Raw genomic sequence first — 72,089 nt, forward strand, 5'->3', positions numbered from 1 at the left:
GGGTTCGAGTGGCAGAGCTTAAGGCTATGTTGCCTCTCGTTTATGTGATTCATACTCTCGGTCATCAGCGCGTAGGAGTTCACGCTGTTGGCAACTCACTTGCTGATGAAGCAGCGAAATCAGCAGTATCTACATACTTAGTTGCGGCGGTTACTAGGTCGAAAGCCAAAATTGATAGCGACATCTTGGCAGCAGTTGCTGCCTCTGAGAAGGGAAGTAAGCATCCTGCGGGATTCCCTTCGAAGTACAAATACCACTTAAGTCCCGAAAAGGTTCCTTTTGTGACAATTCCTGATGTTGGGGAACGGCTGATTCCCAACTCGGATCGCAGAGCAGACTTGATTACAGCGGCACATGAAGGTGTGGCGTCTGCGCATGCGGGCGTCTCGGCCACTGTAACTCAATTACAACAACGTTTCTGGTGGCGGGGACTGTACAAACAGACGCGTGATTATGTCCTTCTTTGTGACATATGCCAGCAGATTAAACCTTCGACTGCTACGCGTCCGCCACAGACTCAGTTGTACATTTCTAATAAACCGTTAGGTTGTGTTTATTTAGATCACTGCGGTCCTTTTTCATCTGATACTGCGTATAAGTACATCTTAGTAGCGGTTGACTCATGCACACGCTTTGTGTGGGTATGGCCACATCGCAGCGCTGATTCACGGACTGTCATTAGAGATTTGCGTGTCTTTATAGGGATTTTTGCCTGTGGTACCTTCCATTCGGATCAGGGTCCGGCTTTCGCCTCTAAGGCGTATAGGGATGCCATGACTTCGTTGGGGGTCCAAGTCAAGTTTTCGTCTCCCTACAGACCTGAGGGTTACAGTGTAGTTGAGCGAATGAACCGTGATTTAAAGCAATCTTTGACAGCCCGAGTTATAGGCACTGGCAGAAACTGGCTGGCTCACCTCTATGGCGTGCAGCGTGCTCTTAATAATCTCCCTAGAAGGTCTCTGGGTGGGCGGACCCCATACGAAATGCTCTTTGGCATCAAGATGTACGTCCCTGACCTTGACGGTCTAGACTGGGTGGTTCGCGCCACTTCCTTTGACGCAGATGAACATTGCAATGTTTTACAGAATCTACAAAAGACCAGAGACAGTCTTGCAAAGGAACATTTGCCCTCCACGTCGGATGATGCGTTGCAGATCCCGGTAGTTGGCTGGCTGCCCCAAGTTGGCGAACTGGTTCGAGAGAAGATCGATAACAAGAAAGAGTTTGGTCCTTCCTATCGAGCACCGGTTCCCGTGCTTGGAGTGAAGGGCACAAGAACAGTCATTTTACCACCACTTCCTGGTCGTAAGGAAAACAGGTTTATTTCAATTGACAATGTCAAGATACACAGAGTGGCCGATTCTTCTTAGCATGACACCGGCTGTTTCCTGTCCTTCCATTGTGAGAAATTCAGTTATGCCCACTGCTTCTAATTTTGAACCTGATGTGGCCATCGAATTACCTCCTCTTTCCAGTCCTTTATTAAATAGTTTACCCGGAACTAACGTTGATGAGACAGACTATGCCTACCCCACTGATTTGTCCATACCTGACCTGCAAGCACGTTTAGCCACGGAATCCAGATTTTCTTTTGACTCTGTTTCTCTTGCCTCAATGAAACCCTCTCGTTTTGCAGTTTATGCAAGCCTGTTTAAACAACATTTTTTGATACCCCCTTGGACATACATTTGGCTGGTCCTTGTTTCGATTTACCTTTTTATGTCAATTGGTTTTGTATTTTATTTTTTTCGAATCATCAATGGACATTATGTCGAGGAAAGAACATGCATTACACATTTAAATGGAACATTGGCCCCGCTTTCATCGTCACATTCTACACACAGATTTAAGAGAGACTTGACTTTGGTTAACATCACGGCATGGCCTGTCCTTGATGGAATCGTGTGGGATGCAGTTCGGTTTCAGATTCATGGCCCAACGGAAGTCGTTAATGTTCCTAATGTACTCAGAGTGAATATGGGGGATGTGGTAAAACAAAACATTCGTTCTGATGACTGGGATGTTAATGCTGTAGAAAGTTTGTTTTCTGATTTAAAATACTATGCTGCTTTTGATGCTGAGGATTTATATTTAGAATCTGCTAATTATGGGGAATTGTTCTGTTACCAACATTATGGCAATCACTTCTTACACAAAACATCATCCCGAAGGGAAACTGTTAATTTCACTCAGTGGGAACATTGCCCAGCACCTAAACAAGGGAGTTCAGGAACGGTTCTGAAAAAGTATACTTATTTTACTGACTTTAACCAGTCCAATCCCGAGTCCTTTTATTTTAAATTTAACCAACAGCCACTGTCCAAGGTTAGACTTACCGATACTAAATTGTTGTATTCGAAGGCCTTTCTAGATCAATTAGTTACTGGAGGCTATGAGCTTTGGAAGGATACAATAGACCTTAAATCGGTTTGGGGTTCAAGGGCCTGGCAGGTACAAGGCACTGAGGCTTTGCACCGTGCATGTCTCATCCCACATCATATGTTGTTTTTAAATGAAACAATTTCCCAGACCACATGCTTTGGATTGGCTACTTCCAAAAGGTTAAACTCTCCGTCTTTCCCGGAGTTGGAGGAATATGATGGTTGGAGTAATTTTACTCAATTATCAATTAGAGAATTACAGTCTCTGATTCTTAATTCCTCCTTTAACATTTCCAGTGTGAATCCTAAGGGTTGGCTGCTTTGGCACCGTAGTGCTGATTCTTGCCAAAATAGATTTTTAAATGTAACTGACGGTTTTAAATCTGTTAGATCTGATCCCCGGTTTGGCTTGAGTCACACTGTCACCTCTTACTCTGTAGGCAAGTTGTGTCAAAATTGGCTGAAGCATTCAACTTTACCTGCGGTTAAGAATCACCTTTCCAAACTGAATGCAGAAGTGGATTTGAATGATTTCATTAAAGGCCCAGCTAGTGGCAGGTCGAAAAGGTGGTTATATGGGGTTTACAATGAAATTTGGAAACTATCACAGATTGAAGCTGCTACACGCCTTAGGGCTATTGATCAGGCAAATCTTGAGAAGGTGCTTGCAGTTGTTGACAATAGCATTAACGTACTTTCCTCTAGAATTTACACATTGGATAATATTGTGTCGTCAGTTGTCGATATTGTGCATGATGAAATATCAGTATTATACCATGGCCAGAATCAATTACGATCAATCATGCAGTTTGCTTGGACCCTTCAAACTCTGAAAATGGGTAAAGTCCCCTGGGGGTACATGAACGTTTCTTCTTTATTTGCACCGTTTAATTTGACTGAGACACAACGCTTGCTTTCAATGCGTGATGCTTCCTTTTCTATGTTACATATTGAAAGGTTAGAATCTTTACCTTTTTCCGTGGCAGAAGCCACTGCTGCAACGTGGCTTATCCACGGTTTAATAACGCTGCCTTTTGCTTTATATAAGTTTTCAAATTGTATGAAATATGTGCCAATAGGTCGTTATGAACCTTTAGGTAGCGGTTTCCTTCATGAAGTCTGGTCACTCCCATACACATACAGATGTTTTAAGGATGACCAGGAGGTTTATCTGAATGGGGAGGAGTGTACTGAGACGCCAGATCATTCATTAATGTGTCGACACATACAGTTACACGGTTCATGCAACAAGGACAGGCCGAATATGGCTTGCGTTTTACAAGGCACGCCTGTTCCTGCTATCATCCCCACGTTTAAATTGTTAGAGAATGGTAGTTATTTAATGCTCAATAATGAAGACTGTTGTGGGTTAATTAACGGTATCCCTTACATAGTAACAGTCAGTGAGCGGGTTATTTGCTGCAGAAATGTGCTTTACCCTCCCACACATGAACATAGGGAGTCTTCCATCTGGCCAAGAATACCAACCTTGGGAGCAGAATTCAGCGGCATGGCAAGAATAAGGGCTCTTTTGTCCCAGAAAGAGGTGGCCTTGAGCTCGGCCCGTGAAACTTTCGTGCTTCACGTTGCTAACACCCGTACAGAGGTTCAGGCTCTTTTGAATACTGATTTGCCTTTGCATTTCGGAGCAATGGTTCGTACTATCTTTAACGCATCCTCCACAAAGGGCCTAGCACATTTTTTTAAAGTTGTTAGCAGTGGTCTCGTGACTTCCTTTGAGAAGATTTTTGGAGTCATCCCTGCTTTCTTCCATTCTATTTTTTCATCCTTGTTTGGAGGGTTCCCGTTTTTACTTGCATTAGCGGCTGGCGCTCTGGTGGTTTTCTGTCTTTTTAAATATGGATGCCCTTCCTGTGCAAGACCACGCGCAACTGCTGCTGACGCGGTTTCGCAACCGCATGCTTGATTATTATGGCACACTGCCGTTGGCGACTTTGAGCACGGCATTTGGATTATCTTTTCGATTCTCCTATTTCACCTGTGTCCAGCCTGTATTTCACTGCCTGACCTGTGATTTCCATTGGGCCATTGATTTGTGTCTCTGCGGACCGGTTTCTTCTGACGTCGATTTTAATCAGCTGATGAGCCCTATAATTGCTCACGAGTTGGTTTGTTCTGACGAGAGGATTATGGCCTTAGCAGTGGCGCATGGACTAATTGGTCCCTGGGATGTATTGTCGGCAGCACAGAATTTCTTGGAACTAAGTTTTCTTGAAAACCCACCGAGCTGTCCTCTGATGGTTATAGAGGATCCGGTGCTGGGAGAACACGTATGTTCCTTTCATCTTTTGAATTGGATGGCTGAACTGTTTTCGGATGAAGACGGTGACTTCCTATTGGAGGCTGTTGCTACTTACTTTTCATATACAGTTTTGTCATAGACACTGCCTTGGATTGACGTGCTGATTAATAGCATTTCATTGATTTCATTGACTTATTTGTCAAAGTTATTTTTTTCTTTCTTTTTTTTTTCCTTGCCTATTGGCTTGAGCCACGTTATATTTTTTGGGCTAATTTTTAGCATTTAAGTTTAAATATTTAGATTCGTTTCATGCTCGATTTCTGTTGAGTTCTGCTCTCATGCGATGGCACTTATGTTATCATATTTAGTCCGTTCTCGGATCATGGGGGGGTGTCATGTAGCTCCTGTATATCCTTATATCGTGTTAAGTTAGCATAGGTACATTTGAGGTTTAAACGCCATTTTCCATTCTTGCAACTTCTGCACACGACACTTAATTGTTGTCTTAGCTTTCAACCTAATAGTTTGCCGTGGTTTATGTGAGAATAATATGTTGCTGCTCTACTATCAGCTTTGTTTAATAAACTATGTCTGCACGAAGAGTGCGGAAGGTTCAGGAACAACACGATATGGAATTGTTATGAGGTCTGATCTCCACGCCTTCATAGTCATAACACAAGTGCAGCCTTTGCCAACTCGGGCTTCAGGCGGGATTGATATTGCTTTGCAAGTGTTACATAGACACACTTGATGCGGTGCACATGCAGAGAGAGCTGGTGTATGCTGATGTGATTCCTTCATGCTAGGACAATAAGGTATGGGCCCGCCCTAAAACAACCCAAAGAGACCTTCTTAGCTAATAATATAATATATGTGTTAGGGAGGGTGAGATATAAGTTTTGTTAACTCTTATTCATTACAGTATGTTAACATGCTGTCACCATTCGCTTTTTATGTCTTAGTAACTATGCTGATAATTTTGCTACTGATAATAAGTATACTTGTATTATCTAAGATACTGCGCCTGAGAAGACGGCATTAGTAAATAAACATTTCAAATGCACATGTGTCTTCTTTACTCCATGTTCTGGTTTGTAATGATAATATAACGAAAGAGTGTTCATGAGTTCCACGTACCCTGAGGTACTATAAGTTCATGTTCTGGTTTGTCTAAACATTGGGAGTTTGATACGTCCAATGAGACACTGTAGCTAGCTCGGTAAGGGGTGAGGTGGTTGCTAAGGTGAGTTTTGGGACACCCTAATTCGCCGAGGTTCCACTCCTCTGTGCACAGTTCTGTGTGAGAACAGAAACCCTGCGACAATTCATACTTTCCATTTTGGCTTAACACCTCCATCTAGCTCTGTGTATCTCTGGCAGTCCAACACTCTGCTGACTTCTTTTCTGGCTCACTTTGTACACACACTAAATGACTGATGAAGTGAGGCTTGCACAATGACCATTATCTGTGTGTCTATGCTAAATTAACAGTGGAAACAGGTGGCCATGTTGTAGGTACTACAAGATATCACAGTGTGTGTTTGTGTTTAAGCATGTTGCCTGCCATTGGTTTGGCTGAAGGTGATGCCAAAGAAAACTGAGATGTATAGTGCTTCCTTCTTCAGTATAGCTAAACCGTCTGGATTATGCATTGTGATGGGCTGCACTTCATGAAGTTTCCTCCAGGGCACCGACAAGCTGCCAGCAGCTCCTGAGCCGCCTGTTGGAGACCCCTGCACTAGAGGAATCCCTTTTGAATAATATTTGCTGCTTAGTTAATAGGAAATACAGCTCCGAGTGTTTGTTTTACAGTCCATGTGACATACACATGTTTTTATGTAAGGCAAACCGTGATAGGAATGGACCACAAAAGCATTGCAAAAAGTATGACACTTCTATTCAATAAATAACTATACATTAACAAATACCATAATATTTTATCTGTTGTTCTTTTTACAAAAATGTCTTTGTCTTTACATAATTAAATGTACAGCAAACCTTTTACCTCAATTTTAGTTTTATCTTTTGTATGTGAAAAGTGAGAATAGATGTATTTACTCCATTACCTTCTTGGATTTGGTCAGAACTTAAGGAAGATGCCAAGAGAAGGACCGATGGGCAAGGTGATGCTTTACACTTTTGCCTGCCCTCCTCCACAGATCCATTCCAGAAGATGTAATAGCCCTATACCTGTCAAGAGATGCAGAGTCGAGAATCCAGGCAGGAGGGTAGTGGGTGGGCCAAGTCATGACTAGGGTCTCAGTAATGTGTAGGTGTCTTAAGCAACACACCAGTGCTTGGGAGGGCACTGTTCTCAATTTGTTATTCAGTAAGGTAAGTACAAACTGGGATTGGTGCTCTTAAATCCATATGTTAGTTCCCCTAGAGAAGGGAACACAGGGTAATGTCCCTCACAGGCCTGCACTGACATTGCTGCAGGAGTTTTCTCATTCCCCATGCTAGGGAGTTGACCCCAGGGTTATGATGCTGCTTAGACTAGGGCGTGGGCAGTCTAGAGAGCCCATTGATAGAAGATCCCAGGGAACCCAGTGATGCCCTGCTCCTGCTACCCCATACCTTGTTGTGTTGCAGCTCCTGAAGCTGTGTGAACAAATGATAACACCTGTGCATGATGGTATGTGATGGTTCAAGACCACTGTCTGAAATAATAAGGGTCAGTCTCATCCTCTAGATAAGGATCTCATCAGCATGCCCCATGGTGGGGCTACATATCTCATAAACATCATCTGATAAAAGAGTTGCCGCACAGTTCTTGTGTATGATACATAGCAGACAATTCAAGGAAGATGCTCTTTGTAATGTGTAATGGGCATTTGGACTGTATAGGTGGAAGTCATTTAATGGGATCACTAACATAATATCAGAAACAGAAATATCGTGTGGACATAATATAATGTCAAAAATATTAAGGACAAAAGTACAGAGAAGGTAAGTGCAATCAGGTCAGTATAGATTTACTATTCTTAACTCCACATATATGTACCCTGACGATATATATATTCTGAAGGTTCATGGATGTGGAGTTATGTATAGCAAAACTTTGCTTGCCTATAGAAAATTACCTTCATGATATTTGTGTTTCCGATATTCTGTCTAAATACTACTTTTCAAACACCAGTTGTGCCACACCGACTAGGTTTGGCTGGCTGTTTGAGCCCGACCAAACTATCATGCGCACTGACATCTCTCTAACCCAGCTGTATTGCTGGGTGGAGAGATCAGCAGGCTCATGGTCCCAATTCCCAATGGAGCACTAAACCGGTGCGCTCCACCCATTCCCTGCACTGCTGTCATGGTTCACAGCAGCGTTGGGATTGGCCTGAGGGGGAGCTGGGAGATTTAGCCTGCGACAGAGGGGAAGCCTGGGGAGCAGCGCGGCGAGCAGAAGACCGGGAGGTAAGTTTTTCCTTTTGATAATTCTAGCCTCCCCGTGTTGACCGCTTCGATGCCCTCCACGCTGACCTTCTCACGCTGCCCCCACCTCACCAAATTTCCCTCAGCCGCTACTGGGTGTATTATTTCATCTTCTGTGGAGTGCTTGTATTACGATGCATGCAGTGCTATTTTACATCTCCAACTTACACTGAATCTTCATTTATTAAAACTATCTCATATTTGTATTGTATTCAGAACTCTTCTATTTTATGTTTTGTTTTGGAAAGCATGCTTTTCTTTAATCCTTTAGTCAGGACTAAAATGCAAACCAGAACCATTGGCTTTACCAATACAGTTTATCCCTTTAGATGTGGTCAACAGTCCCCAAGATCGGAAGTGCTCTACCTGCCTTTCTCTTGCACCCCTGCCTGTTCATCAGACTGGTAATCATGCTACCAACAAGCAGAGTATCATTGCCTCTGAAAGTTTTTTGAATAGTATATATGGTGTATGTTCTGGCTTAGGTTTCACACTGACTTTGTACCCATATGTGGAAATGTTAAATCATTTTTCACCATGCGATTCACTCTTTACAGGGACATATTCTGCCACTACAACCACATTTAACCCCCTTCCTAGAACAGGGGCTAAGGAAACTGACGTCAACATGCACTGAGGAGGGTAGGACTGGGACAAAAATCTGTCTGGATACCAAATCAAAAGTAGCCTCCTTTAGCTAAGCAGATAGCTAAAAACAAATGGGAATATCAGGAAAATCAACAGTAAAACTGGCCCACCTGGCCATAAAACCAGCCCACAGCTGCTAAAAACCAGCCCCACGCGAATCTGTCAGACCAGGCCATCAGGCACTGCCTGATTGCCCTATAGGCCAGTCCGACCCTGCACTGGGGAGCACTTGGGCAGCAACTTTATGCTCTTTTTTGGTGATTGATTTAATATAGACCTGTGTTTAACTCCCTCTTTGGCTGACTGGGTAGCTTTGGGAGATTTCAATTTTTGTTGGCGTGAAAACCAAGGCCTCACTGCATTAAATGGCCTACTTTTCCATTAGAATGTGACAGATCGAGGCCCACCATGGCTGACCGTAGGCGGTCTCCATTTCCTGCCTGGCGCTAACACAGATAGATGACTCTGAGCAGTGGGAGGTGTAGAGAGCCTGTCGATGCATGCACTGGAATAATGCAGGTACAGGCAAAGCTTGCCACATTAATCACGCTCATCCTATTACAGATGTTGTGGGGCATGCCTGTCAATGTGTCTCTGCACTGCACACGCCACCACATGTTGCTCTGGTCTCACATCAAGGTTCAAGATCAGTGCATGCAGAGGATGACACACAGAGTAAAAAGGAAGTGTGTGCTGTAATTCCTCCTTAATGCAGGCTTAAAGCATTACTTGAAATATGTACATTGCAGTCATCAAATAGAATTTAATGTAGAACGTGTCTTCCCGCCTCACTTTGGCCAGGGCACGCTGTCCTCGGTGGCTGACGCTTTCTGGGTCACTTACTAACATTCAGTGGGGTCGTTCTCACCTCTTGCACATCCTACATACATATCAAATATTTAATATGCATGTCTAAAAATCTGACATGTTAGACAGCGGAAGGCAACCAACTGCATTTTTGAAGCATCTATTTCTTTGTTGCATCAAACCTGTGTTTTCCATGTACTTTTGGTTGCAAAAAAGTCCCCTGCAACTGTGGAGCGATTTTAATACCCTAATGACAACTGTGACATGAGATAAGCAATGCATCTCTGTCAAGGGATGAAGGCGAGGAGCCAGGCTGGGCCAGCAGCTACAGCACACTGAGCCCCCGAGGCTACCTGATCCCCACGCGGAGGCATAAGAAGAGTGCAGGCGGTCATGGGGGGCAGCAGCATAATTTACATTGGCCACACTCTCTCCGGGAGACATCTCCAAGCTAAGTCCAATCCAATTACTGTGTCTCTCCTGCTTGAACGATGATGCCCCAAACTATTATAGTCCAACACGGAAGGCCATAATATCATGGTGGCAAAAGGGACGAGTGAGCTACGATTTGAGGCAACGAGACCTGTCAACTTGTCACACACACCCCATACATTTGGTAATAGTGACATCTGTTATTTATAGTTGTTAGAAAACGTCAGGAGCGTGGTATAAACTATAAAAAAACAAGTCGTTTTTTAATTAATGGCATCATAAATTGCATTATACAGGATTCTTCAAACTCTGTACAAAGACCCATCTTTAATTTCTTTATAATACTCGACTTGGAACTAGTGACTCTAGCAGCATACATTATAATATCAGAACTTAACTGTAATAACTTATTATAGTTGAGTTCTGACCAGCGTTTGGGAGCGTCGCAGCTGAGGAGAAGGGCAGGTCAGTTCATGGAGCATAATTGCTTTTCTTGCTTCTCTGTTTTTCTAGATGTGCATTGAAAAGAAGAAGAGAGATATTTATGACAACATGTTTATTTTTTACACTTCGTGGGTAATTAAAGTTTGAATTTCTCTGCATGTTTCTACTGTACTTTTTTTAAAGCGAATTGTGTTAAACAGCTTGTTTTTGCAACAAATATCTAATAGCTTTTTTGACGTATTTAATTTGTTTTCATTCTTTTTCCATTCTTCATGTTTATAAACATGCTCTCTAATTCATATGAAAGAGCTAAGAACCAAGGTTTTAAGTGGCTTGTGGGAAAGGTCACAGTGTGCCCATGTATTATAAGGAATAAAGTACCTCCTGCCGTACATAATAAGGATATTGCAACAAGTCACCTCACAGTTCCATTACCTTATAAAGGAACTCAGCCTTCGGCCTTCTTCCTCTATTTGGTCATGGAACTCCTTGGTGACTTGCAATATGCTTCTAAAATACATGGCAGGGGGTACTTTATCCCATGTATACCTGCATAATAAAACAATTACATATAAAAATGGATGTATGGGTCTCAACCAATTTTATCTTAATGTTTAATTGGACTTGTGCAATTGACAGGTTGTCAGCTGAGAACTTCTTGTAGTCATAAATGGAACTATTCCCTATCCAAAGTCTTGCCTTGACTATAAGAAGTTCTTGTAGTCAGGACCATTCTAAAGAAATGTAGTACTAGATAGGTATTTTTAATTTTTTTTATTTACTTGAGTTTATATAGCGCTGGCTAGACCCGGAGGTATCAAAGCGCTGTACAGGAGGAGAGTTACATAGGTTACAAGTTACAAGTCTTTTGCTCTGTCTGAAAGTGGGTGGGGTGAGGTAGACCCTACAAAAAGCAGTTGTCGTCAGAATGCAAACACGGGGCAAGGGCAGAGATATGTCACTTTCGCATCTAGTTTGGTTAAGCCACATTGGTCGAAGGTGGGAGTCTGTGCAACATGCAGCTTCCATCATGACCAATGACAGACAACATGTTAGAAAGGGCATATGGCTGGAAGCAAGTGGCTATGAGGTATCCAAGCAGGGGGGGGGGGGGGGGGGGGGGGGGGGGGGGGGGGGGGGGGGGGGGGGGGGGGGTGGGGAAAAAAAAGAGTGGCATAAAATCTGCGCCTGCAGCCCCTGCGGTGTGGTGGGGACCTGAGCTCCAGGGGGCCCCCTCAGCAAAAGTGGTAGTTTGTGAGTCAGGGAGGGTGGCCACCCCGTGTACTTTGCAGAGGGCCCCCTCAAGTTCTGTTACGTCACTGTACAGGACTAACTATTAGATGTAAATGAAACCAGAGTCAGGAATAAAATAGTGATGCAGAGGTTCGTTAGGTTAAATCATGGTAATGCAATATTAAAATACACGTTCAGACTTTAAATCACGTGTCCCTATGTTCATTTAAATGTATCACAAAGAGAGCACAATGGAGAATCACGTCATTGTCCAATCTCCTATATATATATATATATATATATATATATATATATATATATATATATATATATATATATATATATATATATATATATATATATACAGTATGAACAACATTCATCAAAATAGTGCAGATGACGCAGTGCTCTGTGATATATGCGCTCGATAAATATATTCCATATAAGAAACAGCAATGGGCTTCGGAAGTTTTAAGTAATCAGAATCCACTGTAGATCAAAGTATTCAAATGTCGTAGTCCAATGCAAGCCCACTGTTATAGTGTTGACGTTTCGACCCGGTGGGCAAAAGGCATAGGCTTTCTTCAGGATGTGTCCATATTCATATATGTTTGAAGTTGTTTTAATATTGTCAATGCAAGAATTTAGAAATGAGCAAAAACTGCATCATGTACATACATTAAGATTTCTTTTCAGGCACTTGCTAACGTTGTAATAATAAAGCTGCTTGTGTTTTTAAACACAATAAAAACATAAACTCTAGCAGCATATTCTATTTGTACAACACATCGGGTTCCTGAAACTGCTGCACCACACGGTGGAACGGGGACAAACTGGGCCCATTCCAAATGCTCACTTAAATTAGTAATTTCTAACTCTTTTCCCAACACCGTCTGGCAGATGTTGAGCTAAAAAGCCGTTGCCTTTCGTAAATCTATCTCTAATTATCCAGAGGCTGAGATTAAATTAGTGGCGTTTGATTTGCTCTGCACTTTTGTTTCCTGGTTTTGCTCGCCCGGAGCAGGCTACCTCTGCTCTGACCACTCCTCGGGGCTGCTTTTGATCTCAGCAGTCCCCCGCACCAGGGCCAGCGGGGGAGAGCCGAGTCCCCATGCGAAGACACCGGCCCTTTCAGCGGGCAGACTCTTGGCACCACTGGGGCTGGCCGAAGCTATTTTTCCATCTGTTCACAAAAATGCAATATTGACTCGGAGCGTGTTCCCGCGCCCCAGAAGTTGTTTTAATGAAAGGCCCTTCCTGGACAGTGATGTTTTTACAAGCACAGCTCCACGTGCTGCACTGCAGGGCCCGGGCAGCAGGGGGCGTACCGAGGAGTGGTCAGGGCTGTCTCATCTCTCGAGGCAGGAAACTGCGAAACCCTGGGACGGATGCAGAGGCCCACCACACACTCCGAGCTCGCACATGCTAGGGTTTGCGAAGTTTAGAAGACTTTTTTAGTACGTTTGCATAGCTCCCTGGAAAGCTTAAGAACTTTGCGAAGGTTGTGAAATGTTTCTCTTTGCCACAAATGCGTGAAACTCGTGACTTTTGGGAGAATGCATGTTGCCTGCATTCGTATTTAAAACTAACAAAATGGCTCTGCTTGAGATATAATCATGCCAAAGGAATTATGCGGCGGGGGAGGGTCAAAATATGTGACAGGGTTGAGTAAATTACGCGGCATGAAAAGCCAAATGATGTGGCATTATGCAGCACATTTTGTGATAGTATTACTTCATTATTTTGTCATTTTTACGCGTGTAAACACTGTCTAGGCATTTGTTGCACCTCATTAGTACCAGTTTAACACACATATATAGCATTTAGCCACAGAAAGGTGACCGGTCAAATTTTGCAAAGGACCTTCCTCTGCACTCCAACACATGTTGCTGCATGTTTACTCACTTTTGAACTGTTTGAGCTAGCCGCAGCCGCACAATCACACAATTCCAGTGGCCCTGGATATAATCTGCAGAAAACAGTGAGTCCCAGATCACAGTCTGTGATGCAATGCCATATAAGGAACAAACTTCAGTCTGATCAAACAGAGGATTGTGACCAGGGTGAAAATTGCGTTCACTGGGGATTTCCACTGCGGATTTTCACCAAGTCAAACATAAGCAAATATCTTGTAGGCTCTATTTGCAGACCTCAGAAGGGAGGCTATTGTGCTATTAACACATTAATCTCTATTCCGCTTGCTTAATGAAGAATTGACTTTAAACAGGGCACCCCTTAAAGACTGAGGGCCAGATTTACTGACCTTCCACGCAACACAGTGTAGCAAGGCAACTTGCTCTTCTGCCTTGCGAGAAAAAAAGAGAGCAGAAATGCACCATGTATACTAAAATATGGCACCTTTATACTCTCTCATAGTACTGGCGCACTTGAGGCAGCCTAGCACCAACCCGTGCACCCTTGCACCATGGTGCAAGAGTGCCTGCATTACAAGGAGAATTGTTTTTGTGTGAGAAAGGACGCCTTCCATCATAAAAACAATCTCTCGAGGCATTTTCTTCTCTCTTTGAGTGCTGCAATCTGCAGCACACATAGAAGGAAGAAATAACGAGGAGAAAAAAAGAGTTTTCTCTTCGGTATGCCATCCTCTGGCAGTTTTACATAGAAAAGAGTAAACTTGCAGAGACAAACAATATGCACACATTTGCAATTGTTCTTCGAAAAGGTCTGCAAATGGTAAGTTTGCAGAGAAAAGTTTGCATTTATTTTCCAGCATGGCTGGGTTCCATTAGAGTGAACCTTATTGGGGTCAATTCCGATTCGGGAAAAAAAACGTCCGTACGATTTATATCTGGAGCCCTCTCCGTACGAATTGTACCCGTCCGTCCGAGTCGCGAAGTATGATCCGTATTCCGTGAATCCGTCCGAATCGTCGCGATCCGTACGTATTGCAAGGCTGAAACCGTGAACCGTACGACTCGTACACATACCGTACGACTCGTACACATGCCGTTGAACCCGATGAGTACGATCCGGACCGGGGTATGAGGACGCGATTCGTATGGTCCACATCAGGTAAGGGTGAGTCGTACAGAAAAGCACACAAACACATACACACCACCATACGGTCCGTATACCCCATGATCGCAAGGGTATGCACCGTACCCCTGCAATCATGGGGTGTACGAGCCGTACCCCCATCGTACAATCGGTGTACGAGCCGTACCCCCATCGTACATGGGGTACAGCTCGTACACCGATCATACAATGGGAGTATGGCTCGTACACCCCATGATCGCAGGGGTACGATGCGTACCCCTGTGATCATGGGGGGTACGCACCGTACCCGGGGTGGCCGTTCCGTACCTATTTCGGCGTGAACTCTGCTTTTACAGCTGTTTTCAGCTCCCGTAGAAAAAGGGTCATACGGTGCGTACCCGACACGTATCGTACTTGCTGGGTCATAAAAAACAGCCGCGAACCGTACAGATGTCGCGTACAGCGGGTTACGAGGGTCTTGTACAACTCGTACGGAGTACGGCTCCTGGTACGAATCGTACTTTGTCGTACGTACGGGGGACTTTGCAGGGTACGATTCGTACGGGAAAAACGCTCCGAACGGCTATTTGGAGCGTTTTTTCCCGAATCGGAATCGACCCCATTGTGTTAAATGGAGAACATTATCTCACAATATGAAGAAAAACTTTACAAAGGCAAAGGCAACAATAAACCAGGAAATTTAGCAAGCATGTCAAAGTGCTACATTTTGGATCTTTGCAAAATTTTCCTGCCAAAAATAAAATATGCTCTCACTGGGTGTTAATCCACATTGGTTAAACGTGTGCATTTGGTTCAATGTGTAGTAGTATCACAACATCTTAAAATGCCCTCCATGATGCTATATAGGATGCCATGGCCAATGTAAACTGCTCAAAAAGGAAGATTTCTTGCTCTTTCATGTTTAGGTCTAGCCTGTACCGAGCTTACGCTGCTCTGCGAGGCATACTGTATTCCCTTCTATGGGCTTTGGCCATGCCCTCGCTGCCGATTGGTTAAAGTGTGTGTCATTCCAAAAGGCTTTCTTCTCTATGGTTTATTGTACTTATTCGTCCCACATTGTCCTGTGTTACTCGTTCCCTGGAGTATTGGCTTATTACGAGATCCTTTCTTTGGAGTGTTTTTCCTTTTGTGTTTGTGCGCTTTTTTTGTTTTGTTGCTTCCATTCTTTATCTGTTATTTTAGATAATTATTTTTTGTAAATTGTTGCAGCACTGCATGCCGCATCTTGAAGTATGGTGGCCACACCTTTCTTTTGTTCTGCATGGCTCGTCCACCTCCATTTTTTTAATAACTTTGAGCATACTTTAACTTTCAGTGTGGTGCCTGTTTAACGTTTTATCTTTTACTTGGAGCTTTGCACTGCATGTCCCTCTGGTGTGCCATCCCTCTCCCCACCCAAAAAAAGCTTACCTATTTTGCACTGCTCCCTGCCCATTTCCTGCTTAGGGAGGCCGCATCTTCTTTGTCTGCTGGCCTGTCGCTCTGCCTGCAATAGATAAGCCGCGACGGCCATTCTGGAAAAGGTTGCCACTCCACTGCCACCGGCACATCACAGCAGTCTCTGAGCCCCACGGTTCCCTCTCACTGTATCTGTGATGCTGCCCTAATGTAAGCCCCTTTCAATTAAGAGCAAGTATAAGCCCATGTCAGAGTGCAGGTTTACCTGTAAGGAAAAAACAGCCCTGTTACATTGCAGTTTCCACAGTGAGAATAAGTACCACACTCCAGCTTCAGAAGCTTCGGGGGCTTGAGGAGGCAAGGTGCTTTTAATGCACCAGGAAATGTTGCTAGACCCATAATAATGTGCTGCATGGCTAAATACTTAGGTCTCAAAGGCTAGACACGATTGCATTGCAAATGCTTGTTTTCCTAGTTATAATAAGATTGACCATTTCTGTAGAACAGTAATTGATTGTTTCATCACACTGAGAGTTATTCACCAACACAATGGGCTCTATTTCTATTACTTAGGCATGAGCATCGGAGAGCGACGCCTAAACCCGTATATACCAAAACCATATGCAAAATCATACGCCCACAACATAATAAATGAAACAGACCCACCTAACTGAGAATATGACTAAAACACATCGCCTGTAACATAACATCATCAGCGGAGTCAGACAGCTGTCTGCTGCGTTAAACCACAGCTGTATGGAGGTTTTCCAGACTGCCAACAGTGGTTAGAGACAACACCAGTCGCAAAATGTGTGCTTTACAGATGGAGATAATATAATATCACAATCTGCGACCTGCAGGTTCCATACACATACCTGCCAAGAGCGATACAACTATTCAGAGATCCTTTCATTCTGTTTGTGAAAACAGGTAAATTGACAGCAACATTTGTTGTAGTTGTATTGAGTTGATCGTATCCATTAAATTAATACCAACGCTCACTTTAAGATAAGATTTGAGAATCACCATTAAAATGTGACCATACTAAAGAAGCATTCTTTCACTGTAATATTGGACTCCATTATACAAACTTAAATTCCGAAATTGTACACTGTTCTAAAGTCATAATTTAACTAGGTAGGGGTGGAATTGAAGGCTCCTAAGTGTGCAATTACAGTACACATTGAGTACACATTCTCGCCTTGTTCTACCAAGTTAACATGAAGAGCTGAGTTGTTAGTGGGTGGAAAACACAGAACAGTTTAAAAGAGCCCTTTTAATTCAAATCTTTTTGCAAAGAAACACACAGTTGACTTTTATACTTTCTTTCTCCAGAAATTAGAAGTAAATTGTGAAAGCATGGAGCCTGTAACTACATTTTTATTTTGTTTTTATTTATTTGAGAGGTTTGTTTTGCTTTTTGCTTTTTTAAGCACTTTATTATGGGTAGACCTGTTTTACAACCAGTTTGAACCATTTGAACCATTGAGAGGTTTTATATAGCGCTGGCTGGACCCATGGATATTGGAGCGCTTTACATGAACCTTGATTGTTACAGAGAAGGCAATTGTTCAGTAGATTAAAAAAAATTACTTTAGGATAAAACAGAAAACATTACAAAGAAGCAAAAAAGTGTTGCTTGTTACTGTATAAACAGTTTTTAAATAGGATACAGACATAGACGTCAGGATGAAAAAACAATTTTAATTAGCAAGTGGGCAAAAAAGCTATTTAAATAGGGGCAGGGTTATCAAGAAAAGCTATTTGGCATAGGAACGGTATAAAACTAACAGGAGATAAATTACACGAGTCAAGGCTATCAAGCTAAACTGTTTTGGAGCGATGACAAATACACAGTATACAGTTCATAGTTGAGTGCAGGGGGGCATCAAAGTTCAAGGCTTGTTGGCGAGGAAGAAGGAAAAGATTGATAATTAAAGAAGGGTGAGAACAGTTTGGGGAGAAAGGAAATTATGTCTAAGGGAGATTCAGGGGGGGTCAGGAGTACAGAGGAGTGAAACCAGGTTGGGGGCTTGTAAGAGGGGGCAGAGGCGAGGTTAAGGACCCCAATATGTGTTGAGAAGGTGCGATTTGAGGTCTTTTTTAAAGCTGAGGTAGGAGGGGTTACAGCGCAAATCCCTAGGGAGAGCATTCCAGATCATTGGGGCATTCCTGGAGAAAGACCCAAATTGTGTTGTTTTCTTTTTTAACAGAGGGGGGACAAGGAGTAGGGCATTAGTGCTTCTCATCGTACGGGAGCAGCCTGCTTTTTTGAGTTTGTTTGGAAGGTACAGTGGGGTTTGTTGGTGAAGAGCTTTGTGTGTAATGCATGCAGTCTTGTAGGAGGCTCTTCCTTCAACAGGTAGCCAATTGAGGGCTTTGAGGGAAGGGGAGATGTGGTCAAAACATTTGCAGTCTGTGATTAGCCTGGCAGCTAGGCTGAGCACAGATCTAAGGGGGGCAAGATGCACTTTGGGGGTACCGGAGAGGATAGCGTTGCCATAGTCAATTTTGGAGAGAACAGGTGATTGTACAACCCCTTTGAAGTCGTCAGATGGAATGAAGGGTTTGATTTTTTTAAGATGTCGGATAGTGAATAGAGCTCCTTTAGCCAAGTTTTTTATGTGGTCATTAAGAGTAGGTTTGTTGCCAATAGTGAAACCAAGTGATTTAGCTGAGTTTGATAAGGAGAGGGAGCAGTTAAGAGCATTTAGGTCGAAGAGCCAGCTTTGGATGGTGAGCTGGTTGCTATTGGGCGAGAAGAGAATGATTTCTGTTTTTTTGGGATTAAGTTTGAGGTGGTTAGAGAAAAACCAGGACTGGACTTTCGTCAAGTAATTGTTAAGATGGAGAACATCCGAGTGGGATCTAATCTTGTAGTAAAGTTGTGTGTCAACGGCATAAAGGTGGTAGTTGATTCCTGCTTGTTTCAGAATAAGGGTAAGGGGTTCCATGAAGAGGTTATAGAGAGATGGGGAGAGAATGGAGCCCTGAGGGACACCTAGGGAGACTGGTGTAGGTTTCGAGAGGTAGTCAAGGATTTTGATTTGCTGAGTTCTGTGTTGGAAATAAGAGAAGAACCATTTGAGGACAGACCATTAACACCAAATCAAGCTTTAAGTGAGTTAGGTAAGGAAGAATGGTTAACTGTATCAAATGCAGCCGACAGGTCAAGGAGAATAAGTAGGCAGGACTCACCATTGTCGAGTGACTGGTGGAAGTCATCGACGATAATAAGCATGGCGTTTTCGGTGCTGCATCCTTTCCTGAAGCCAGATTGCAAAGAGTCAAGAAGGTTAGAATTGCAGATGTGAGTGTCCAATTGTCAGAGAGCACATTTTTTCAAGGTCTTTGGATAGAAGTGGTAGGTTTGAAATAGGGTTGAGATTATTGATGTCATTTGGGTCGGCAGAGGGGTTTTTAAGAATAGGAGCGATTTGTCCTAATTGGAGAAAGTTGAGGACACAATCAGCGGTAAAGGAGGTGTTGATAGTAGTAGTCCAGTACGGGGCAATGATGTGCTTAAGATCTTGGACAAGGTTAGAGGGGAGGGGGTCTTTGGTGTGTGAGGTTGACTTGAGTTTGGAAATGATGTTCAGGACTTCGTATTCCGTCACGGTTGACATTTTGCCAGGACACATTGTTTTTCAGCTGTACGTTGGTGAGGTTGAAATCAGGAAATGTTGAAGTTGGTCGATGAGTTGGAGGAAGGGGCAGGGTTAACAGTGGAGTTAAGTCAATGGGAACGTCAGCAGTAAGCCTGGGGGAGTGGACGATGTTTGTTTCCTTACAATATTAAACCGTTCTCTGGGCCTATTTTTGGCATGCTCAAGTTGTGCTTGAAAGAAGGTTGCCCTTTCATTGAAGATGTGCTTCTTGTCAGTAGCTCTGGTAGATCTGAGGAGGGCAAGATGGGAGGGAGAGGGGTGTTGTCTGCAAGTTCTTTCAGTCAGTCTGAGAGAACGCCTTTCGTTGTTGAGATCTGAGTTCTACAAAGATTTGGATGGAATATTTTTTTTTTTTTTTTAGTTTTTGAGGGGCTAAATTGTCCAAGACATCTTTGACGGTCTTGTTGAAATGTTCAGTGAGGTCATTGGCATTTTGTGAGAGGGGGTGAGAAGGAGTTGGGCTTGGAGTTTAGACTCAAGTACATCCGGAAGGATTTGACTCAGATTTATGGTTTATTTCAGGGGTATGGTGATTTGTGAGGAGGGGAGGGGGAAGGGAATTGGTTACGATCTTAAACAGAATGAGGTGATGGTTGGACCAGTCAATGGGGATACTACTAAAATAACTACTAGGATAACATTTGCACACATTATTCTCAAATGGAATTATATTATGAGTTTACACTCTGCAGATGCCTTCTTACCATAAATATCTTTGGTCATCATGTAAATGAACTCAAATCTTTAATCTTTTGTCATGTATTCATTTTACTTACAAGCACAAACTCAAAGGTCGGAAACAAGAGTTGTACCTTAAATAATAATATGTTTGATTTGACCCTAGGTTTTTGTTTGCTCCAATTGCATCTCACCACAAGTTTGCATTGAGACTGTTCTTATTAACTAGGGAAAGCTTTACACTTTTTTTTATCCTTTGTGTTAACAGTGCATTGGTTCCATCTTGGCTTCAAAATACACATCCATCAATGTATTTCTCATGTTGCTCTCAAATCTTAAATTCACGTACCAGGAGAAACCTCACCCTGCATGTCATTCAGTTACTTCAAAAGCATCTGTTTTTATTTTTCATTCAGCCTACGCCTTCTCCCCTCCATCCTCTCCCCTCCACTGAAAAGGTATAAGGACATGACTGTACAGAAATTGACAGCATCTCAGCTTTTTACATTGTTGGAGCACACAAGCCACATTATTTTGCTTGACGGTTAAAGCAGGCTTTTCTTAGCGTTATCGATTTTGTGGGGTTTGCAAGCGAAAAACATCAGACTGTGATTCCTAAGTCAGGAAAAGAGTGACCTTGTGTAAAGAGACATCATACTACTGAATGAACTATGAAACCTTCCAGTGTCCCCGTTGGTTGCACTTTAGGTGAAGTGACAATATTTATGACATTGAGAGGACTGAATAAGTTCACTTCCAGAGGGCTAGATCCATGCCAGATTTTGCTCTTTGGCACCAATGCCCTTTCTACTCATGTCAAAGAGGCCGTGAAGGCAGTGCGGGAAATGGAATGCGAGCAGGATATTTTTGGCCCTTTTTGCACAGTGCCAGGTCTTGCCCTCCTGCTAGCCCCTCAGGAGCCAATAGGATGCTTTTAATGCACAAAACAGGGGGAAAGGGGTAAAGCCCATGGCATTATTGGAGTCAAACGGTGTGTGTGTCGCTTCTGCTACCCTTGGTATTTTGGTGAATTGACTTCCATGGCACTATGGTACCATAAAGTTGATCAATGTGCGTTATATAAATGTTCATAACTTGTAAGTTGTAATAATTGTAAATTGTACTTATGTAGTGCTTAGTACCCCTGGCGAGGCATTGAAGCTCTTTGCGGCAAGTAGCATGCAAACCCAAAGTAAATAGTAGTAGTAGATTAGTAGTCTGTGCTTCTTTTTCCCTGTAGGGTTAGTTACATTAGGTTATTGAGATCATATTTGTTTACTCTCCTGCTGTGAATAGGGATCAATTAAATATTATAAAAATAAAAATAAAATGGTAAATTATTACCATTTTATTTGTTATCCTTCCGTGCTGAACCGAGTGCGTTGACTGCGGCGGGGCAGCTGCTGAATGACAGCAGCAGGGAGGAGGGTAGGCGTTTGTGCACTTTTCTAAGTACGCTTGTCCGCTTGACCGGCCATCTTGCGACGACCAGCCAGACATGCGCAATGTGAAACCTCTCAAAATAGCTGGGTTAGAGTAAGTGCAGGCCTCTAGGGCGCTGGAGAGTGCCAAGTGAGGCCGCTCCCTCCAATCAGGGTGCTGCTCTCACCGCATGAGAGCAGCACCAGGATTGGTGCCCGCACGGCAGCATCCAGTTTTATTTTTAATTGTAATATTTGCTCACGCGCCCCCCCCCATCCCCCAGATGCCAGCTCCCACTGCCTGCAAGCCGTTTCTGCTCGAACAAAGCCTCTTGCGAGAAAATATTACGCGATCCACATAAGCATAAGGAAAACGGGGATAGGTGACCTATTCCGCTTCGTAATCAGACGTAAATGAGATTACATTGGGATGATAAAATTATAAACCGGACTGGGATGTATATGTTCATTAAAGAATTAATGAGGTTTTATCTGAATTATTGAAATGACGAATTCATAAATAGTGGGCCGTCAACCCGGAGTGGGGGACTCCCTCTAAGTGTAGAGAGCCTTAATTAACGGTGATTGGAAAGCGCCTAAACAAGCTATGAAGAGATTTTCTTGCATTCTTCCATTTTAAAGGCAATGTAATTGGTTTTCACGCAAAGAGTGGGCTTGAATGAGGACCCCTCGCAGGGAAAATGACAAAATAAGTGTATGATTGGCTCCCTATATGTGTTTGCTTCACTTTCCCGAGGAGGCGGGGTATGGCCTGCAGCCTCTCACTCCCCCCTGAGAGTAGAAGGATAGAACGCGCACTTTATTATTAACACGCTCCGGCCCTCGCGCTCGGCGGGACGGCCCCGCGTGCCCTGAGGGGGCCGGTGCAGAGAGCAGAGCGGCTCCGGACAATAGGCCGCGTCCAAATGTCAGCGGCATCTCCGGGCTCTGCCAGAGCACGCCGGCCCGCAGGCTCCTCCGCCCCAGGTACCTGTGATTAAAACTCGCTCCCGAGGCTCCCTTGCGCGCTGCAGGCCCTTCAAAGAAGTCATCACAGCAAGCCCTCGACGCACGACAAGCTGTCAGTTACTTCTTTCCCCCCAACTGCTTAGTTTTCGACCTATAATTTTAGAAAATGTTTACATTTATTTTCAGGCCTACTGTGCACGCGCAGTCGTGCAATGGCAGTTGAGTAACAGACGCGCATCTATCTGTTACTGTGTTGATTGTAAGGTAAAATATTTAATCAGCAAATTAATTGTGCTCTTCTGAGTTGAAGTTTAATTTTGTTACAGAGTCCATTTTAAATTGAAGAGAAAACTTAAGAATTGAAGGTGAGAACCACTTTAAACTGAGGGTGTTTGGCTTGCAGCCGGAGTGGGTGTTACAAACAAATTATTTCCAAATCTCAGCAGTAACTTTCAGCAGCAGTGATCTTGGCACTTCTGGCAATTTTCATTTTCCTTGACTGTGCCCTATGCAAATTTCCTCCATAGCTTCCTCCACCATCTTCTCCAGATTACAGAACTGTCAGATGTGGTGGTGCCTTTAAGATCAGATCTTTACTGATGTCAGTCCTAAGACCTGCTCAGTGACCGGGGAACCACAGCAGCCCCTGCCCAGAGGTACTCATGTAAATGGTGAGCAAAGGGGGTCGGTGGCAGCTTCCTCCTGAGCTCGCTTGGTGGCAGAGGTGATTTCTACACTCGCTCACTAATTTAATGCGCTTTTAAAACTGTCTGAACTACTTGATTTTAAAACATTTTAGAGTGATTCTTAAAGCGTGTGTGTGCATTTGCGGTGAATACTACTGTATTTGCGCTCTCTAGCGCTCGCCTACCTGAAGGGTTTGCCTGTACTCGGTGACCTGTCCCACCCGCCCTGGTCCGACGCGGTAACTAGTACCGTTGCGCGGAGGGCGTGGTGGGTAGAGTCGGGCACTTCCGGTTTGGGCGGTCAGCGTTCTAGCTGCAGGGGCTGACTCGGCCATAAATACCGCTTGGACCTGCGGCGGCGCTGTGAGCAAAGGGGGTCGGTGGCAGCTTCCTCCTCAGCTCGCTTGGTGGCAGAGGTGATTTCTACACTCGCTCACTAATTTAATGCGCTTTTAAAACTGTCTGAACTACTTGATTTTAAAACATTTTAGAGTGATTCTTAAAGCGTGTGTGTGCATTTGCGGTGAATACTACTGTATTTGCGCTCTCTAGCGCTCGCCTACCTGAAGGGTTTGCCTGTACTCGGTGACCTGTCCCACCCGCCCTGGTCTGACGCGGTAACTAGTACCGTTGCGCGGAGGGCGTGGTGGGTAGAGTCGGGCACTTCCGGTTTGGGCGGTCAGCGTTCTAGCTGCAGGGGCTGACTGGCCATAAATTTCACATGCCCCAGCGATCGCGCAGCGGACGCGACAAAGGCAAGCCCGTCTGCGCCCGTCCGCGGCCGGCTGGGGCCTGGGGCCAGGACCCCTGGTCGTCCTCAGGTAGATATGTGTTACTCTCGTGAGGACCTACTTGGTATGCGCATGGACATCAACCCCAATTGCACGCCTATTACGGATCTTCATGCCGTCTGTCTTGGGAGCGCATGCAGTTCCTGCGGTTACTCGTTTAGCCACTGGAAGTCTCCGAGAGGATCTAACATATTGCTCAAGTGCGCATTAATTAATTGCAGATCTCTTAGGAAACACAGTATAGAAGTGCGAGATCTGCTAGAGGATAGTAAGTTAGATATTCTTTTCGCCACCGAAACATGGTTAGACGAGGACTCGGCCCCCGAAGTGCTGGAAGCTCTCCCTCCACATTACAGTATATGCAGAGTTGACAGACCATGCGGTGGGGGGGGGGTGATAGCAGTCATTTATAGGGATGAGATTGAGTGCACTATGGAGACCACCTCAGTATCTGACAGTGAGGCGGGTACCTTTTCTATAACTGTTGGTAAAAACTACATATTTAAAGGTATTTTAGTGTACAGACCCCCTGGAAACAGTAGCTCGTTTGTTGCAAGTCTGATGCAAAATATTCTCTCACCCGCTTTGCGTTATGAGAAATTCTTGTTGCTGGGTGATTTTAATATACACTTCGACGATATTTCGAATATTCCAGCTCAAGAGGCTCGTAATGAACTGTCAACTTTGTTACTACTTTTAAAATCTGAATTACCTACCCATCGACTAGGGCACATGTTGGATCCTATTTTTTGTAACTGGGATACCCTTAAAGTGGATTCCCCGGAACCAATTATCTGGACTGACCATTATTTAGTTCCATTTCAGATCAACTGTTCCGTGGGAAGAGTCCCAGGGAAAGTAGATGGTATCTGTAAAAAACAGAGGAAATGGGCTAGATTTTCCCCGGTAGACTTCAAGGCTTGTTTGCTGAGGGGGGGATCTCCAGAAGGCCTCGGGTCATCTATTGATGAGGCCTGTGAAACATTTGATTCAGTCATCCAGGCTGCTTTGGATGAGACCGCCCCTTGGTCCAATAGGGGACCCATGCGGCGCATGAAATCTGCAGCATGGTTTAATGATGACCTAAAAAGGGCTAAAACAGCCTGTAAGCGTCAGGAAAGGATTTGGAGACAAGGTTATCTGCCGGACCATGAGAAGGCATATAAAGTGAGCCTTAGAGGGTATCATGCCTTAATAAGGAAAACCCGTGCCGTCTATTACACGGAGCGCATTGATAAAGCGGTTTGTTCCACGAAAGAACTATTTGTAGTATATAAGGAATTATCCTCACTGGCCTCTCTGGAAGAATCTGCAGTGACTTCTGTGCAATCATGCAATCAGATAGCTGATTACTTCCACAATAAAGTACGGGATATATACGCTGCTTTTCCCAGTATGGCCAGGGCCCCGACCCTGGTCATGAATAGTCTGTGTGCTTTTACTGTCCCAGACATTGACCAATTGGTCAAATTGGCGGGAGGCATAACATCTGGCTCTCCTAGAGATCCTGCCCCAGCCAAAATTATGCGAGGCAATATGGAGGCGCTAGCGCCGTATGTGAAACATCTGCTGACCTTATCTTTTGAATCGGGCAGAGTACCAACAACCTGGAAACAAGCAGTGGTATTCTCAATCAAGAAGAAACCACAAATTAGCTTAACCCAATTGAGTAATCTACGGCCTATCTCACTCCTTCCCTATATTTCGAAAATGGCCGAAAAATTGGTTAACCAATGCCTTTCGGCTCATATCGAAACCCATCAACTACTACACCCCACTCAGGCAGGCTTCCGCGCTCTCCATTCTACGGAGTCAGCACTACTCTACTCCACGGAGATGCTGCGGAAGCATGTGGATGAAGGTCAAACAGCGGCACTGATCCTTCTTGATCTCAGTGCCGCGTTTGACACTGTGGCACATCACACTCTGCTTCAGCGCCTGCGAGAGGGTGGAGTTGGTGGTAGGGCATGGCAATGGCTGGAATCCTTTCTCCAGGGGCGCAGTTTCTGCGTGGAGCAAGGCCCCCATAGGTCTAGGGCTATTGCCCTGACCCAGGGTGTCCCGCAGGGTTCCAGTCTGAGCCCCACCTTATTCAACCTCTATGTTTCTCCAGTGGCATTAGTCACGGAGAAACATGGGGTTGATGTGGTGACATACGCTGACGACACTCAGCTGATTGTAGCCCTTTCTCAGCCAGCTGATCAGGCGGCCAGTTGCTTTGCTTCTTGTCTTCAGGATTTGGCCAGTTGGATGTCTAACAACTGTCTTAGGTTAAATGGGGACAAGACGGAGGTGCTAATTGTGGGCAAATCTCCGTCAGTATGGACATCTGCCTGGTGGCCCCAGACTCTGGGTCCTCTTCCCCAACCTAAAGAACAGGTCAAGAATCTTGGCGTCTGGTTGGATTCGAATTTATCCTTCGAGTGTCAGACTAGACGAGTAGCTGGAACGTGCTTTGGCATCCTCCGTTGTTTAAGGAAGACTCTTGACCTACTCCCGGTGTCAGCTAGGAGAGCCCTGGTCCATGCCCTGGTGACTTCCAGGCTGGACTACGGGAATGCCTTATATCTGGGAGCCAATGCGAGGTGCCTTCAACGTTTGCAGCGTATTCAAAACGCCGCTGCTCGCCTAGTGCTGACACTGCCGAAAAGATCCTCTTCTATGAAGGCCTTGAAGACGCTACACTGGCTGCCAATCAAGGAGCGTATTCTGTTTAAAACCCTCTGTATGGGTCACCGGATCGCCCATGGAACTGGCCCCAGGTTCTTGCGGAACCTGCTCACATTGTACAAACCCACATGACTCTTGCGGTCTGAGGGCGCTGGATTAATGTGTATCCCTAAGATTACTAGGGCTAGGATGGGATGGCAGATCTTTCCGCCTGTTGGCGGCTCGAAGCTGGAATGCGCTTCCTCTCAGACTCCGGACGGAGCCCTCCGAGAAAATTTTCCGCAGGGAACTCAAAACATATTTGTTCCCAAAAAATTAACTACACTAGATTGTGAGCTGTACAGGGTAGGGTTTCTTAGGCCACTGATTAGCGCGGGGGCACACTGGCTAGTGTAACCAGGCGCTGTATAAACTCAGTAATAATAATGAGGGCCTATACAGCCGGCCCTGGAAGAGTTACATTTCTGCCTGCAATCCCTCGCACTCCAGGCAACCCGGCACCAGTGCACAATAACGTAATGGTTACTACGGCTTTTGCCAAGGTAGTAGCAACGCTTCTTTGCTAAGCGTCAAGTGCAAAGATGGACGCCTGAAGCCTTGGAGCCTTATATTACCCTTGACTGTAGCCACAAGGCTCACCAAGAGATCCATCTAGACTGACACTTGAAACATTTTGGGCAGCCGCGGCCCGTGCAGGTAAGAGTGGTGAGACTGGGTTCGGGGGGATTTCAACAGACAACAAAGAGAAAAAAAAAAAAAAAAATTTCCCTTGTCGTCGTCCGTCGGAATACCCCCCTCCCGGCCTCACCGCCCACCGCTCTTACCTGCCTGGGCCGCAGCTGATTTTGGGGCATATTTAAAAGCCACCAGAACGTTACTTTTTTTACATTGTGGTGGCGATAGGGACTTTGCCTTATTTACAATGCAGCGTTAAGACACAGGCATCCTTTCATGCTATACTTAGAGTGAAAGGGGAGGGCAAGGGGTGTTGCGGTGGGCGTTCCACCGTAACACCCATTGATTTGGTGCTATATTTCTCTTCTTTTCTGCTGTTTTTATGTGTGCTGCATTGTGCAGCACATATAGAAACAGCAAGACACCATTGATTATGTATGTGCAGGAAGGTGTCCCTTCCTGCACATAAACAGTCTTAAAAACTTCTATGTGTGGTGCATTCTGCAGCACACATAGAAGTTACAAAATGCCATTGGTGATTGTTTATGTGCAGGAAGGGACACCCTCCTGCATGTAAACCACCTTTCCCTGCAACGCAGACACCCTTGCACAGTGGTGCAAGAGTGCCTGCGTTCAAGGGTGCCTGCGTTGGCGCTATGCAAAAAGAACAATTGATGAACAGAAAGCAGAACAATGTCATACATTCACCCCAGTACAGAGATCTGGAACTAAATCCATTGTTTTTTTGCTCACCATGCCATTCCAGTTTGGATCCAGCCATATGCAAATCAGTCTTGACCCTGCACCCAATGTGAACAGTCCAGCCCGAACTGCCAGGCCAGGTATTCCCTGGACTGGAAACAAGCATCCTAGGAAAGGTTTCGGGCTTTCAACCCTCATCAGCCAGGATAGCTTGACTCCAGTGGCATGGAGAGCACGGAACCCATATCTGGGCATACCCGTCCCACTCGGGGTGACAAATGGAAAAAGAATAATTGATGGACAGAATGCAAAACAATGTCATACATTCACCACAGTACAGAAATCTGGGCCTAAATCCATCGTTTTTTGCTCACCTTGCCATTATTTGTTTGTGTAGCACTTCTCACCCTAAGTGGGATAGGTATGCCCAGACGTGGGTCCCTTGCTCACTGTACCACTGGATTCAAGCTAGCCTGGCTGATGAAGGGTAATATACCCAGAAACCAGTCTGGACTGTTCCCATGAGGCACAGGGTAAAGACGATTTGCATATGGCTAGGTCTAAACCGGGGTGGCATGGTGAGCAAAAGAACAATGAATTTAACCCAGATCTCTTGACTGGGGTGAATGTATGATTTATTCAGCATTTCATCCATCATTTGTTTGCATTGCGTTGGCGCTAGGCAGCCGCAAGTAGCGTCAATGCAGGGAGAAACGCAGGGCTGCACTGTATTCTTGTAAATATGGTGCAGCCCTACGTTTTTGAAGTGGTGGAGCATGGCGTTAAGCCAACAAGGCTAATGCCGTGCTCCGTCACTTTATTGTGAATAAGCCCCCGAGTTTTTTATCACAGATTTCTGATTTCGTTCTTTCTTTCATGTCCAACTTTTTTGTCTTCACTACTCCTAAAATGGCGTCTCAATTCCAAACCATAAAAAATATACTGCAGAACTGAAAAAGGTTGGTTCCCTGCTCTATACACGTGGAAACACACGTTTGAGTAAATAATTGCGTATTTAGGTGTGGGAAAGGTGGACACTCTAACTTGCTAGCTATTACTGAAAGGACTGAAGCATGTTCCCTTGTACCCAAGTACGCTGAGACTCTGACAGAAAGTCCAGCCTCCACAGCCACCGTGACACTCTTGAATAGCCTAGTTGAACAGTCCACGCCTAAGTAATGGAAGGCATGTTTATTCTGTTATTCGTGCTAACGCGGGATTACTGGTTACTAATTATCTTACCAAATCCCATTTCCTGTCGACTGAATCGTTGGTACCTGTCTTGAGTAAAAGGTAATCTCGCAGTAAACAATCAATTTAAGAACTTACACCACTCTAAATGACCACTGACCAAAATTAAGTTTTAAAGATTTAATATAAAGTCAAAGATAACTGAAGATACAAACTTCTCAAAATGAGATTCAAGAGGTAGATCGGAATCACTATGAACATGAACTTTTTGAATAGTCTGAGTCTGAAGAACAAAATAATAAGTACAAGTTCGAAAACCATCAGGGTTGCTAAAATGGATACAAGTTGCAACCTCAAAGTCATTACAGAAAAGAAAAATTAAGGTTAGTCTGTCCCTACACTACACTAAATGACATCCCTACTTAACAAGATCTTTACCCTCTAGGTGTCAGCCGTGGTGATTTCCTAAGAAGATCACGCACTTCTCTTTGTCTCTTCTCTGATAATGGGTCTCTCCTGATCAGCCTAACTGCCTACCCATCCGCTTCCTTAGGCTCCCAAAATCATCTGCTCTGCTCTCCTCCCGGGTCACTTTCCCTAATACCAAATCACATTTCCAATAGAAACGCCCCTTGGGACGCCCCTCACGTGGTACATCTTTGCGCGGTAAACTCCATGATGGTACTCTTGAAGACCCTCGTTATAGTTGACCTTGGTTCCCAGGCGGCTTCTTCAGTGCGCTGATACCCCCTGAAATTCCTGGAAACTCCTACAGGCCTGCGCAAGGCGCCACTGAACAAAGTCCCTTTCATTCGAGCTGATTAGGACCTTCGCACCTGCATACAGCTCGTCCTGCAGTGGGCCTCAAATTCCAGACTTCACCATATCTTAGGCCATAAAACACTCTCAGAGCTCCATACTGGACACCTCACGACCTCTCCTCTAACGAGCACATGACGATTTAAACTACATGACATTATCTGTTCTGGCCTACTTGATTTACATGCAGCAGGTTCCTGCACTCTTAAAACGTTAACTTGATTTAAACAGCAAACATTCTTAACTAGCATACGTTTCTAAAATAACACATCTATAAAGCATATACTTTTAACCCTAAGTTCAATAGTACATTTTGAAAGAACCATGTCAACTTTATCTCACATTATTTTAGCAGCACGTTCAGGTTTGCTGTGAATTGCCCTAAGGCCTACACAAAATACTGGAATCCAAAGTTACATTTAATTTGGACATGACTCTTTTTAACATGAGAACATGAGGTTTTCACATATATTCCAACATTTCTACATTTAATCTCACACCGTTATTATTATAGTTACTCTACTTAACATTCTATACGTTTCACTACCGAATAAAAACCACTCTGTATATTTCACTCCTGGATATAAAATACTCGTGTGCAAAACATGTTTAAACTAACTACGTGCTTGTAAATATGGCGTACTTATACATTTTTTTCAAACTTGTGCTCTCTCAGTCCCCCCTTTGATGACCTTTAGGGGTCATCATTACCATGACACTAAAATGTAGAACCTTTAAAGTGAAGACAGGGCAGTTCCACCTCTTTTCATACTCTCTAATGCTTTCAGACTCTTATATTGAGTGTCCTGCATCGCTGTCAACTCTTCTTCCTGTTTCTTCATAGCTCTCTGTAACCTATTTGCTCTATACCATTGATACAAACGCACCAATCCCCACAAAGTGATTACACAAATCATTACTATGATGATGGGCTTCAATATGTACCAAACGATACCCTTTCCTAAGTTGGCAAACCAACTTCCAACTTTACCCATTCCATGACCTACTTTTTCCCACACATTTACCTTTGCCAGGTCCTCAATTTCGTAGTGTATGGCAGTGATGTTTTGTATATACTTCTCTAGAGGCTTTGAATTGTCTGGAATGTAAGTACAGCATTCCTGTACCTTCAAGGCCCTACAGACTCCTCCCTCTTTTGCTAACAGAACATCTAAAGCAAGTCGGTTCTGAAGAACCATTGCCCTAATCGATTGCATCTCCCCCTCTATCAGCATCAAGGATCTTGCAGTACTGGCAGACAGTCTATCTACGACTGTAGCTAACCTCCTGATCTTAATGTCATTCATTATCAATCCTAAGAAAGGGAATGCAGCACCTATTACATCTCCAACTACTTCTGCTGCACCCAGCCCTCGCTTCCATCTAGTTGATATTTCTTTCTTAGGCGTGTCTAAATTCTCAACATGATATATTTTAGGGAAGACAACAGCCAGATAGCATGATCCGTACCAATTATCTGGTAACTTCACATAGGCATATCTTCCACATACAAAATATACATTTGGTATTGCTTGCATCCCTTTCATGAAGTTCTTAGAGTAGTACTCCAATTGAAAGGCATGTTCACAATTTACTTGTCCTACATAAACGTTTTCATAATAGGAGTAACTCCTGTGAATGCACAGTTTCCCCCGTTTCTCCTTATCCAAAGCAATTGGACCAATACTACCTTTTCGTTGTTGTGCCCTTTCCTCCTTGGTCCAATCTGTTTCCCCTTGTCCTGATGCCTTCAATATCTTCTGCCTCCTGTATCTAGTATCTACCTGAGCTATAAACTTTTTCTCAACTTCTGATATTTGACAAGTCAGATTGTTGATTCGAGCATGTGAAGTATCTAACGTTCTCCATGGAATAAACCATTTGTGTAACCTGTCTTCGCTTTTGTAGTAGTCCCATTTGTTCAAATGCTTGAAATTCGGAACCTCTGGCAATGTCGAGTCGAAATTCGAGAAGTAATACTCAAATCCGTCTCGTCCATAAAACATACTTAACAATAAACTGCACGTTATCCCATAGGTCAACGGGAGATGATGGTATTTGATACCCTCCTCCACTGAAGCTGGTAACTGCATACAAACATAACAATCCTTTACTTCCATGGCATCAACATATTCATAAAGCAACTTAGCATAAGCATTTGACTTGTAATTCCCCTGTGACTCATCCATGTGTAACCTTTTTACTTCTGCATCTAACAACGCTTTGTCTTTCTCATTGATGTTTCCCTTCTCCTTAATAATGGTAGTTCTCGGTGTTGATACTCCCTTATCCTCCTTAACTGTGGTTCCATCCCCTTCGTGTCCCGCTAGGAATGAAACAGTTACCACTAAAATTATAAGAGAAACCACTACTCCTAAAAATGTAACAGCTATACATTTTGCCCTGCGGTTCGGGTTGCCAGCCTCCATGTTCTCAAACAGTGTAGTTTTCGACTATCTTCCAGCATTCACTTCCTCTTCTTTTCAAACAAAGTCTTTCTCTCTTGCAATGTCTTTCTTGGAACACTTGGAAGCTTGACAATTTGTTTCCGCAAAACAGTTCAAAGTCCAGTAGAAATAGACAACCCTAGCCCTTCTCCATCCACTAAAATGAAACCCCTATCACTTTTCTTCTTCCACTCGGCGCTAGGTTATCTTGCAACAAGTTTTTTTTTACAATTTCTTTGCAACAGTCTTATTTTCGTCTGAAGTTATGTATGACTCAAGGAGTGACACTACTTCTTCATAAACGTCCATCCGAAGTATCATTCCCTCAGGTTCTGGACAGTTCGTACCACACCATGGAAAGTCAACCTTTTCTAGGATTATTCTCCTTATTTCGCTCAAGACAAGTGGACGGACGAAATTGAGAGTTAGCGTTTTTTCAATTTCCAATCCTGGTACTATCAGTTCTATATCCACAATTACAAAGGGGTCCGTTCTAATCAAGATCACTTTCTTCACCTTTCCAGTTCTGCGCCCCTTTGAAGACATTCACAATATGGTATTAGTCCACAACAATAAGCGCTCCTAGCATTTCTACTACTCGCTCAAGCATTTCCAAACGAAGAAGAGTTCCCTCCAATATTGGATATCGTGAACAGCAAACTGGAAACTCAACTGTCTCTAAAAGCAATTTTCTTATTCCACTCAGAAGAGCAGGATGAACGATGTTGAGTGTCAGCAACCTTTCGGTCTCCGCTCCTGGCAGTAGAAACTTTATTTGCACTGTGATGATCGGGTCAGTTCTGATCAGTTCCACCTCCCTGATCCTCCCTGTTCTGTGTCTCCCAGACATCTGCCACGAGGTAGGTCCAGTCGGGAGTAGAGTATCTTCTGCTAGGCACTCGCACCCTACTTGATCTTCTAAGACCCTCCTCGGCTTGATCCTGGATATCTTCTTCTGGATCTGAGTCTTCGGATATAGGAGTAAGCGTTTCTTCCTGGGCCGACCTCAAACTTAGCCTTCTTCTCCTTGTTGGCCAAGTGGCAGCTCCAAGCCTTATTCTCCTATTCCTTGTCCTCCCACTTGGTTCTTGGTCGCTCCGATACGGATCTGAGTCTGAGTCGTATTCACTTCTGCTCTCTCCTTCAGTTGCGTCTTCTGTCTCACTGCCGTCCTGCCTTCGCTCTTCTTCTGAATCCGATGCGTTCCCAACTTCTTCCGACACCTCCTCAGCTGCCCCAATCCCTTCTTGCGACTCTTCTTCCACTTCCGGGCTTTCGTCTGGGATGGGAGCTGTTCCTTCTAGAGGTGCTGGAACTCTTCTAGTATGGGATGCATGGATCCAATTTGGCAGCCCCCCGCACTTCACCGCGGTGTTCGTTATCAGGATTATCTGAAAGGGCCCACGCCAGCGAACATCTAGGCAGTTCTTCCGGACGTGCTTTTTAACCAGGACCCAGTCCCCTGGGTTCAGGTCATGACACAGGTTCCTCGCTGCTGGAACTTCAGCCGCATGCACCTGAAGGGACACAGAATGGATGGCGTCAGACAGTCCTTTACAATAATCCAAGATCAGATCATCTGTAATATTCAATAGAGCAGTAGTTGGAACTGTAGGAAGTCTCATGGCCCTCCCCATCAGGATCTCGTGGGGAGAGAGACCTGTCCTCCTATCTGGCGTGCTGCGCATGCTCATGAGCACTAATGGAAGAGCATCTGGCCAACTCAAAGATGTGGATGCCACTACTTTAGCCAATCTATTCTTCAACGTGCCATTCACTTGTTCCACAATTCCTGAAGCTTCTGGTCGATAACTACAATGCAGCTTTTGATCGATATTCAGTGTGGAGCACAACATCTTCACTATTTCGCTGTTAAAATGTTTTCCTCTGTCCGATTCCAAAGAGGCAGGCACCCCGAAGCGCGGTATCAACTCCCTGAGCAACAATTTAGCCACTGTGAGTGTATCGCACCTACGTGTAGGGTACGCTTCAACCCATCTGGAAAATACGCATACAATCACCAACACATACCGAAGGCGATTGACTCTTGGCATCTCGATGAAGTCTAGTTGCATTCTATTGAAAGGCCCCCCCGACCTCCCAATGTGACTCAGTGTGACTGGTGTTCGTTTGCCTACGTTCAGTTGTTGGCAGGTAACACATCGCTTACATACTGATTCTGCTGCTATTCTGAATTTCGGGCAATACCAAGTCTGCCTAAAAACTCTCATCATAGCATCCCTTCCTAGATGTACTGGACCATGTATTTCTCTCGCCATGGGATTAGCTAATTCTTCAGGTAACACAGCTCTCCCATCTGCTGAAACCCAAAAATCCATTTCACTTCGCACACAGCCTGCTATTTCCCATGCCTTTTTCTCTGTTTCAGGTGCGTTCTCCTGCATTATCCTTAAATCCTCCCAAGTGTCTACAGTTTCTAACATCATACTTAATTCAGTCTTTTCTTCTGCACCTTCTATTTCCACCTTTGAGAAAGAATAACTTTGTTCCGCACAATAGCGTGCGACTTCATCAGCATATCTATTACCTTGTGACACAAAATCTGTATTCTTAGTATGAGCTACACACTTCACTACTGCAATGTCAACAGGACCTTGTAATGCTTCTATCAGCAATCGCACAAATTCTCCATTTCGAATGGGCGAACCAGAGGAGGTCATGTAACCCCTCTGAGACCACAACTGCCCGAAATCATGAACCACACCGAAACCATATTGGCTGTCCGTGTAGATGGTGACTCTCTTTCCATTTCCTGCTATGCAGGCACGAGTTAGGGCAATAATCTCTGCTACCTGTGCGGAATGTACTCCTTCCAGGCAAGCGGCTTCCACAACTCCAGTAATGGTACAAACAGCATAAGCTGCTCTCAACCGACCAGTATCGTCTCTTAAACATGAGCCATCAACAAAGTAAATTTCATCGGGGTCAGACAATGGCTCATCCACAATATCTGGTCTGGGTTTCGTGCATAGTTCAGTCACATCAAGGCAATCGTGGTCTTCACATCCTTCGCCTTCTATTACCGTAGGTAATGGCATCAAAGTAGCAGGATTCAAGACAGAGCATCTCCTGAGAGTCACGTTTTCTGCGGCAAGTATAACTTGCTCGTAACGCGTGAGCCTGCTATTGGTCAGATGCTGCGTCTTCGTCCTGGTCATTAACAATTCAACTGAATGTGGTACATACACCACTACTGGATGTCCCATTACAATACTTTCGCTCCTTTCAATGCTGACACCCGTTGCAGCAACGGATTTGAGACATCCGGGCAACGCTGCGGCTACTGGATCTAATGTAGCCGAAAAGTATGCAACTGGTCTACGGGCATTACCGTGGGTCTGTGCCAAGACTGACAAAGCACATCCCTCTCTCTCACAGCAATAGAGTGAAAATGACTTTTCGTAATCTGGCATTCCCAGAGCCGGAGCACGACATAAATCGTCTCTCAGCTGTAAAAACGCCACCAGACATTCTTCATCCCATGGTACCGGATCACTCACCTCCTTGTGCGTCAGTTTCTGTAAGGGCTTTGCTTTCAGTGAAAAGTTAACTATCCACTGTCGGCAGTAACCCACCATTCCTAGGAACATTCTAACCTCTCTCTGAGTTGTAGGCGCATTCATTTTCATTATCGCCTCAATCCTCTCTGGGGACACCTTACGTTTCCCTTTTTCCAACCTGTGCCCTAGATACTGTACCTCTGTCAGACAATACTGCAACTTGCTCGGAGATACCTTATGTCCATTTTCAGCTAAATGATTCAGTAAGGCAATTGAATCTACTTTACAAGCTTCCTCTGTTTCTGACGCAACAAGTAGGTCATCTATGTACTGTACCAGAACCGAGTTCTGTGGCAGTACTAGATTCTCAAGATTCTTTTTCAACAACTGATTAAAGATGGATGGACTGTCTGTGAATCCTTGTGGGATTCGACACCATGTTAAAACGCGATCTTCCATTTTAAACGCAAAAAGGTACCTGCTCTCTTCATCCAATGGGATTGAAAAGAAAGCCTGACAAAGATCTATCACTGTGAACCATTCTGCTTGACATGGTATTTGAAACAATATTACTGATGGATTCGGTACCACGGGACAACATGAAACGACTATGTTGTTAATTTTTCGTAAATCCTGAACTATCCTAAACTTCCCGCTAGGTTTCTGCAAACCCATAATCGGGGAGTTACAAGGACTGCCCACGATTTCCTTCAGTATTCCCTGCTGTATCATTGACTCGATCACAGGCTTTATTCCCGCAATCGTTTCCTGGGACAATTTGTATTGAGGCGTTCTTGGAAACTCAACATTTGGTTTTACCAGAATTTTTACCGGTTCTACCCCTTTAATCAATCCTATATCTTCTCCTGTGAAATCCCACACCTCTGACGCCACTGCATCTCTTAAGTCTTGTGGAAGATCTTCTACAGTCAGAGTAGGATATAGTTCTACACAGAATTTTGAATTGGCCACCTTAAAGGTAGCATCATCGTCGGTAGTCTGTACCTCCACTCCTTGTGGGGTGCAGTATATGGTGCAATTCAATTTGCATAACAAATCCCTACCTAACAGACATACCGGACTCGAGTCACAAACCACAAACTGATGTTCGTTCATGTGGTTTCCAATTTTCACAGACACTGGTTCTGTCAAGGGACTAGTCATTCTTTTATTTGCGACTCCTACCACTTGAATTGTTTCCCCTGACATTGGCAAGTCTGGAACTACCGCTGATCTCAGAGTCGAACGAGTAGCCCCAGTGTCCACTAAGAACGTAGTGGGACACCCTGCCACTTCTGCCTCAACAAATGGCCCTCTCTGATCCACTTCTAGAACTGCCCCAAGGGTACAGTCTTCTTCACTGCTCACCCGTTGTCCTGTCAATGGATCAATGTAATAACATTTTTCTTCCTCGATAAACAGAGGCATTTGTTTAAAGACCTTTCCTCCAGCTGCTATCTTCGGTGGCTGTGGGAATTGGGCCCGTGGAGCCGAAGTCCCCCCTTTGGCCACCTTACTGCTTGGGACTGTCACTTTTTGCACTGGGTCTTCTTGGACCTGCTCTTCTACTTCTAGCTCTCCGTTTTCAGGGTTAAAGGGACACTCGCGTCGCCAATGCCCCACCTGATGACACAGATGACACTTTGTCGTTTTCTTTAAAGTGGCAAAGTCTATCTTAGGTCTCTGCCCTTCTTCATTATCTTTGTTCTGACCATTTGGTTTTCGTCCCATCCCCTGCTTCTGCTGGCCACCCTTCCCAGCGGACTGCATTTGCACCACCATCAATTTCTCCTTTAGATTCTTGGCTTTAGAATCTATCTCGTCACTGCAGTACCTCGCATATCGTAAAATCTCATCTAGTGGTTTGTTCTGCCAACAGATTAAATGTTGCTGTATCATCAAACAAATATCAGGTCTCAACCCCAAGACAAACTTTGACACGAACTGCCCTATGTCTTTGGGATCCATTACATCTAGTCCACTGTATTGCTTGAATGTTTTCAACAATCTTTCATAAAACTCGTGAACTGTCTCCTTGGGTTCCTGCCTTGTTCGGTCTATTTTTACCCAATCTATATCCTGTGGTGGTACCTTATCTTTCAGCCATGCTATTACCCTTTCATACTTTCGCATGACAATCTCAGATGGTCCATTTGTTCGAGCATCCCTCAATGGTTCAGCATTTGGCCATTCGACACTAGTCTTACAAGGGGTCCATAGATCAGATGGGACCACGATGTCAAACAACGTGTTCAAATCTATCCACAGTACTTTCGAGATTTTAACGAACCTCTCTACCTGCTTATACCATTCGACTGGATTGTCCCGCAACTTCGGAAATGAGTTGGTAAATGCGGCTAAGTCTCCCCTACTCCAGGGCACATGTACATAATTTCCATTTGAAATTTCTCGCAAAGGGAATGCCTCCATCTGCATTACCCTTCCCTCAGGGGTCATCACATTTGTACTTCGCCTAACTGTGCCCTTTTTCGACCACCTTTCTTCCCATTTATCCAGTTCTCTCCACACTCTTATCCCTGTTACCAACTCTCTTATGTGTGTTTTTAATCCAGTAGTTCTCTTCTCATCTAGATCTTGGTCTGCGTACTGTAATCTGTGGTTGCTCTGCAATGCCCTTGTCCTAGACAAATCCACGGCATACTTGTCTGCCAAATCAGTCAGTTTTTCATGAAACGCTCTAGCTTTCCTAGTAATATCCTTTGCCATGAACAATAACTCATCCTGTTCATACAATTCTATCCTTTCCAAAGGCAATGTTCCATCTATTATCTCATCAACATCTGATTTTAAACTGGTAACATCAAGCCTTTTTGCCTTTATTTCAGCTTTCAAGACACTCAATTTAGCTCCTCCATCCGCATCTCTCCCATCCCAGCTCCGAGATCTACGTTTAGGTATTGGTGAATTATAGGGAGTCCTCCCCTGTTCCCATCTCTCTAAGTCCCATGCCTTTCCATCTTCTCGGGGTGGGTGGTGAAACACTCCTTCATGCCTCCTGGCCCCTCTCTCCCCCTCCGGGCTAGTTTCGCAGGATGCAGGGTAAGATGTTCCATTACTCCCTCTTTCTTCCCTACTTCCCTGTGATTCCTGATTATTCGAGGCGTGGCGGGACCTATCGCTGTTCTCCTTTCTCCAATGTTGAACGTCTTCCCCAAGTGTATGATGAAGGCACCTAAACCTATTCTGGAAAGCCCGTACCGCCTCATCTCCTCCTTTCCCCCAGAGACGGGACATTTCCTCACATTCTACAATCCTAGTATTTTGTTCCGGCTGTTCTCTCTGATTTGTAGGACATGCATCCCCTCTATTCTCTTGACTTTGGCCTTCCCGGCCCTGACTGCTTTCGCTGGCCCCACAATGAGATACAGTCCCGTTACCCCTGCTTTCCCACTCTGGTTCCGTTCTTGTCCTGTTACTCAGAGATACTATGGACCCATCCCATTCCCTCAAATCAGCTCTTAACTCTGAAAAAGATCTTGGCCGCGGTCCCCTTAGATCCATTGGTCCTCTCGGACCTCCCTGTTCTGAATTGGGACCGACAGTTGTGTCTAATGGGGTGTTCCATGTTACCGAACCTGGTAATTGTTTCCATGCATTCGTCACATTATTCCTCCTTTCCATCTCAATCCTTTCCCTATCCAATTGCCTTTGTTGTTCCCCTCTATCTCTCTCAGAATTATAGATCGAAACTATGGGTCCTATGGTAACAGGCACTTGAAGAGCGTCTGGCAATCCCACAGACTCAACCCTTTCTGTGGTTGGCGTTTTCTGCACCACAAACCTTCCCACTACACTCTGTACAGTGTTGTTTGGAGGTGTTTCTCCGCCTTTGCTAGGTGTCCATTCCGATATAGGGAGTGGTGTATATCCCTCTATCTCATTCCCATCCTCCCTTGCGAGCCCTCTATCTTCTATCAACTCCACTCTCGGAGGTGGTCTATCCATTAACAATCTGTTTATCAGATTGTCCTCCGACTCGCTTTCCTCGTCTTCTTCCATGAGGTTTCCTCCTCCTGACACCTCCCTCATCGGATACATTTTCTCCACCTCAATAGTCTGTACTCTCCAACGCTTTTCCTCCTCATCCCATTTGGAATCTCGCACTGCCCTTACCGATCGCGTCAGCCTTTGTTGACGCCTGTTCAAATTTCGGTCGTGTGCAGCCTTAATCCATGCATTAAGAGCCTCAAACTGTGTTGGTCTAGGTGAGGGTTTCAATGAGGACATGGTTGCTTTTAGCCGATGTAACACCTCTAACTTAAACGTTCCATACTTCGGGAACTGCATTTCCTCATTTCCTTCCGTAAGCTTATTCCAAGCCCCAATCCACAATATCGTATGCAGCCCCACATTCGTTGCCATATAATGAGCTGGCGTACCCTCTGGGGGAGCCTCTTCCCCGTAATAATGTTCACTTCGTTTACGTTTAAAAATCCCTTTCAAACACTTAAAACACTTCATGATTTCTCTTTTCTCCGCGTTTGTTTACTTCCTGATGATATTCCACCAATCTCAGCCCCGTTCTTACTAACTGGCCTATCCGTACGCGGCTTTCCTCCGACGTCACTCTAGCCGCCCAACCAGAGCGCGGCTCTAGCTAACGTCACACCAACCGCTCAATCAGAGCGCGGCTCTAGCCGACGTCACCCGTCCCCCTTCGCAGCAGTTCCCCTCCTTTCTCAGCTCGTCTCCTCGGTCATGCATGCATCCCATTCATACTCTGAAAAATGATTACTTCCGTCCAAGCGATCACCTTTCTTTGACTGTACGCCCACAGTCTTTCTGTAGTTGTCACCCTAACTTGGCGAAATGTCTTTCCGATTACTTCCAGACAATCGCCTTCTCCGATAGGTTACTCACACACAGTAACTTTCGACCAGCGTCCGTTACTCATACACACACTCTTACACTCCCCCTATCTTGGATCCACGGCGGTCAATGGTACCTCGTGACCTCCGTACTATGGTCGACAACTACCCTGGATGTTCGATACACCCAAAACCACTTAAGCTCTGGCCTGAACTTAAGATTTCACCAGTTAACCCGTTTACCAGGTTACCAGTTTACCAGGTTGCGCGCGCTCACAACCTTCTCTCTTTCACACTACAGGCATTCAACTCCGCAAGACATTACCATACAAATACAACACAAAACACCGCAATCTGTTCACGCATGACCCTTTTTATACTCACTCTCCGATACTGCTGCTTTTCTCGCACCGCCTGCACCTTTCGGCACACGATTCTTCCGCTGCTCGTCTCTCGGCGTCTCGGGCCTTGGGGTAAACTAACCTCTCTAGATTACCTTCCTCAAGAAGATAACCATCCTCACTCTGCTACCAACTGCTAATGCGGGATTACTGGTTACTAATTATCTTACCAAATCCCATTTCCTGTCGACTGAATCGTTGGTACCTGTCTTGAGTAAAAGGTAATCTCGCAGTAAACAATCAATTTAAGAACTTACACCACTCTAAATGACCACTGACCAAAATTAAGTTTTAAAGATTTAATATAAAGTCAAAGATAACTGAAGATACAAACTTCTCAAAATGAGATTCAAGAGGTAGATCGGAATCACTATGAACATGAACTTTTTGAATAGTCTGAGTCTGAAGAACAAAATAATAAGTACAAGTTCGAAAACCATCAGGGTTGCTAAAATGGATACAAGTTGCAACCTCAAAGTCATTACAGAAAAGAAAAATTAAGGTTAGTCTGTCCCTACACTACACTAAATGACATCCCTACTTAACAAGATCTTTACCCTCTAGGTGTCAGCCGTGGTGATTTCCTAAGAAGATCACGCACTTCTCTTTGTCTCTTCTCTGATAATGGGTCTCTCCTGATCAGCCTAACTGCCTACCCATCCGCTTCCTTAGGCTCCCAAAATCATCTGCTCTGCTCTCCTCCCGGGTCACTTTCCCTAATACCAAATCACATTTCCAATAGAAACGCCCCTTGGGACGCCCCTCACGTGGTACATCTTTGCGCGGTAAACTCCATGATGGTACTCTTGAAGACCCTCGTTATAGTTGACCTTGGTTCCCAGGCGGCTTCTTCAGTGCGCTGATACCCCCTGAAATTCCTGGAAACTCCTACAGGCCTGCGCAAGGCGCCACTGAACAAAGTCCCTTTCATTCGAGCTGATTAGGACCTTCGCACCTGCATACAGCTCGTCCTGCAGTGGGCCTCAAATTCCAGACTTCACCATATCTTAGGCCATAAAACACTCTCAGAGCTCCATACTGGACACCTCACGACCTCTCCTCTAACGAGCACATGACGATTTAAACTACATGACATTATCTGTTCTGGCCTACTTGATTTACATGCAGCAGGTTCCTGCACTCTTAAAACGTTAACTTGATTTAAACAGCAAACATTCTTAACTAGCATACGTTTCTAAAATAACACATCTATAAAGCATATACTTTTAACCCTAAGTTCAATAGTACATTTTGAAAGAACCATGTCAACTTTATCTCACATTATTTTAGCAGCACGTTCAGGTTTGCTGTGAATTGCCCTAAGGCCTACACAAAATACTGGAATCCAAAGTTACATTTAATTTGGACATGACTCTTTTTAACATGAGAACATGAGGTTTTCACATATATTCCAACATTTCTACATTTAATCTCACACCGTTATTATTATAGTTACTCTACTTAACATTCTATACGTTTCACTACCGAATAAAAACCACTCTGTATATTTCACTCCTGGATATAAAATACTCGTGTGCAAAACATGTTTAAACTAACTACGTGCTTGTAAATATGGCGTACTTATACATTTTTTTCAAACTTGTGCTCTCTCATTCGTATAGCATTAACCAAGCGAAAGGCAGCGGATCATTCCACAGGTTCAAAGGGAAGAATACAGTCAAAAACTGGTTGCTGTTTTGAGTGAGCAGAAGTGCAGTGTTACTTTTTTGTGGTTTAAAGAGGTGCGTCTTTCAATTATTTTCTAAATTGGAGCAAGGGTGGCGATATCCTAATTGATACAGGGATGATGTTTTACATCCTGGGGGGCATATTTACTAGGAGCTTGCGCTACTTTTTTGATGCAGCGGCAGTGCTGTCATTGTTCCATGTTTATAAGTCTAGGCTAATACGTCACTTTTCATCGGCCAGTGGCGTTTTTTTCTTTTGTCAGAATCGGCTGCATTGCGTTAGTTTTAATATATGCAAGGTAGGCCCACCTACTATCCTCTGTAAAACTGACGCAGTGGTATTTATGAATTTATCCCCAAGTGACGCATCCTCGGAAGGTGGGCCGCTGAGCTTGAGATGCGTCAACATTTCTACGCCTCTAAAACCCAGGCGTAGGAATGACACATTGGCTGCTTCTGAGGAATTTCACCACCTGAAGTGACTTGAAACAGTGCAATCTGCAATCATCGCATCCCCTCAACAGGTAAGTGCACACATAAGGTAGGTAACACAGTAAATCACACATTAAACACAATTAATGACTTATGCCACACATTCATAGTCATAGTGGTACACATAGGTACACTATGCCCACTTGTATTCGTGACATCCAGGACCAATGTAATAGAGTGCAAGGTGAGTTTTCACCTTTTGACACTCTATTACATTGGTCCTCATACAGTAGACTACTTGCGTCAGTCAAAACTGATGCATTGCCTCTGTACTTGGACACATTGCTGTAGTTGAGTCAGTGTTATGACCAACTACAGCAAAGTGCCGTTTTTGGGTGGATGCCTTGCGGCATCCTTCCCACGAATGCATCAGAATGTCTGACGCATCCTTGGGATCTTGAGCCATGGAGCCCTGTATTGTAAATAGGGCACATCCATGGTGGCGTAAGGATTTTTCATGCAGGTGCAAGAAATGTTGACACATCACTGCTTTGGCGTAGCTATGCGTCATGTTTTATAAATATGTCCCTGGTGTGTAGATGGAAAGCGTCTTTTGCCTTGTTTTTATTGTTTTACACTGCTTTGTCTTCAGTCTGATGGTGTCCTGACTGCGGATGTACAAAAAGCCACCAGAGATGGTGAGCTTGTAAAAAGAATATGAGGGGTGCTGGGTCATGATTGCTTTGTGCATGATGAAGAACCGGGTTATTTAAGACCCGGCGGCGCCAGGGGCACGCCCAAAGTCTTTGGGTATCACCTGTCTTAGAACACAGGGACACGGAAACTTCTTGGTGGCGTCAAAGATCGAATTTATTGGCTGCAGCCAGTAACAGAAGTCCTAGAAGTCAACACGGTATGAGTTCTCAGGAGACTGCTCAATTTTACAAAGCAAGTCATCCCTTTTTATGCCAAAAATCACATTCCAGACAAATACCTTACATTTAGGAACTGTCCAATCACATGTATCCACACCAGAGGTATCGCATGACGGTAAAACCCACTTTTCAGTTGCCCAGCCCATGATCAATCATCGGTCAAACCCAACATTCTTCTTCAGACAGATCGAACAAACCCATAATAAAAAAGGGCACATCCCCATCGTAAATAGACCATAAGGAAAGGAGCAGAAACAGGTGAGAGTAGGATAAGGCATATTTGTGTGCAATAAAGTTTTACGATGTCCTGTGCTTTGATCCTCAATCTTGATCAGCTACTGGGAAAGGAACTGGCCTAACAAGGTTGGCTTCAGGCAAGAGGGTCAGTTCGCTCAGGTCATTCAGATGTCAGCTAAAGTGTACGTGTGCTAAAGACTCGTTCGGCCGTAGTCATCGGCCTATGTGAGGGCAACCACAAAATGGCTGCCATACACAAAATGGAACCCAAGGGTTCAGAACGAAATCCCTAAATACGTAGTGAAACCATCGGTCTAACGTGACGAAAACACTCATACTTCTCGTACTAACTAGTTACGGTTTGCTAATATCAAATTCGTAACGAAACCATGACCTTTATGAAACGGGTTCAGAATTCACGGAACCTCAGCCCCTCCTTTTGCCCTTACATAGGCAATAACCTACTCTCACTTCAATCTGAGTCCAGGTCTATATTCATCAGATCATCAAGATGTTGCTGGAGCATAATCCTATTACTTAGTACCTCTCTTGGGACAGGTCTCCTTGCACACATAGTAGCACAGAGGCCACATATAGCAGGAGCGCACTGCACACAAAACAGGAAAAGAATCGCTAAAGCCATCCCAATGATCATCAGAATCTTCCATCCCCAGGTCGATAACAGTTCCCAGAACCATCCAATCAACGACCAATCTCCTTTATCCACATTTATAGACTCAGAGATCTTATGTAACTTGGAAATGGCCTGGTATACCGTAGGAGCATTGTCTGGTATGAAAACGCAGCAACTTGATTGGATCACTTTACATACCCCACCTCGATCTGCAAGTATGACGTCTAAAACCATACGATTTTGTAACGTCATAAGGCGATCCGCTTGAAGCTCAGCTGTCAGATTACTAAGGGCACCGGCAGTTTCATTTATGGTGGATTCAACCAATCTCGTTAATTGCCGTAAGCCTCTACTGTTAGCCATAGGTCCCCAAAACGGTAGGAAACCCTTGAAAAAGTCTCCCACTTCTTGTCCCGTGGTATCTTCCTTACTGAGGACACCCCTAACAACTCTCGTTCTGTGGTAATCTACGGCAGCAGTATGTGTAGGAGGCAACAAATATGCAACATAACATGTTCCCGAAAAATCAGGGGGCAACCATGTATATGCTCTATCATAGCAGACAAAACACATGCCCTTAGCTGCTAAAAACGGTGGGGAAGTTTGGGACGCAAAGACATACGTCTGAGTACAAACACTCTTCCCTAACTGAGCTCTCGGATTCTTGCCCTTCCCTTGCAGACAAAAATAACCACGATGGAGTACAATCCAAATCGGAGGTGACCTTTTCTGTCTCTGCTTCTCACCCAGACTAATACTATATCCGGTTGGTTCCAACCAACATATGCTAGTAACTCATCCTTGGGAATGGTCTTATACGTTTCGATATCTCTACTCATATCTGTGATTCCTTTCACCAAAGCTTGGTTACTCGTGTTCTCTCTTCCAAAACGCGGAGGATAAACCTCAAGGGCATAAAGGAACATAGTCTGGAAAGCCCACAAAGACCCGTTCTGACTAAATGGTAAAATCAGATAAGGAATACCTCTATCCATATATGTGGCATAAGACCACACACCCAACAATTAGTGGTGTTCACTACTAACTGGTGTTGATGGAGGAGTTGCACAAAGGAATTATTCACAAATTCGGACCTTCTAATTTGCTCATGTTCAGGTAGGACATGGAAGGAATGCAAAGAAGTGGTAGTAGGTAAAGTCGTATGTTGGAAAATGGGTGCAGAAATCAGTTGAAGAGAAAATACAAACCAACCCACCAAAGCTAACGTCATGCTAAAAAACACCAAAAGACATGTGATCAGAAAACATTTGCTATGCACAATTTACACAGTTTCTTCTTAAAGTTAATTTTCTCAACGGCTCTCTCAATCTCAAAAAACTCCATCCTCTAACCGATGCTGTTCACGGCGGTGCTTGGTACAGTCATTTGCGCAATCGCTTGAATTCGTTCTGGGGTCAACCTTCTTCCCTCCTTTGACAAGAGATGACCTAAGTAGGTCACTTCTTGTCGACAATACTGCAACTTAGAAGGTGACACTTTATGATGCAAGTCCAACAAATGTCGCAACAAAGAAAGAGTAGCTTCTTTACAAGTTTTCTCATCATCAGCGGCCACTAACAGATCATCCACATACTGAATAAGAGCAGCACCAGCAGGCAACACAAGAGTATCAAGCTGAGTCTTCAAAGCCTGACTATAAATAGAAGGACTTTCGCAATAGTCTTGGGGAGCTCTCTTAAACCGGAAGCTTCGGCCTCCTAAAGAGAAGCCAAAAATATCTCTACTTTCCTTGGCAATTGGAATGCTGAAGAAAGCATTCTTCAGATCTATAACCGAAAACCAGGCAGCTGAAGCAGGAATCAAAGTCAACAAAGCAGTAATATCCGGAACAACTGGAAACTGTGGCACGACAATCTTGTTAACCTCTCTAAGATCGATCACAAACCTGTAAACAGGTGGCTGAGAAGAGTCAGTGCGTTTCAGGACAGGCAAAACAGGACTGTTGCACACATTACCTCTCGTCTCTTCAATCACATCTTTCTCAATTAGATCATAGATGATTGCTAAAAGCGCTCTTTCACCATCGCTAGAAATCCGATATTGGGGAATACGTGGCAATTTAACATTTGCTTTAAGTGTTACAACGTAAGGTGGAATCTCCAAAAGACCCACATCATTAGGACCAGTAGCCCAAAGAGTATCAGGGAGAGAACACAATTCCGGTGGAAGCCGATCTTTAGACAAATACATCGGAGAGATCACTTTCTTACCTAATGTAAGCTGTACTCCCGCAGGAGAACAACGTAATGTTGCATGTAACCTTTTCAACAAATCCAAGCCTAACAAATTCTCACCACAACCTGTCCAATTCACAAGGCCCTATAGAAAGAGACAAAGGACTAGAAACTGGATTACGAACTGGGGCGCCAGAGAATCCTACCGAAACATTCGTTAAGCCAGACAAAGGTGCGCCAGGGAGTTTAGAGTGCATGATAGAACTCTTCGCTGCACCAGTATCCAAAAGAAAAGGCTCTACCACACCCGATGTGGCTACTGCAACATAAGGCCCACTCTGATCTACTGGAACCAACACTACTCCCTCTCTTTGTCTATGGCTGTCCTAGCAATCATTATAGTCAGCATTCTCACTTTCGACATAATAGTCATCAGCATAGTACTGAGTCGACCGACCAGATGCAATTTTCTGTTGATCAAAGCAATTCGTAGAATTTTGTGGGGGAAAGGAACGTTCGTTCTGAGGAAACGCACCATGTCCTCTACCCCTAGACACTTGCTGAAAACCACCACGGCCTCTCGGGGCCGGCATACCACTCGCACGCTGTCGTAAAACAGGGCACTAATTTTTATAATGGCCTTCCTCCCTACAATACGCACACTGATTCAAACCCAAGGGGGGTCTTGGAGGAAAATACCCAGCGTTCTGTTGCGGTCTCTGAAACTGTGGAGGTTGCTGAAACTGTGGGCGTTGCTGTGATTCTTGCTGATTCGAGCGAGGTGGATACGCCTGCTGCAAAAGAACCTTCGTCTTTAAGTCTTTAGTCTTTTTCTCTACTCTATCTTTCTCGTCCTTATCCCTATTTTCATAGTACTGTGCAGTCGCTAATATCTGGGCCGGCGAAGAAACAGCCCAAGAACTTTCAGAATCTTTCAACTTATTACATAGTTCAGGGAGCAAATTAAAGACAAATTTGTCCACAAATAATCTTTGCCCACCCTCCATACTCATGTCCTGACCACTATGATCTATACATGTTTCTTCAAACCTAGTGAAGAAATCAGATACACTTTTGTCCTTCTTTTGCTTACAAGCTGCTAACTTGTCCCAATTTACTCGTAACGCTGGCATCATCGTTTTCATAAGATCTATAATTCTGCCAGGTATATCTGCCACTAGAGCCTCAGGTTTAGCACCACCAACCTGTCTAGCGTCCGCAGCAGCAATATTGACCCATGAGTCACCCAATTCAACTGCATGATCCTCATGACAAATCTTTGCCCATAGAGGTTGAGGTACTACATTACCCAACAGCATATCTATATCAGCCACATTCATGATGCATGCTTCAACTGTCTGGGACAATTCTTTGTAATAGCCAGCTGGATTCTTACGGGGATCAGGTAAAGACTGTTTAAGGGCCAAAACTTCTACTCTCTTCCATGGCACATGTACCCATACTCTTTGAAAATGTGCTGGTATAGCTGGGGGAACATTATTCGGACCAGCAGCTACCGCATCACGCCACACTGGAGGAACTTCTCTCATCGGATACTGTCTCACTTTCCTCCTAACTGCGGAATCAGGCTCAGACAGTCGCTGAGAAGGGAAATCGTTCCTTAACGCAAGTACCATCGCAACTGCATTCTCAATTCCGGGACCCACTATCGTCCCTTTTGCAAACTCAGACTGGACATTTAGCAATTCTACAGGGACTGAACCCAAATCATTATCTTCCCATTCCTCACGAAGGAAAGTACACATAACTTCAAAAACATACCTTTGCTTGGGTGCTTCCCACTGCTGGAAAACATCCATAACTGACTCTAAGTTATACCTCGAAACATTCGAAACCCATCTGCGAGCCAAGAGATCTAACCCTGCCCGTTCTTCGGGACCAGGAAGCTGACTACGCATTTGTTTACGTGCAGAAACAGGGGTCATACTCAATGACCCAAAGAAAGAAGACAAAAGACCAGTGTTAGACCTGTCAGCCCTTTGGGCGGTCCCTCCTATGATTTATTTATTTTTTGTTCCCTTTTTGCCCCTCAAACCTTTCATTTTTATGTCCACTGGGTTTTTAGGTGTTGACCTGGGGGTTAGGTACTCCTTAACCCCATGGTTCCTCACAGGCCTTGAAATCCCTCCTTTTCCAAGGGCAAGTTTAGTTATACAAAATGGTGGCTAGTAACTGCCACAACGGATTACCTCAGGGACTGGCCATAGACTTGTATGGGAGATCTAGAACCTTCTGGCCTGTTCTGGACCCTTGGAACTTGGGGTATAAATAGGCCAACTGTAAGGCAACCATTTTGTCTTTCAGAGAGGGACAGCTGGAGTACAGGCTGTGGGTCTAGAAGGGGCAGGACATTCAGAGGGTGGACTTCTTTTCAAGGGTTGCCTCCCTACTGAGATCACCGCCCCCATTCCTGCAGACCTGACCTGGTTAGTCTGCCGTCCTGTTGACCCTGGACAGGAAGTTGGCTCAAGTAGGGAGAAAGAACTAGCCCTAGCTCGAGGTGAGACACAGGAGATTTTGATGAGTGGAGGGGTGTGGAAAACGGCCCCACTGTCCAGTATTGAGGGCTAGTTAAACCCTTGGGGAACTTTGCAGGACTGGAAAAACAGATCGAGGGAATGAATCCTTTTCCTCCCCCTTTGGCCGTTGTGCCTGACTGCCGCCTGCGCTTGGCTCCTGAAGTCACCCCTCACCTTGGTTCAGAGGCGCAGCCAGGAGTTCCATCCCCCGCCATTAGTGCTCTTGGTGAGGAGAATCGAGTCCCCTGAGGAGTGTCCCGCTTGCCCTGCAACCCGTCACTGACAGGGAGGCTAGGGATGGTTGGGGCTGTGGCGAAGTGTTGAGGCGGAACAGGCAGCCAGCAGGGCTTGAGAAGGCGCGATACTGCGCAGGCCCAGAGCAGTGCTCGCTGTCCCTGAAGGGGGCGGAGATCCAGACAGGAGGGGCCTAGGATCGCGCAGGTCCAAAGGAAGGCCACTGCTCGTGTGAGCTGAACGGAGCGGCCTCTGCCCGGCGCCGCTACACTTCGGCGCCTGCGCGTGGACGCCGATCTTGAGGAAAACGACGAAGTCGGCCTGAGGTGGAATTCGACAGAGGAGCAGGCCACGGAGCCCCGTCCCAGTGCGACCTCCCCTCGGGGCTGGCTTGGGTGACATTCGGCCTGGCCCTCGAGGGAGGCGCTGCTGGGGGAGAAGGAGCCTGTAAAGGAGAGCCGGACCTTTGGGCTTGTGCGGTGTCAATGGACAGACCCCAGTACACTTAACCACAAGTAAGAAGGGAACTGGGAGCTGTTGGGGGTCTGGGGTCTATCGACAAAAGGTTCCGGAAAGGAGATTCTTTCCCCAATTATCCGATTATCTGACTGGAAGCACGGAGTGACAAGGCAGGAGAAAGTCCTTTGAATCCATTGAGAATTCTGCTTAACTTTTCCTTTACAGTGCTAGAAGGGAAAGATTTCTTTGAGTTCTCTTTGACAAAAACTTGGTGTAACATAGTGGAGCCGGTTGGAGTATTTGCTTCACCCATTGGTCCCATATGGAAATCCCTTTTTCTTTCCTTTGTAGACAACAGACTCTGCTTTACACTGTGCAAGGCAAAGTAGTTCCAGAAATGTCTGTATAGAAGAATCTATTTTGCTGTGTAATAACCCTTGAGTTAAGAAACAATGCATTGCTGAAATCTAGTGGGGGGAGAAGTAATTAATGTAAAAAGGGGCGAAACTGTCAGTTGGTAAACAAGAGTATACAGAATCCTTTTATAAAACAGCCCGTATTTTTCCAAAAACTGGTGTAGTGTTATTCTTTTTGAATGGATGGACGCTGAGTTACTATAGGGGTGTGACGCAAGTTTAACACTTTTGCCTTTGGAATAGTCTTTTCTAGTTAGTGCCAAGCTACCCTATGTAGACTGGTAACCCCAGGTCCAACAACCAGTAACAGTATCAGTCATTCGTTGTCGAGCAGAAGGAGAAGCTGTCATAAGGACAGGAGACAAAGTATTTTGAGGTGATAGAAGCGTAGGGTTAGTAGCAAGAGAAGTTGAAGGTACAGGAGAATAAGGCAAAGTAGTTCTAGACAAAACCGATAGCAAAGTCGGCGGCCACAGAGGAGGCTGCGCCGTAGGAGGAAGAACCAGCTGAGGAGGAGCCGGTGGCTGAGCAGCAACAAGAGGTTGTGCAACTGGAGGTTGCAGAGGTGCCGTAGCACTCTGTGCATAAGGGGGTGGCAATCTCAAAAAATGTGACGTCAAAGGATCCTTCTCAGGGACCTTCGTTGCATTCTCAAGAAGAGATGGCAAAGCTGGATAACATTTATCAATAGCCATATTATGTTGCCTATCTGACACCTCAATTGCTTTATCTTCTTCGTTTTCTTTAAACTGCCTGGCAGCTTGCATTATTGATACATCCTTTTCTCTTTTATCTCTTTTAGCTTGTTTGATTTCTCGTTGTCTGGCTTCTTTACGCCAAAGGCGAAAGGAGTCAAACATTGCCGGCCGGGCTTTCTTCTTAAATAGTTTAACTTCCAAATGATCTAGAATCTCTGTGTCATAGCTACCATGATGTAGCCATTTTAAAACACCGTCTTTCCTAGTGTATCGGACCCATACTTCATTAAACGTAATGGGGCCCACGCCGTGTTTAGAATAGAGCTCATAAGTCGGAGTTCCAACTGGAGGTATCGGACATGAATCCTCCAATCGGTAATCCCTGTTACAACCAAAACAGAATATTCTCCCAAGTTTGCTAAGACCAGGCATCTTCACTCACTAATCTAGCTTCAAACTTCAAGGGATTATCTACAACGATAGTCTCGCAAATATACGAGTCCCTCGGCTTTGGAAATTGCAATTTTCAAATCAAAACTAAGGACCAAACAACCTAAGAACCAAGAACTAAGGACTGGGAGCGACCCACTTATACTTAACTGAGGTATCAGTCACGCCACCAGAAGATCCGTCTATCGTCTCGCCGTACAAAGCATCACAAATGGGTCCAAGACAGGGCGACAGTCAGGGCAGCAGTCCTTCGTAGCCGTCAGGAAAGCGGGAAGCCTCGCAGAAAGGACCTCCAGTCCATATTCGACATGCCGGGGTCGATGAAGTGGTGGCCGTCCTCCAGAATTTCCTCACGAAGCTCCTCACGATCTTCAGGCTTGGACCGGTACCGCTGAAGTCGCCCCACATGGGCGCCAACTGAAGAACCGGGGTATTTAAGACCCGGCGGCGCCAGGGGCACGCCCAAAGTCTTCAGGTATCACCTGTCTTAGAACACAGAGACACGGAAACCTCTTGGTGGCGTCAAACATCGAATTTATTGGATGCAGCCAGTAACAGAAGTCCTAGAAGCCAACACGGTATGAGTTCTCAGGAGACTGCTCAATTTTACAAAGCAAGTCATCCCTTTTTATGCCAAAAATCACATTCCAGACAAATACCTTACATTTAGGAACTGTCCAATCACATGTATCCACACCAGAGGTCACGCATGACGGTAAAACCCACTTTTCAGTTGCCTAGCCCATGATCAATCATCGGTCAAACCCAACATTCTTCTTCAGACAGATCGAACAAACCCATAATAAAAAAGGGCACATCCCCATCGTAAATAGACCATAAGGAAAGGAGCACAAACAGGTGAGAGTAGGATAAGGCATATTTGTGTGCAATAAAGTTTTACGATGTCCTGTGCTTTGATCCTCAATCTTGATCAGCTACTGGGAAAGGAACTGGCCTAACAAGGTTGGCTTCAGGCAAGAGGGTCAGTTCGCTCAGGTCATTCAGAAGTCAGCTAAAGTGTACGTGTGCTAAAGACTCGTTCGGCCGTAGTCATCGGCCTATGTGAGGGCAACCACAAAATGGCTGCCATACACAACATGGAACCCAAGGGTTCAGAACGAAATCCCTAAATACGTAGTGAATCCATCGGTCTAACGTGATGAAAACACTCATACTTGTCGTACTAACTAGTTACGGTTTGCTAATATCAAATTTGTAACGAAACCATGACCTTTATGAAATGGGTTCAGAATTCACGGAACCTCAATGATGTAGCCTTTAATCTAGTGCAGGACAGGATGGTGAGCTTGTGGGGCTCTATCTGGGTGAGAGAGATGAGGTCATACTCTTCATGGCCCTGGATGAGGCTTACTGCAGTGTGTTGGCCAATGTGTGGTGTTTGGGGGGTAATGGAGCAGTGCATTGCCATCACCCTGCTTCAGGACCATTAGGTGTAAACAGTAGTTCTAAAGTTGCATTCTGGTTGGAATGGTTTCACTTTCTTCAGTAAAGAGAGCTGGTACCATGCTGTCATTGTTTTCTTGGAAGTGCATTCCTTGAGGGTGGGATTGGTGTTCATAGTGAAGGAGAAAAATACTGTATGACAATGGCTAAATATGAAAAAGAAATAACACTTTAATGAAGACCTTATAATTACAGTACAGTAAAATGAGGGAAAATGTTGGTCATCTGACTTCTCTAGCACTAACTTTATAACAGATATTGCAAAATATACTTTTAAGTGTTAGGCTATTTTTTGTCATTTATGGACCAGCTGGATTTTGCTCTAAAAGCTAAGAATTTTCATGTGATTTTTGTTGCAGGGGAGCCTATCTTATCTTATCGTATCTTATATTATCTTATCTTATCTTATCTTATCTTATCTTATCCTATCTTATCTTATCTTATCTTATCTCATCTCATCTTATCTAGACTTATATGGCACATAGCAACCATATGGCTTCCCAGAACTGTGTGAGTCAAAACGTGCACCTTCAAATCTACAATACAGATGTGCCAGAGAATTAGAGTATAGCCAAGTTTTGAGACGTTTTTGCAATTTGGTCTCATCAGGGTCTATTCTCAAACCAATTGGCATTGTATACCAAAGTTTATGGTCGGAGAAAGATATTCCCCCCCATCTGTCCTTCTGAATGCGTGACACCCTTAAGAGACCTGTGTTGGAAGATCTTAAAATTCTGCTCGAAATGTTGAAGGTCAATAAGGCTCTAATCATACAGGACCCTTCTGATTTATTGCCCTGTACGCCAGACACAGTGCCTTGAATTTAATAATGTTCTCCACAGGAAGCTAGTGCAACAAGATCAATATATGTTTCCCTGATAGGTTAGGGCCTCTGGGAACTTTTAGGATTATGAGTCTGGCCTAAAGTTTCTAAACACAATAAGTTAATGGACTTCTGTTCAAGGCAAAGTTTCTGTTTGAGGATGGCAGAGATATGAAACTGGCTTCACTCAAAAAAACAACTTGTCACCCACAGGATTCGATTGTATAGGCCCTGAGTTAATACCTTGATTCTCTTGTAAATGATGTGTTCATGCCACATCGCTGTACTAATAGCACACATAATAATTCATAGTCTATTGTTCAATAGTCTAGACATTCACATTGAAGATCAGATAGGTGGTTCTTAGGCCCAAGGACACCATGTGGAGAACAATGAGAGGCATTCAACAGGAGCCCATAGTAGCCCATGGTTTCAGACTTAAGGGTCACAGTGTAACTCGATCTTTGTGATTTGCTGGTCCACTCATGGGCCGTGGTAGAACTAACAAGAAGGATTTGTTGACTGGGAAGATCTCCTTTAAGAATAAAAAATAACACGAGACAACCTTGGGTCTGTTTTAGCACACAAATATGCATCAGCAAGCATGCATGAAGTACTAGAGGGACGGGAGTATCACAAAATTCCCCATATAAACAGGAAGATAATCCCTGATAGGACGAAAACCCTCACCCAGCATAGGTGGCATGCTTCATCATATGGGTTTCTCCTCCCAGTAGGAAACCTAGGGGCATATTATCAACAAATAGCGATATTTATCGCTAAGTAGGGTTAGAGACAATTTTTGTATCGCTAAGTATCGCTAAGCATCGCCTATTTTTATCGCTTAGGAACCTTGCTATTATCAAGGTTTATCACCTAAGCGATAAAAATCGGGCAAAATGCATGAATATCGCTGAAAAGTCAGCGATATTCATGCATTATCGAGCTCATGCTCTTAGCCATGTTATCCACCTCCCATTGGATAACATGGCTAAGAACTGTTCAGGGGCAGGTGTTAGCTTTTGGAGATATTCGTGCTTAGCGCGAATATCTCCAAAAGTTGATAATAGGAGATAGCGATGTTAGCGACTGTTTCCAGTCGCTAACATCTTGGCACGCCCACTTTGCATGTCATTAGTGATAAATATCACTGACATGCAAAGTGGGGCCCAAGATGGTCGCTATCTCCTACTAGCTGTCGCTAACTGGTGTTAGCGACAGCTTGGTAATAGGGAGATAATTTTATCTCCGCTTTCTTGGCTTTTAAAGCTAGAAAAGCGGAGATAAACCCCCTTGATAATATGCCCCCTAGTCCTACTGAGGGCTACAACTTCCGCACTGTGAGGTAGGAGCTCAGGGATGTTTTACAAGACGGTAACAAGTAGGATGCTAAAATCCCATACGTGAACGATAGGTGTGGTGAGAGTGCAGCGCAATGGGGCATGATGAAGTGTGTATGCAGTGGTGAAGTTAAAACTACCTAGTGAATGCAAAATCGATTCTTTATTGACTTGCTCGCACTGGTAGGATTAAAAAAGCAGTGCAAAGAGTAGCATTGATTTTAAACCACTCAGCCAAATGACAGGTCGGCATGTTTCAGCCCTATATGATCAGTAAGATGTATCTCGGCTTTCTTCAGGACCAAAATAAATCAAGAATTGCTGCTGCTCGCGAAAAAAGTGAATAAATAAAGGTAATACAACACCAGTAATCCTATATGTTGATGACTGGTATTACTGGGAATATCTGTAAGGGTGAAATAAAAACAAAAAATGCAAAAAGTCAAACAACAGTCCTTAACCCCTTCCATGCTCATGACGAGCTCAGTTCGTCATGCAGTACAGTGCTCCTGTGCTCATGACGAGCTGAGCTCGTCATGACTACACCCGTTTTTATTTCTGTCCAGCACAGCAGGGGAATCGCTCTAGCAGCGATGCGGTTAAATTCCATTGTGGTGCATTTAGTGGTATACGGTTGAGTCATTGACCTTTAACAGCATCTTCTTCCCCTGAAAAGGAGCCCCCACTCTGACCCTCCTGGTCCGAGTGAGAAGCAATCTTCCAGTTCCGCGTGGATTGCTTTTGCCAAGTGTTGTTTGCTCCAATCTTGAAGCCGACAGCGCCGACGGTGAGAGCCTACGTGGGACAGCTCGTGATCCGCTCCTGGACGTCGCAGATGCCCCAGAGCCCACGTGGCAGCGGAGAGAAGCTCCTCGACAACCACCTGCTTGCCCCCTCCCACTGTCTGTTTTTTCCTGCCCCCTCCTGCTGTCTGTGTTATTTCTACCCCCGCCTAATGTCCACATTGTTGCTTGCCCCCTCCCACGGTCTGTGTTGTTGCTTGCCCCCACCTGCTGTCCACATTGTTGCTTGTCCCCTCCCACTGTCTGTTTTTGCCTGCCCACTCCTGCTATCCATGTTGTTGGTTGCCCCCTTCTTCCGCTATGCCATGTTGGTGCTTGCCCCCTCCTGCTATCTGTGTTGTTTCTACCCCCACCTACTGGCCACATTGTTGCTTGCCACCTCCCACTGTCTGATTTTGCATGCCCCCTCCTGCTGTCTGTGTTGTTGCTACCCCACCTGCTGTCCACATTTTTGCTTGTCCCCTCCCACTGTCTGATTTTGCATGCCCCCTCCTGATGTCTGTGTTGCTTCTACCCCACCTGCTGTCCTCATTGTTGCTTGCCCCCTCCAACTGTCTGATTTTGCCTGCCCCCTCCTGCTGTCTGTGTTGTTGCTACTCACCTGCTGTCCACATTGTTGCTTGCTCCCTCCCACTGTCTGATTTTGCCTGACCCTCCTGCTGTCTGTGTTGTTTCTACCCCACCTGCTGTCCACATTGTTGCTTGCCCCCTCCACTGTCTGATTTTGCCCACCCCCTCCTGCTGTATGTGTTGTTTCTACCCCACCTGCTGTCCACATTGTTGCTTGCCCCCTCCCACTGTCTGATTTTGCCTGACACCTCCTGGTGTCTGAGTTGTTTCTACCCCACCTGCTGTCCACATTGTTGCTTGCCCCCTCCACTGTCTGATTTTGCCCGCCCCCTCCTGCTGTATGTGTTGTTTCTACCCCACCTGCTGTCCACATTGTTGCGTGCCCCTCCCACTGTCTGATTTTGCCTGCCCCCTCCTGGTGTCTGTGTTGTGTCTACCCCACTTGCTGTCCACATTGTTGCTTGCCCCCTCCCACTGTCTGATTTTGCCTGCCCCCTCCTGCTGTCCGTGTTGTTGGTTGCCCCCTTTTTCTGCTATGCCATGTTGGTGCTTACCCCCTCCCACTGTCTGATTTTGCCTGCCCCTCCTGCTGTCTTTGTTATTTCTACCCCCACCTGCTGTCCTCATTGTTGCTTGCCCCCTCCAACTGTCTGATTTTGCCTGCCCCCTCCTGCTGTCTGTGTTGTTGCTACTCACCTGCTGTCCACATTGTTGCTTGCTCCCTCCCACTGTCTGATTTTGCCTGACCCTCCTGCTGTCTGTGTTGTTTCTACCCCACCTGCTGTCCACATTGTTGCTTGCCCCCTCCACTGTCTGATTTTGCCCACCCCCTCCTGCTGTATGTGTTGTTTCTACCCCACCTGCTGTCCACATTGTTGCTTGCCCCCTCCCACTGTCTGATTTTGCCTGACACCTCCTGGTGTCTGTGTTGTTTCTACCCCACCTGCTGTCCACATTGTTGCTTGCCCCCTCCACTGTCTGATTTTGCCCGCCCCCTCCTGCTGTATGTGTTGTTTCTACCCCACCTGCTGTCCACATTGTTGCATGCCCCCTCCCACTGTCTGATTTTGCCTGCCCCCTCCTGGTGTCTGTGTTGTGTCTGCCCCACTTGCTGTCCACATTGTTGCTTGCCCCCTCCACTGTCTGAGTTTGCACGCCCCCTCCTGCTGTATGTGTTGTTTCTACCCCATCTGCTGTCCACATTGTTGCGTGCCCCCTCCCACTGTCTGATTTTGCCTGCCCCCTCCTGGTGTCTGTGTTGTGTCTACCCCACTTGCTGTCCACATTGTTGCTTGCCCCCTCCCACTGTCTGATTTTGCCTGCCCCCTCCTGCTGTCCTTGTTGTTGGTTGCCCCCTTTTTCTGCTATGCCATGTTGGTGCTTACCCCCTCCCACTGTCTGATTTTGCCTGCCCCTCCTGCTGTTTTTGTTATTTCTACCCCCACCTGCTGTCCACATTGTTGCTTGCCCCCTCCCACTGTCTGTTTTTACATGCCCCTTCCTGCTGTCCGTGTTGTTAGTTGCCCCCCTTCTTCCGCTATGCCAGGTTGTTGCTTGCCCCCTCCCACTATCCTTGTTGTTGCGCACTCCCTCCCGCCACCTGTGTTGCTGCTGGCCCTCTCTCCTCTTCCGTGGTGTTGCTTGCTCCTTCACCCTGCACACTGCTGTAAACATCCCTGAAGAACATTGTCAAAGCCGATAGCTCTTTTGTAGTCAAGATCTTTTATCTTTGCCAAGGCTTGTTAGTTTGACCTCACCAAGACTTTTCCATTTACTAAAATTATATATAGCTAGTTATAGGGGCTTTCTGCCATTCGTCTTCATCCAGTGATTTGCCATTGTGTCATTCACATATCTCTTCTGCCTACAACATGGGCAGGGGCCCGCACACCTCAGCCACTGGATATAACTCTACTGTGAGGGGCAGCATTCTGCTATTACACAAGGAGCCCATACCCATGCATATATACGTGCCAGGGACTACTAAGGAAATGTGCGCTTTTTGGGATAAAACAATATTTTTGCTTTAGACAAGTTTTAAAAAAATATTTTTAAAATATTTTTTTTATTTTGGTGGTAGTTCCTGCCCAGGAGATCCCACAGCAACAGTTTCGCAAAAACTCCGAGAAAATTAAAATCATCGAGCATTAGCAAACCCAAGACCTGTTGGCATTGCTAATGCTTGTTTATTCTGTGATTGAAAAAAAAATATTTTTTATCTTTTCTAAAACATGTGGGCTGTTGTTAGATTACAGTGATATCTGTTCCATTGGAGTTTTTTGGGCAAAGCACTGTCAGCTCTGCTTGAAGCCTACAAAGGCCAAAGAAAGCAGTGCGTGTTTGTTTTCCAGGCCCCCGTGCATGCCCCGTGGCTTGGACGTGATACATGGCGCTATCATGACCCAGTAAAACGAGTGCAATTATAACTGTCCAGTCTGACTCGGGCTTGTAAGAGTAGCTTTCTGTTTCTTTCTAAATTGCTGACATGGGCAACACAAATACATTAAATAAAAATGTTACTGCAGGTTTATAATTGGTTCGAACCAGAAACATAAATTAACAGTATTTCAAATGTTTTTTACACTTTTCTCAAACACAGATATACATTTAAACGCAAACACAATAAGAGCGTCCAGAAAGATCACTTCTAAACCTGTTTTAATTTTCCTCCTGACTATTCGGTACTTACTGCTAATATCGCATTGTGCTTAAAATTGTATGGTGGCAAAGAAATAAAAAGAACAAGTAGCGCAGGTGTTGGCCGCATATGAAGAGTCCAGTTTTTATTCCATACAAACAGATTATTATTCGGCATAAAGCGACCAATAGTTAACAAGCATTGGCCAAGCCAATAGGTCTTACTTATACAACAGCTATTGGATTTAGCAATGTGTTTTTGTCATGTTTACACCAGTGTGGCTGCTGTTCAGCATGGCTAAAAGGTAGTGGCCTGGAGTGTCCTGGAGTGTAGTGTGGGGACTAGAGTATCATCGACTGGATTTGAAGGAATAGAGTGCTGTAGAGTGGAATAGGGTGAAAAGAGTTCTGTGGTAGAAAGTGTCGTAGAGTGGAGTTGCGTGGAGTGGCGTAGAGTCGAGTGGGGTGGGTGGAATAGGGTGGAGTGGATTGAGGTTGTGGGATGGATTAAATTGGACTGGAATTGGCATATATTGGTTTCGGTAGAGGGTATTGATTGATTGAAGTGGGTGGACTAGATGGGGTGTATTTGATTTGAGTGGGGTAGATTAAAATAGGGTGAGGTAGGGCGAGGTAGATTGGATTAGAGTATGGTGGTTTGGAGTGGGGTGAATTGGAGTCGAGTGCAAGGGGTGGATTGGACTGGACTGAAGGGGTGGATTAGATTGGATTGGATTGGAGTGGGTGGTGTGGATTGAAGTGGGGTGGGTTGGAGTGGGGTGAATTGGACCGGCGCTGGGTGGATTGGATTGGAGTAGGGTGGATTGGAGTGTGGTTGGCTGGATGGATTGGACTGAGTGGAGTGAACTGAACTGTTTTTTGGGTGGATTGGATTGGGGTAGAGTAGGGTAGAAGACATCACCCATTGCTTTGCATGTAGCTCAACCTCCAACTGGTCTCAGGACAAACTCAATTAAGGCTAATGAGGCATCTTTGGCATTCACTAGCCATGTACCTGTCAAAACCTTGCGCCGGGCAGCCAGGTCCGGGTCCAGGGATTATTCAACCATTTCAATTAGAAACGAGCACCCGGTTTGCTTGGTCCCCTTGGCATTAAACTTGCCAATGCCACCTTTTTCCCCCGAACCATAGCTTGCTTTGTTTCCACTATAGCCAGTCCAGTCTTTCCGTGGAGTGCACAGGCCCTGGTGCTGTGTGCACTCTCATAGTACAGTGCACACTCCAGCCACTTGTACTTTGGTACAGAGGAACAATCCCTGCCTAAACAGCCCAGGCCCTGGCTTCACATGCACAACAAAAGTAGGCGGCGGCTGGCATTGCGGCTGCTGATGTATAAGAGAGCACACTCTGTACCAGACAAAACAGGCGCCCAGGCTGGCTTGCAGCCTACAGATGCTCTTCTAGTGATCAGTGGCTGTAGACTTTGTTGTGGAGTAAGAGAGGTGGAGAGGGCGAGTGGAAGAGCACTGAGATCCCTCAAGACAATAGAGCTACAATAGGGTGAGACAGGGAAGAAGGATGGAAGAGTTGGGGCATGTGAGAGGAGAGACAAAGCAATGGATAAGAGAGAAGGGGCCAGATGTAGGACACCAAATACCGGTCGGTAACGGCCGATTTCGGCTGTTACCGACCGGTATTTGGTGTATGACATGTAGGGGGCATTTTATTTACAGAATCGGTATATTTACCGATTCGGTAAATTTACAGATTCTGTAAAATACCGATTCTGTTAATTTACCGAATCGGTAAATCCAGATGTAGGTGGCACTTCAAACAGTGCCACAGGCCATTACCGATTCGTTATTTACCATGTAATACAATTGCATTGTAAATAACGAATTCCTGTGCACATGCACATCTGTGCATGTACACCTGTGCCATGTGGCACACATACATGCCCTAAGGGCATGTATGTGTGTCACATGGCACACAAGCCAAAATCAGGGGTGCAACAGGGTGTCAAAGTGACACCCTGTTCCCCTTGCAAAATCGGTCATTTTACTGAATCGGTATTTACCGATTCGGTAATTGCCATTGATTCCTATGGGCCTATAGGCCCATAGGAATCAATGGCAATTACCGAATCGGTAAATACCGATTATGGGCCTATAGGCCCATAGGAATCAATGGCAATTACCAAATCGGTAAATACCAATTCGGTAATTACCGAATCATACAGATTCGGTAAAAATTACCAATTTTTTACCTACATCTAATTTACCGAATCTAGAATACCGAATCGGTAAAATTCGGTATTCTAGAGTTGGTAAATCAGATTTACCTACATATGGGCCAAGGTGAGGTGTGCGAGAGCTGTGGGGCATAACAGAAAGACAGAGAGCAAGGGAATGAGTAGAGACAAAGCCAGGAATAGTGAGAAGCAAAACAGCGAGTCAGTCAGAAGAGGGAGGAATAGGGGAAAGAGACGTATAGTAGAATGTTGGAGAAGGGAATGAGAAACAGTGGGAAGAAGAGGGAGAGATTGGGTAGGGGGAAGAGTCACGGGAAAACAAGAACAGAGAGGGACAAGGTTGAGAAAAGCAGATATTGCAAAAGCTTATACATATTTTTAATATGTAGAACGTTTTAGAAACGTGGATGTCTTGATTCGCAAAATAAAATGGATTCGTTCCTATCTGACAAGATATAATAACCATGTTTCTGCAACAACAATAATAATTTGTAACTTTGATTAAAATAATGATGATTTCCCCCGATTGTAAGATATAATAGGCATCTTCTTTAGTATTAAATTAATGACATTTGCTGTCGACATTTTGATTTATTTAGAAAAAACGTTGAAGTGCATTATAAGAGTGCAGTTTATTTTTTGGAGCAGGAATATGAGCTTTTTTCTTTTCAAAATATTTATTTTCATTTTGTTGTAAACTTTCATATCTCTCCATATTTATCTGATTTTGAGCCAAATCATGCAAAATTGTAAAACGTATTTGCACCCCATAGTGAAGTTCATAAAAAGCGATATTGATCACATTGTGGTTTGACATGTCTCCGATGCTTTTTCTCACCAAATAGTCTTGCATCAGGGGGTGAAATTAATTAGACCATGTGCCAGATGCTGAAAATCTATTCATGCTTAGAAAGAAATCAGTGGCAGGGTTATCAACTGAGACCCTGCCGTATAAAAATTGATGTACATTAATCAATACCATTAAGAATGATTCAAATGACAAATCAATCCAAATGCTTGTGCAATTTTATAACCTATATTTTAAAGATATCCTCTCAGCTACGACACTCTAAATGATACCCTTATTTTGAGGCAAAATATTAGACCTGGATGTGAAATTCTGCTCTGCTCGCAGAGTTTGCAGAATATTTCTCACTCTGCTCTCCGCGTAGCACACAGAGTTCGAAAAGTCCTGTGGAACGGACCAGAGGTTTTTGCTCGCTCCCGCCCACCAAGTTAAATTGGCGAGTGCGAGCGAGGAAAATCCTACTCCAGACCACCTCCTGGAGAGATTTCTCAGACACCCAGTGCTAAAAATCAGCACAAAGGATGTAACACACTAAGCTTGCAGAACTCCTCGTAGCAAGGCAGAGTTTTTTGGTAATTTCTGCGGAACTCCGCAAACTCCGCCCAGGCCTACGAAATATTGGACGTTAATAATAATGAGTAAAACTGTTAAAGAGCGAATAAAGAGCATATTGCCACTGAAAAGCCTAGCCTGAACATTCATTATGTAGAAACTATGGGTTGCAAGAAAAAAAGCATTTGTGCTGTTAACCTGTGTCTGAATAAGCTGATCAAGTTGTGCAATTTCACTATTTGGCCAATATGGCTCGAGCACTGCACATTGAAAATTAAATTGAAACTAGTGCCACTATATTAACAATGTAGTTTCAACCTAGGACTGGACATGAAGAAGTCAACCTCAACTAACTACAAACCTAGAATATTAATGCTCCGGTTTTGTCTTCCAACAACGTGCAAAGGATATCAGCATGCTGTTTGGAGCTGCTATCTTATAAGTTCCTGATTTTGTGAATTAGCCAACATGATAGCTAATTGGCGTGTTGACAACCTGATATTTATTTAGAAGCATCTCGCGAGAACCCCAAGCTGGAAGATAATCGAGAATCATTCATTCAAACATATGCATCTAGTTATGATGTGCATGAAGCAGACAACAATATTCCCAAAATGTATGATTTGAAAATCAGGTATAAGAATATTATTTACCATACAAAAACGAATTGAAAGGAAACATTTTAAAAATATGCGACCATGGAAAAACCACTATCGTGTCTAGTAACTTCTGTCACATAATTTCTCTCTGCAGAGTCATTTTCTGATGTCCACACTTGCCACTCGACTTACTATTTGTAGTACATGAAATTTGAGTTAGATAGATAACATTATGTTTTGATCCCTAGATATAGAGAGCTATTGTAGATTTAATATTATGTTTTCGATTATTACTTCTATGTTCTGAAAAACGGATCCTAGATTTGTGGTTTGTTTTACTCACATATATAAAAAACACACGAAGGCATTTTAGAGAGTAAATACAATTCTTTCTGTTACAGTTCCCTCGATACTGGAGTTCAACTTTGTTACCATTGTGTTGATGAAGAACAGAATATCCTGGAATGAAGTTATTGCAATGAATGCAGTTGTTACAAGGGATACTCCCCACTCACTTTTCTTGAATTTGAGCCTAGGTAACAATTTTCTTGATCTTCTTGGAGCATTTAAACACAAAAAGAGGTCGTTCTTGGTATAAGCCTCCAAAGTATTTTTCAGTCTGTAAAATGTACCACCTTTTATTAACGATACTTTTAAAAACCATACTATTCGTGGGAAAGGTAGATACAAAAGTAAATCATGACCTGATTTATTGAATTGTTCAGTAATTCTTGTCTTGTTGTGCTACATATACTCGTGATAGCTTCTGAAATGATTTCCTGTGGATATCCTCTTTTTCGAGACCTACTAGTATATTCCATTTCTACTTCCTTGTACCTATGTTGGTCTGAACTAATCCTTTTCAAATGTGCGAACTGTGAGTAAGGATGATGTTTATTTCAGAAATCCGGGGGGGAGCTCTTAGGTATTTAGATTGAATATAGGAAACAAAAATATCATGGGAAAAAGTATTGTGTCAAGAATCTCAAGGATAAAAATATTGTGAATGTAGATGAGTGACCTGAAGACCTAGCGTCCCCTAGGGAGGTGGCTATTAAGTCTGGGTTTTGCTTAGTGAAACTCAAAATTCTCCATCGGTCTTACTTTGCATGTACCACCATAGTGAACATGGGCAGGGCGACTGACGCGGGCTGCCGTAGACAGTGTTGCCAGAGGGGAACTTTCTTTCACATCATTTGGAGCTATCCGAAGATACAACACTTTTGGGAGTCGGTGGTTGCCTGCATGAACGACCAATGCGGGAGCAGTAACGAAGAAGCCTCCGCTAAATGGTGCCTCCTAAATATTTGGGAAGTAACTGACCTAAGCCGCATTGAGCGGACCTGGATGACATTGGGTCTGGCAATAGCCAAATGCAATATTGCGTGCCTGTGGGGTCCTCGAAAGTAGGTTAAAATCTGGGGCAAATGGAATGAGTACAGGGGGAATCTCTGCACTCCCCCCCCTCATTCTATCAGGCTCTGATACATTGTTTTCTAATGATTCCAAATCAAATGCCATGGTTTGGTACTCAGGGGTACGGAAGGGAGTGAATGAGACTAATGTTTAATGATGTGCAATCCGTTTTTTAGGTCTCGCCTGTCGATGCGCATGCGCATCGAGCAAGGCGAGAGTATTGCGAGTTATCCACTCTTTATCCACACTGCAAGGAATCGTGGCGATTCCTTGCAGTGCCCGTGACTTTTAAGCTCAATGCGCATGTGCATTGAGCTTAAAAGCGCGTGCACAGCCGCCCGCATTCCTCCGACACCTTTGAAGTGAAGCTTAGCTTCACTTCAAAGGCCCGGCTTCTTCACACCCACATGCCGCTCTGCCCCGCTCCGCCCCCTCCCCTGAGTCATCCTGCCTGCCCCTTCCCGCCGTGTCGCATTTCTCCTCCCCCCTCCCCTCTCTTCCCTCCGTCTTGTTATCTCTATTTCTCCTCTTCTCCACTTGTTACTAACCCCATCTCCATCTCACGTTCCATCTGCCTTCACTGGGCACATCTCTCCCCTTGACACTCTGTATCCCATTTTAGCTCTCCGTCTTTCTCTCCCAACTTACCTCTCGCAGCTCCTGTCCCTCTCACACCTAACGTCTAAGACGCAAACCTTATTTTGGAGGTGGGGGGCGGAGATAGACTTTTTGCTGAAGCCGACCTTCTAATCACTAGATCGTACTCCTTTCCTCCATTTTAAACCCTTGGATCACGTTACCGTACTCCGCTTCATTGTAGGTGCAGAATGATCGGCATTTGTTCCACCAGCAGAAATGGCGCCTCCTTAGCAATGCACACATAGTTCCTTCTCGGTTCGTTCCCGAGGCAAAGCAAGAAAACTTTCGAAGCTCCGACCGATTCGCGTAAGGAATACCAACCCACCTGGCCTTCATTCAGGAAGACGATAAAACATAGCTCAGCAACCTGCAGACTCTAACATGATCCTGGACTCTCTAAAAAAAAACACCACTGACAAATCCGTCAGCATGTAGATAGATCTACTGAATGCAGTCCACAAGCCGCACCAAACAGCCACCATTGCCTTATAGCAGCAAGGACTCGCAGAGGATTCTTCCAGGAGACCTCTGAGCTACCTGATTCTCCACACCGAGACGATTGAACGGAACAACATGCCTACTACTCTGTCACATCTCGCGCGGCTCTGGCTCATTAGCACAGCAAAAGGTTTAACAATACCGTGTGACAGAATCTCACGCAACCCCTCAGACATAGAACATACTTCAACCACACCTTCCCGCCAAACATCCGGAGAGTAAAGTTTGCACCACCAGCTGCGGGTTCTGGTGCTTCTGTGTGTGGACCCGAAACCCCTCCTCTGCATTCGATTTTGAACCCGAAACTCGCCCCCTCCCATCACATGGGTGCATGGGTGGCTGTGAATCCGGTACAGCCTCCTGTGATGAATCACTGGTTTCTTTACATTGCGTTGTCAGAACCCGCCCCTTTCTTCATTTAATGACCGTAAGTTTCTGGTTCCGACCCCCACTGCCCCCCTCCATTTTCTCCCTTTCAAGGCTAGACGTTCCTTTGTATCGATTGATCTGTACCCAAACCGCCCACATTTATCAGTTTGATCCTTTGCACTGGGCTGGGTATAAACCAGATACCCCCCAATTCCTCCCCCTTATAGGCCTCAGGTTCCTCTGCAGCGGTGGATGTAGATCTGATACCAGCTCCTTCCTTATCACCCACAGGCTGCTCTGCACGCCGATCTGACCCCCACACAATCTTTATCCCTTTAAAGGCTCTACGTTCCTATGCATCGGTGGCCCTGCACTTGTTGTAAATGTTATGTTTATTTATTTAGTTTAAAAAAATGTCGATGCAGAAATTAGCACATGCCAACATGTTAGTGTGCCTACTTGTGGCCGCGATCACAGGGCAGTGTGCGGTGGACCCTTTAGGCCTCAGCATGTGCTCCTCGTGATGTGATGTCTCCAGATGCCCAAGTCCCAACTGCCCCAGCAGTTACGTGCCCAACTGCTGTCTCGTCTGCGCCGTAAAGAGGACCCGCTGTGTGGGGACAGTCTTGAGTGCAAGCACCCAGCAGGGAAGCGCATGGCCATGGGCGTGTGCCAGTGCAAGCTGACTTCCAAGGTGTGTGGCAGCAATGGAAGGACCTATGACAATGTGTGGCAAATGAAGGTGGAGACCCGCAAGGTGCTGCAACAAGGACTGCCCGCCATCCTCTAGACGCAGAAGGGAGCCTGTGAATCGGGTAAGGTGTGCAAGCATCACCAGCTTATTTCACCACTGGGCCTTAACTGAAATCTGCTGTTACTATTTTTGCCAAATGTAAATACTTATAACTGGGGACAAGTGGGTTCTTTGCAATGCAATAGGTCTCGCATTTCTGAGAGTTTCAGCTATTGGCATTGTAAATGACAATGCGTTTTATTTAAATGTTTGTTTTAAATCATAAATAAAAGGCAGTATCATTTACAATACCAATAGCTTAAACTCTAGCAAATTATTGCACGCGAGTTTAAGCTATTGGCATTGTAAATAACAATGCCTTATATTTTTTTTTCAAAAACATAAATAAAAGACATTGTCGTTTACAATGTCAATAGCTCAAACTTGTGTAACTGCGAGACCTATTGCATTGCAAATGCTTGTTTTGCTGTGTCAGTGTATGACGCTGTGTGGTATACTTGTCTTGTTATTGCTTGCCAATACTCTAATAAATGTTTGCAAAAGAATATTGTGAAGGTCTCATTGCTCACTATGACCAAGCAAGTCAACGCCATCTCCTCCTCCTGCTTCACCACTCTCCGCATGCTATGAAAGATCTTCAAATGGATCCCCACGGAAACAAGAAGGACTGTCACCCAAGCCCTCGTCACAAGCCGGCTCGACTATGGCAACGCACTCTATGCAGGTACAACAGCCAAGCAGCAGAAAAGACTACAACGCATACAGAATGCCTCTGCACGCCTCATCCTGGACATCCCCCGCCACAGCCATATCACCACCCACCTGAGAGACCTGCACTGGCTCCCCGTCAACAAGAGGATCACGTTCAAGCTCCTCACCAACGCACACAAAGCGCTCCACAACGCCGGAACCGAATGCCTCAACAAACGCCTCTCGTTCTACACCCCGACTCGCCAACTCCGCTCAGCCAGCCTAGCCCTCGCCACCGTACCACGCACCAGAAGAACAACTGCAGGCGGCAGATCTTTCTCCTACCTCGCCGCCAAGACCTGGAACTCCCTCCCCACCCACCTCCGACTGACCCAAGTCCTTCTCACCTTCAGGAGACACCTCAAGACCTGGCTGTTCGAGCAGTAGCAGCACTCCCCCCCACCCTCAGTGCCTTGAAACCCTTGTGGGTGAGTAGTGCGCTCTATAAATGTACTGATTGATTGATTGATTGAAGGTAAGTTTCTATAGATAAGCAAAGTTTTACTATGTATAACTTCACATATATGTACCTTGACAATGTATAAATATATATATATATATCTTCAAGGTAGTAGATATGGGGTTAAGAATAGTAACTCTATGCTTACCTATGTGCACCTACCTCCTCGATATTTTGGTCCTCGATATTTTTGATGCAATATTCTGTCCACACAATTTTTTTGTTTCCAAAAACGATCCAGCTCTAAAAATGTAGCATTTTGTTTTTGTCGGTTGGTTTATGAAAAACATTTGTATGAATGATTCCATTTTCCAAATCAACTAGTACATCAAGGAAAACTATCACTGCACGGTTGACGCTGTGACTGAACTTTATGTGAGAATTTGCTTTATTCAGTTCAAAGATGTTATGCATCAACATTTCAAGTGTGCCATAATACATTATGAAGATATCATCTATTTGTCTCAAACAGATGATCAAACCATTTGCCCATGCTGTGTTGGTATAGATGTCTTCCTCCTCAAATTTTGCCATAAAAATGTTAGCAGAGCTCGTTGCACCAGAAAATCCTATTGGTGAACCTGGTACATTATTGCTGGCTGGAGGTCGAAAAGCAATCAAAACTGACCAATTCGGTCTATTCGTTCCTAAAAAAATCGATTGAGGCTCTAAAGTTAGAGGAAGCATGGCACACCACACCGTCCTACTCAGAGTTTAAACAATTGGTCAACAAAACAGTTAAACAAATGTCTCAAGACCAGGATAAAGCCACGTTGTCCACGAAAATAAATGCATGGACGGTGCTGCCGACATATAAAAAGCTAAAGCCCCAACCTTACCTTTTGGAACACTTTGCAAATCGAATGAAACAGCAATTAATTCTACTGAGACTGGGAGTGTACCCAACTAAAGATTTAACTCCCAAATGGAAACGTACCTGTCTTTCAATGGACTGTCGCCTTTGCGGACAATCAGTGCTCCACCTACTTTGAATTTGTCGAGCACTACTATCCAAACGGAAAAAACTGCTGCGGCCGTTATTGAAAAAAGAGCAGATAAGGACATGCAGATCTGCAGTAATAAAATGTTTAGGAGGATCAACAGTGCAATTGGCATGTAAATCATTAAAGTTTTTAAGTCTAGCAGCAAAAGCGCTAGAAAAGAAAGACACGGAACTCGATCCAGAAAATGCTTAGACATTTACTTCGAAGCAAATATAAGTACAAGATTCAGATTCCTCAAGCTAGAACAACTCTATAAGACTAAAAGGCACTAATTGTACTGTTTTCCTTTGTTTTCTTTGTTTTAACAATCAAAAATGTTTTAAATGGAAAGTTTACTAACTAACTAGTATTTACATATGAATTTTAAGTCACAAGTGTCTACGTGTTTTTAGCGGTTACCCCGCTCTTTGTATGATTTAAACCAAATCAAATAAAGTATTTTTATCTTTTATCTGATATCTTTCTTCGTGTATGTGGCACCATCATCTCTGTGCTCTTTCCTATTGAAGAGCTGGGCATTACTTTGTTGTGTTTGTTGCGGTGTTCCGCACTGTTGACTCGTTCTTCGTTGTATGACATCTTTCTTCACGTATGTGGCACCATCATTGCTGTGCTCCTTCCTATGGAAGAGCTGGCCATTGCACTGTTGCAGTGTTCCCTACTGTTGCTGCTCTCGGTTGTGTCTCTAAAGCACAGTGCAGCACCAATGCTGCAGCCCTGTGTGCTACTGCAACACTCGGAGTTATCCACGGACTTCTTGATGGAAGGTTACATTCTGTGGCTCTGCGTTTTTTTAAACTTTAAATTGACACCAGTCCATTAAAATCACCCTGGAAATGATGAGGCGGATCACTGGCGCAATTTACGACATGAAGAACTCTGTGATGCGCCAAGAACAGACTCACTTAGGCAGTAGTAACAATTGTTCTTTGCGCACTACATAATGGTACACACTTTCTGTGCAGTCTTGGATGGAAAAGATGCTATTTGGTGGAAAAAATGTCTATTTCCAGAAAGAGAAAGGTCAGAATGGCTTCGTAGCAGCAAGTTCACAACATTTGCAACGTTTGCACCTTTCAGTCAATTCTGCTGTGACAAAACGCATTGTTGTAGTTCAGCAAATGCGTCCAAATATGTTAGTAAATCAAAGTGTCCTCTTTGGTGATACAGGGTCGGGCCCTTGGTAACCTTTTGGAACCTGAAACAATGTCCCCAAACCCGGGAATGGCGGCGGTATGCGCCTCTGTGGCGAGCGTGGACAGTAGGGGCTGAGAGGGGAGACGCGGGGAGATTCCCAGGGTGGCGCGTTGCAGGCCAGAGCGCCAGTCTGCAGCCCAGCAGCCCGGCCATAAAACAGGGGGATTCCCGTCCCCGCTGTCAATCTCCACTTAATTGGAAAGGGACAGATTTTCCAATGCAGATTTCGGGCCTGGGACGGGGTTTGGTATACACAAGGGACCAGGCCGCTGGTTCCAGTATTAGTTGTTCTATAACACAAGGAATAGAAGTATTACTGGTAGAAGTAACCATACGAAACGTTACGAAAATGTGCATTCAATAATTAGACTGGAGTCCAATTTCCAATCACCTCGAAAAATGCTGGTACATTGTGTATGTTATGTTGTGCGTGTGTGTCTATAGGGCACTTCGGCCATTGCTCTGGCTTCTCAGAACTGTGGTGTTCGAAAGTCCCTGCCTCCACATGTCCTTGTCTGACGTGTTCATCTAGTACCTGTCTTTCCCAATGAAATTGTCTCCCCTGTTCAGTGCCACCATAGTGTCTTCCCATGGTTCCCAGTGTCTACCTTACAGTGTCTTATTGCCATTCTCTTGTGTTTTTCCACGTCTTCCTAGGATCCTCCAGTGTCTTATGTTATGTTATGTTACAGGGGACTTCTAAGGCGCATGTTCATTAGCCGGAGCAATAGCAGCAGCGTGAAAAGAAC

This window comes from Lissotriton helveticus, chromosome 5_1 (genome assembly GCF_964261635.1).
Source record: "Lissotriton helveticus chromosome 5_1, aLisHel1.1, whole genome shotgun sequence".
Classification (NCBI taxonomy): Eukaryota; Metazoa; Chordata; class Amphibia; order Caudata; family Salamandridae; genus Lissotriton; species Lissotriton helveticus.